The sequence below is a fragment of the Lactuca virosa genome, chromosome 7, assembly GCF_052849685.1.
Source record: "Lactuca virosa cultivar CGN04683 chromosome 7, Lactuca_virosa_CGN04683_v6, whole genome shotgun sequence".
NCBI classification, from domain to species: Eukaryota; Viridiplantae; Streptophyta; class Magnoliopsida; order Asterales; family Asteraceae; genus Lactuca; species Lactuca virosa.
Genome location: NC_136432.1, coordinates 215071542 through 215143630, shown reverse-complemented (window position 1 = coordinate 215143630; position 72089 = coordinate 215071542). Strand labels below are relative to the sequence as shown.

At 39.8% G+C, this 72089-nt stretch overlaps 2 protein-coding genes, 2 long non-coding RNA genes and 2 pseudogenes across 4 annotated transcripts; 1 reads left to right on the top strand and 5 right to left on the bottom strand.

Moving 5' to 3' along the window:
- Positions 1–5035: 5035 nt before the first annotated feature.
- LOC145127539 (uncharacterized) lies at positions 5036–6946 on the bottom strand. Its single transcript, XM_079062717.1, has one exon. The coding sequence runs from the start codon at positions 6944–6946 to the stop codon at positions 5036–5038; it is 1911 nt and encodes a 636-aa protein (XP_078918843.1).
- A 621-nt stretch (positions 6947–7567) lies between these two features.
- LOC145127538 (uncharacterized) lies at positions 7568–11909 on the bottom strand (annotated as a pseudogene).
- Positions 11910–12528: 619 nt separating this feature from the next.
- On the bottom strand, positions 12529–16872 carry LOC145127537 (uncharacterized; annotated as a pseudogene).
- Positions 16873–19338: 2466 nt separating this feature from the next.
- On the bottom strand, positions 19339–20154 carry LOC145126031 (uncharacterized). Its single transcript, XR_013716278.1, has 2 exons — positions 19956–20154; positions 19339–19619 (listed from the first exon to the last, which is right to left on the bottom strand). It is a non-coding gene; the product is annotated as an uncharacterized LOC145126031 (long non-coding RNA).
- A 1056-nt stretch (positions 20155–21210) lies between these two features.
- Positions 21211–22812, top strand: LOC145124927 (uncharacterized). The gene is made up of 2 exons (XR_013715740.1): positions 21211–22227; positions 22317–22812. It is a non-coding gene; the product is annotated as an uncharacterized LOC145124927 (long non-coding RNA).
- A 34349-nt stretch (positions 22813–57161) lies between these two features.
- LOC145123489 (uncharacterized) lies at positions 57162–59199 on the bottom strand. Its single transcript, XM_079058700.1, has 7 exons — positions 59036–59199; positions 58728–58832; positions 58518–58644; positions 58360–58431; positions 58228–58285; positions 57755–58133; positions 57162–57493 (listed from the first exon to the last, which is right to left on the bottom strand). Exons 1-7 carry the CDS (start codon positions 59151–59153, stop codon positions 57453–57455), a joined length of 900 nt encoding a protein of 299 aa, XP_078914826.1. The 5' UTR covers positions 59154–59199; the 3' UTR covers positions 57162–57452.
- Positions 59200–72089: the final 12890 nt, after the last annotated feature.

The window sequence follows — 72089 nt, the reverse complement described above, 5'->3', positions numbered from 1 at the left end:
TCAAGAACAACCAACATGAACTTTCTAAGCGAACCATCATCGGCCACCTTCGTACATTGTTGAATACCTTCGCCTACCATTAGCAAACTCATGCAATCGCTTATGTGTCCTCTGCACATTGTCGCCGTCTTCTAAGCTCTAACCCTAGTGCCACATTGTCTGAGCTTTAACCAAATCATTGCCGCCTTGAGCTCTAACAAAATCTACAAACAAGATCTGCAAAACGTTGCCTAAAACCCTAGTCAATGTCTCCAACCCAACGACCTCTGCACCCCACCTTCGTCTAAGCACTAACTTTAGCATCGTCGTCGTCTAAGCTCTAACCCTAGCGTCGTCGTCACCTTAGCTCTAACAAAATCTCCTCCAATTTTCGTGTTTGAGCATGATGATTTCACTTCTTGATTTACACCTAGTTCTACACCATAATTTGTTTCTAGACAATCTTTTCAAATACTAGTTTTATTTTCCGGATTATTACACTTGTTTGAAATTGTTACAAAGCAACATGCTTAAAAAACCATTCATGCAATCATTATAGAGAAAAAAAATGACTGAGATATAGAAAGAGAGAGATATAGAGAGGTAGGGTGGGGTAGCTGTGGAAGTGAGGTGAGTGGTAAATATAACTTACGTGAGGAGCATGTGACCCATTTAACTAGAAAAAATAACAACAGTTAACTTGAGGTACCAAATCTGCACGGTATTTAAAATTTTGAACATGATGTACATAATTTTTTTTGGACTCAAGCTGTATTTTTTAGGATACCACATAGACCATTGATCATTTTCATTGTCTATTTCTGTAATTATTTAAAAAAAATAATACCTATTTTTATAGGGACCGTTTTTTTGGAATTCTTAATTTCTTCTTGGGATTTTGTTGTAACTTTGTAAATCTGACTATCTTTATACTACTTCATATAGGATCCGTAATTCTTTTCCAAAGATTATGTTTCTAACTTTGTGACCGAGCGTAAGTAATTTTATAATACCTTTTGGAAAAATGCTTTTTATTTCCTCCATTATAAGTATATAACCATTAACTTCAATTCTCCAAAATGGGCTTCCCGTTTGATAGCTTCTGTCTGGAAAAGTACTCTCTTGAAAAGTGTTGTCTGGGAAAGAAACCATATTGTTTGACTGTACATCTGACCGACTGTGTTGAATGATGAAAAATGATCATATTACCATGCTATTGTATATTGTGATGGATGAAGTTGTTGAATAATTATAAAAACATACAAATTATCATATAAAATCAAAATTACACAATAATCATTTAAAAATCCAAATACAAATTGTCATACAAATTAATTAAACATAAATCAATTAAAATCCAAATAAAATGTATATTAGGTTGTTTTTAGTTCATTGTTTTTCAAGTTGACGTTACGTTGTTATTCTTTCTAACTATTTTAGTTTTTTTATATAACCCAACATGTGATTCTTGACCCAGTTTATGTCCGATAGTGGCGGGATGGATGAGATTTTTTATAATAAATTAGGATGGTGGTGGTGTTATAAAAAAAATTAATCCAATAAAAGTAAATTAAAAAATTAACTAAAAGAAATTAATAATCTAATAAAGTAATATTTATTAATATATAATAAGCTAGTAAAAAAGTAATAATCCAATAAAAAAGAAATTAAAAAATATTATTTAAAAAGTAATAATAATAATCCAAGAAAGAAAGAGGCGAGGTTTGGGGCACAATTGTTTTTCCCGCCAATTCAACCAGAAAGATATGGTGTTGTGACTTTATGGGAAAAAACATATATTACTAGGATAGATCATTTTTTTATGCAAATCAAACAGTCTTTCCGGTCCATTCAGTCATAAAGATTTGTTTGGCTCTGAAAAGATGTGTATCAAACGGAACCTAAGTTTTTTATGCATATAAAATATTTTCACTTATTTTTTCTTAGAATTTTTTATTTTATTTTTTGGTGAAATATTTCTCAAGACTTTGTTTTAACATTTGCCTTTAAACTAGTTAAAAAAATTTATTTTATTTTTTGGTCAAATCAAGTCAACATTTGCCTTTAAACTAGTTAAAATATCATGCTTTATTTAGAAGGTAATTTTTTACTTTAAGGACTAATTGAACATAAAAAATATTTGAATGATTAGATGTGTAAATTTATCAAAGTTTATTATGCTACAATGTAAAAAAACTTTTTTTTATTTGGTATTTTTGCAGGTTTGACCAACAATTTTTTTTTTTTCAGAACGTTGTTTTGGTAAAATCTCTCAATTTAAGAGCTCATTTCAGCGATATAAAATCTCAATTTTGATTTGAAAATAGTCTTTGATGATTAATACCCAAAAAAACATTAAAAAACTTTCTTTGACAAAACTCCATGATTTCCAAGGTGAACCAAACATGTGAATTTGTTGTGACAGTTTCAAATGCAAACCAACCTTGTAATTTATTATTATTATTTTTTCTTTTTTTTTGCGTATCAAACATGTGGAAAAAACTGAGATGCACTTTTGGCAATTTCGCAAGCCTAACAACCGAGTCTATGAATATTATGGTTACTTTGGAATTATTATTTTTTTGGAAATTCTTCAAAAAGTTTCGATATTTGAAGAAAATTTTAATAAAGTCTTAATTTTTTTTTTAAACATAAAAGTCAGGACTATTTAACTTTTTAAATAGAAAATCCCAAAAAACCGTCTAATTTATTCATTTTAGCTCTTTTGACCTGTTCTGCAGGTCATGTGACCGAATCGTTAATTTTTCCAAAGTAATAACATTTTTCTGCAGATTTCGTCATACAAATACATATAATTAGGGGTGAGCAAAAACCGCACGACAACTAAAATTAACCGCAAAACTTTATAAAACCGCAACCGATAAACCGCAACCACAATAAAAACCGATGGTGAGGTTTTTCTGTTTTTCAAAAACCGCAAATTTGTGGTGCGGTGTGGTTTTTAGTTTTCAAAAACCGCATAGTACCGCATATATTATATATAATTTTTTTATTAATTATTAATATATTAAATATTAAAAATAAGATAAGTTTCATGGATGGAAAAATGATAAGTTCTAGAAAACAAAAGTGTTCATTTTTTTGTTATGTTTAACTTTGAAAAATAATGAAATTTCACAATTTTAAGATATTTATCGTTAATTACTAGTGATTTCACGTTTTTAAGATATTAATTGTTTGTGATTTAAGTTAATTGTCTTATACCTTATTCTTTTTTATTATTACAAGTAAGTAGATTTGAGACCCATGTATTACATGAGTTTACTTAAAAGAAAAACTAAATACAAAATTCTAAACATTTGAGAAGTTGAATTTATAAGAAAAGTGAAAAAATATTGAATTATAAAAATTAAAGTGTTTTTTTTTCTTTTAAATTTAAACAAATAATTTAGAAACTTGGAATCCCTATCAGAAACAATTGTTTTAGGAATACCATGCAAACGAACCACCTATTTAAAGTACAAATCAGCCACATTAGATGCATCATTGGTTTTATGACATGGCACAAAGTGAGCCATTTTTGAAAACCTATCCACCACCACCATAATGGAATCCTTCCCCCTTTGAGTTCTAGGCAAAGCCATAATGAAATCCATGGACACATCTTCCCAAGGACGAATAGGAACTGGCAAAGGAGTGTAAACACCATGCTTGGAAGTTGTTTTCGCCATGTGACATGTAACACACTTGCCCACTATGTTGGTTACATCCCCCAACATTTTTGGCCAAAAGAAATGTTCTTTAAGCACCTCCAAAGTTTTGGTAATGCCAAAATGACCAGCCAAACCACCGCCATGAGCTTCACGAATCAGCAACTCCCGTATTACATGTATTGGGACACAAAGGCGATTGCCTTTGAATAAAAAGCCATCTTGAATCACAAATTCACCATTAGGACCACCTGCACATTTCAAAAACATATCTCCAAAGTCCATATCAGATTGATAATGGTCCTTTAGAGTTTCAAATCCCAAGAAACGAACATCCAAAGTCACCAACAATGAGTAACGCCTCGAGAGTGCATTAGCCACCACATTGCTTTTGCCATCCTTGTATTTGCATGAAAAATGAAAGGATTGCAAGAACTCCACCCACTTTGCATGTCTTGCGCTCAACTTTTATTGCCCATTGATGTACTTCAAGGATTCATGATCAGAATGCAAAATAAAATGATTTGCACGCAAATAATGACTCCAATGATCTAAAGCACGAACAATAGCATAAAACTCCTTATCATAAGTGCAATAATTCAAACGAGCACCACCCAACTTTTCAGAAAAATAAGCAATAGGACGTTTGGATTGGATCAAAACAGCCCCAATACCAACTCCACTTGCATCACACTCCACTTCAAATGGTTGAGAAAAATCTGGAAGAGCCAAAATAGGAGCATCACACAACAATGCCTTGAGTTTCTCAAACGCCTTTTGAGCTTCTTCTCCCCATGCAAAGATTCCTTTCTTCAAACAACCTGTTATGGGACTTTCAATGGTGCTAAAATCACGAACAAATCTTCTATAGAAAGAAGCAAGACCATGAAATGATCTAACTTCAGAAATGTTAGTAGGAATAGGCCATGACTTGATTGCTTCAGTTTTGGATGGGTCTACGGACACGCCATTTCTTGACACCACAAAACCCAAAAATGCCACTTCTTCCACCAAAAATGAACATTTTCTTGCTTCCCATAGAGTTTTTGAGCTCTAAGCTTCTCGAAAACCTGTTTTAAGTGCACCAAATGATCCTCCAAGCTCTTGCTATATACCAAGATATCATCAAGGTACACCACCACAAACCTGCCCAAAAAAGATTTTAGCACTTCATTCATTAGTCGCATGAAAGTGCTAGGTGCATTAGTTAGACCAAAAGGCATCACGGTCCATTCATACAAGCCATGTTTAGTTTTAAAGGCTGTTTTCCATTCATCCCCTTCACGCATACGAATTTGATGGTAACCACTTCTCAAATCAATTTTTAAGAACACAATAGAACCATGCAACTCTTCTAACAAATCATCAACTCTAGGAATAGGAAATCAGTATTTTATGGTGATGTTATTAACAGCCATACTATCAACACACATCCTCCAAGAACCATCTTTTTTTGGAACCAACAAAACTGGAACAGCACAAGGACTTAGGTTTTCACGAACATAACCCATTTTCATGAGTTCATCAATTTGTTTTTGCAACTCCTTTGTCACCTCCGAATTACATCTATAGGCAGCTTTATTAGGCAAAGGGGCACCCGGAATAAGGTCAATTTGGTGTTCGATACCACGGATTGGAGGCAAACCCGGTGGTAATTCGCTTGGAAACACATCTTGAAACTCTAAAAGCAAATCAGCAATAGCGTTTTCTCCATGCACCATCTTCTCCACCTTTGCATTCTCTTTGGGCACAAGCATGTAAATCACATCACCTTTGTCAAGAACTTGCTCCACCTCCCTTTCACTAGCAAACACATAAAGATTAGGTTTTTTTACTTGTTTAGAATTCATGGACCTTATCGCTGTTGGGGACATGGGTTTTAACACAATTTTTTTATTATTGTGTTTCAACTCATATTCATTGCTCCTCCCTCTATGTAACACGTCCCTATCAAATTGCCAAGGACGCCCCCAAAAAATATGACATGCATCCATAGGAATAACATCACACAACACTTCATCTTCAGAAGACCGCATAGTTAAACCAACTCTAACCTGTTTTGTTACCTTTATTTTGCTTCCATCATCCAACCAATGAAGAACATATGGTTTTGTATGGTTTGTAGTAGACAAACCCAATTTGGTCACCATTTCATTAGAAGCAACATTAGTACAACTTCCACCATCAATAATCAAACTACACCACTTGTCTCTAACCAAACATTTGGTGTGAAACAATTGGTCTTGTTGATCCATATCAGCCACAGTTTGAACCCCTTGAGTTTTAAGGGTTCTAAGCACCAAAACTGTATCATACACCGGTGCTTCATACTCTACCTCCTCCTCTTCTTCCTCTTCTTTTTGTATATCATGAAAAATACCCGCCAACCTCTCTTCTTCCTCCAACTCTTCACGACATTCAATGGCCTCCCTTAAAGTCACCACCCTTTTGTTTGGACAAGCATTTTGGTAATGACCAAAACCTTGACACTTGAAACATCTAATTTTCGCCAAACTAGTTTCTTTGGTACCACTAGTAAGTTTAGGAGCAACGGGAACACTACTAGAACCAGAAGGAGTAGAAACAAAATTTTGTCTATTGCTAGACTCGGGCTTGGACCACGACTTTGACTTGGGACTTTCGAGACTTGAACTTGAACTACCACCATAACGTGCTTTGGCTTGCCCCTCCAACTTCAAACACAAACCACAAAGAGTTCCAAAATCAGCATAAGGATACAACTCCACAACATTGGCAATGTTGTAGTTCAACCCTTTTAGAAAACGAGTCATTTTTTGTTCTTCAATTTCTTCAATATCCCCCATTAAGGACAACTTCTCAAATTCATCAATGTATTCTCCAACACTCATTTTTCCTTGCCTCAAATCAACAATCTTCTTGTAAGTGGCAATTCTATGAGTAGAAGGAACATATCTCTTTCTTAGCTTTCGTTTTAGAGAAAGCCAAGAACAAATTTTTTCTTTGCCTTCACGGGTTCTCTTGGCCTTAAGCCCTTCAAACCATAATGAAGCACCACCACTTAGCTTGAGAATGGCATACTTGCAGCTTTTTTCTTCATCAACTTCCTTGAACTCGAACATTCTTTCAATCTTCCTTTCCCACTCCAAGTAGCGTTCAGGAACAGTTCCACCAACAAATTCAGGCAATTCAGACACCTTGAATTGTTCCACAACCCTATGTTCACCACGGCGGGGTTGCCTTCGATTTCCACCTTCTTGGATGTTTCTTAATGCTTCTCGAAGATTTTGTAGGAACTCCGGATCATCAAAATCCATTATGCGCTCTGATACCACTTATGATGCGTGTATGGGATTGATTTAGTGAGTGGGGTAGTGTTTAGGTAAATTAAGCTAGAATAACAACCACAAATATATGGAATGAAAAGGATAGATTTGATAAACAAACTAGACCTATAACTTGTAAATCTGAAGACAAACTAAGACCTATTAGTTTGAATTCGATCAACTCAAGGATCACGTCCAAAAGATGATAATTTGTGAACTATGACAATAATTCAAAGTGAAAATAAGGGTTCTTTGATTAAAATTCGTGTAACACTTTTTTCATGCATAAACTTGGCTTTATATGAAGCCTTTATTACAAATTTGGTGGTTACAAGCCAACCAACCAATTATTCATTAAAACTAGTAAATGAAAATTAAGGAAACTCTTGAAATAACACAAAAAAAACGTCCAAGACACTTGAGGATGAAGAAAAAACGTGTATGCTTCATTAAGGAGCCATAAGAAGCATTAATGAGCCATCAGAAGCATTAAAGTGTAACCCTAATCCACCAAAGAGTGATAAAAACGGCTAGGAGGCTTTATGAAGTAAAAAAGTAACGTTTTTAGCATTTATGAAGCCTTAAAAATGTTGCCCTAGTCTTCATGCAACCCTAATTCAATTTGTGGGTTACCATGCATAACCCAACCATTGAGCCCAAACCACCTTCTAGCCCACTAGTAATCACTACTCCATCACATTTTGGGCTTTCATGATCCATGCATGGATCATCCCCTCCCCCTTTGAAAGGAACTGACCTCAATTCTTCAAGTCCATCATCATCAAGATAAAGTGAAAGATCTCCCACATTAAAGGTAGCATGCACTCCATGGTCTCCTCCTAAATCTACCTTATCAGCATTATCATTGACACGTGACACCACTTTATAAGGACCTTCGGCTCTTGGCATTAACTTGTTTTTCCTTTTGTTAGGAAAACGTTCTTTCCTCATATGCACCCACACCAAGTCACCATCTTGAAAGACACGTGGTTTCCTATGCTTGTTTGACATCTGTTTGTACAACTCATTCACAGTTTCAATCTTCTCACGAACTTGTTGGTGTAGTTTCATCATGGCCTTCAACTTGTCATTAGCATCCTTGTGAACCAATTCATCCTTTGGCAATGGAATCAAATCCAAAGGCATGTAAGGATTCACACCATACACTACTTCAAAAGGAGAATGACCTGTTGCATAAGTAGGAGAACGATTATAGGCAAATTCAGCATGTGCAAGTTTGATGTCCCAATCTTTTTGAGTTTTGCTAACCAACCCTCTCAACAAAGTACCCAAAGTTCTATTAGTCACCTCCGTTTGCCCATCCGTTTGTGGATGATGGGATGTACTAAAAAGTAACTTAGTACCCACTTTCCTCCATAAAGTGTTCCAAAAGTAACTTAGAAACTTGGAATCCCTATCAGAAACAATTGTTTTAGGAATACCATGCAAACGAACCACCTATTTAAAGTACAAATCAACCACATTAGATGCATCATTGGTTTTATGACATGGCACAAAGTGAGCCATTTTTGAAAACCTATCCACCACCACCATCATGCAATCCTTCCCCCTTTGAGTTCTAGGCAAAGCCATAATGAAATCCATGGACACATCTTCCCAAGGACGAATAGGAACCGGCAAAGGAGTGTAAACACCATGCTTGGAAGCTGTTTTCGCCATGTGACATGTAACACACTTGCCCACTATGTTGGTTACATCCCCCAACATTTTTGGCCAAAAGAAATGTTCTTTAAGCACCTCCAAAGTTTTGGTAATGCCAAAATGACCAGCCAAACCACCGCCATGAGCTTCACGAATCAACAACTCCCGTATTACATGTTTTGGGACACAAAGGCGATTGCCTTTGAATAAAAAGCCATCTTGAATCACAAATTCACCATTAGGACCGCCTGCACATTTCAAAAACATATCTCCAAAGTCCATATCAGATTGATAATGGTCCTTTAGAGTTTCAAATACCAAGAAACGAACATCCAAAGTCACCAACAATGAGTAACGCCTCGAGAGTGCATCAGCCACCACATTGCTTTTGCCATCCTTGTATTTGCATGAAAAATGAAAGGATTGCAAGAACTCCACCCACTTTGCATGTCTTGTGCTCAACTTTTGTTGCCCGTTGATGTAGTTCAAGGATTCATGATCAGAATGCAAAATAAAATGATTTGCATGCAAATAATGACTCCAATGATCTAAAGCACGAACAATAGCATAAAACTCCTTATCATAAGTGCAATAATTCAAACGAGCACCACCCAACTTTTCAGAAAAATAAGCAATAGGACGTTTGGATTGGATCAAAACAGCCCCAATACCAACTCCACTTGCATCACACTCCACTTCAAATGGTTGAGAAAAATCTGGAAGAGCCAAAATAGGAGCATCACACAACAATGCCTTGAGTTTCTCAAACGCCTTTTGATCTTTTTTCTCCCCATGCAAAGATTCCTTTCTTCAAACAACCTGTTATGGGACTTGCAATGGTGCTAAAATCACGAACAAATCTTCTATAGAAAGAAGCAAGACCATGAAATGATCTAACTTCAGAAATGTTAGTAGGAATAGGCCATGACTTGATTGCTTCAGTTTTGGATGGGTCTACGGACACGCCATTTCTTGACACCACAAAACCCAAAAATGCCACTTCTTCCACCAAAAATGAACATTTTCTTGCTTCCCATAGAGTTTTTGAGCTCTAAGCTTCTCGAAAACCTGTTTTAAGTGCACCAAATGATCCTCCAAGCTCTTGCTATATACCAAGATATCATCAAGGTACACCACCACAAACCTGCCCAAAAAAGATTTTAGCACTTCATTCATTAGTCGCATGAAAGTGCTAGGTGCATTAGTTAGACCAAAAGGCATCACGGTCCATTCATACAAGCCATGTTTAGTTTTAAAGGCTATTTTCCATTCATCCCCTTCACGCATACAAATTTGATGGTAACCACTTCTCAAATCAATTTTTGAGAACACAATAGAACCATGCAACTCGTCTAACAAATCATCAACTCTAGGAACAGGAAATCAGTATTTTATGGTGATGTTATTAACAACCCTACTATCAACACACATCCTCCAAGAACCATCTTTTTTTGGAACCAACAAAACTGGAACAGCACAAGGAATTAGGCTTTCACGAACATAACCCATTTTCATGAGTTCATCAATTTGTTTTTGCAACTCCTTTGTCACCTCCGGATTACATCTATAGGCAGCTTTATTAGGCAAAGGGGCACCCGGAATAAGGTCAATTTGGTGTTCGATACCACGGATTGGAGGCAAACCCGGTGGTAATTCGCTTGGAAACACATCTTGAAACTCTAAAAGCAAATCAGCAATAGCGTTTTCTCCATGCACCATCTTCTCCACCTTTGCATGCTCTTTGGGCACAAGCATGTAAATCACATCACCTTTGTCAAGAACTTGCTCCACCTCCCTTTCACTAGCAAACACAGAAAGATTAGGTTTTTTTACTTGTTTAGAATTCATGGACCTTATCGCCGTTGGGGACATGGGTTTTAACACAATTTTTTTATTATTGTGTTTCAACTTATATTCATTGCTCCTCCCTCTATGTAACATGTCCCTATCAAATTGCCAAGGACGCCCCAACAAAATATGACATGCATCCATAGGAATAACTTCACACAACACTTCATCTTCATAAGACCCCATAGTTAGACCAACTCTAACCTGTTTTGTTACCTTTATTTTGCTTCTATCATCCAACCAATGAAGAACATATGGTTTTGGATGGTTTGTAGTAGACAAACCCAATTTGGTCACCATTTCATTAGAAGCAACATTAGTACAACTTCCACCATCAATAATCAAACTACACCACTTGTCTCTAACCAAACATTTGGTGTGAAACAATTGGTCTCGTTGATCCATATCAGCCACAGTTTGAACCCCTTAAGTTTTAAGGGTTCTAAGCACCAAAACTGTATCATACACCGGTGCTTTATACTCTACCTCCTCCTCTTCTTCCTCTTCTTTTTTGTATATCATGAAGAATACCCGCCAACCTCTCTTCTTCCTTCAACTCTTCACGACATTCATTGGCCTCCCTTAAAGTCACCACCCTTTTGTTTGGACAAGCATTTTGGTAATGACCAAAACCTTGACACTTGAAACATCTAATTTTCGCCAAACTAGTTTCTTTGGTACCACTAGTAAGTTTAGGAGCAACGGGAACACTACTAGAACCAGAAGGAGTAGAAACAGAATTTTGTCTATTGCTAGACTCGGGCTTGGACCACGACTTTGACTTGGGACTTTCGAGACTTGAACTTGAACTCCCACCATAACGTGCTTTGGCTTGCCCCTCCAACTTCAAACACAAACCACAAAGAGTTCCAAAATCAGCATAAGGATACAACTCCACAACATTGGCAATGTTGTAGTTCAACCCTTTTAGAAAACGAGTCATTTTTTGTTCTTCAATTTCTTCAATATCCCCCATCAAGGACAACTTCTCAAATTCATCAATGTATTCTCCAACACTCATTTTTCCTTGCCTCAAATCAGCAATCTTCTTGTAAGTGGCAGTTCTATGAGTAGAAGGAACATATCTCTTTCTTAGCTTTCGTTTTAGAGAAAGCCAAGAACAAATTTCTTTGCCTTCACGGGTTCTCTTGGCCTTAAGCCCTTCAAACCATAATGAAGCACCACCACTTAGCTTGAGAATGACATACTTGCAGCTTTTTTCGTCATCAACTTCCTTGAACTCGAACATTCTTTCAATCTTCCTTTCCCACTCCAAGTAGCGTTCAGGAACAGTTCTACCAACAAATTCAGGCAATTCAGACACCTTGAATTCTTCCACAACCCTATGTTCACCACGGCGGGGTTGCCTTCGATTTCCACCTTCTTGGATGTTTCTTAATGCTTCTCGAAGATTTTGTAGGAACTCCGGATCATCAAAATCCATTCTGCGCTCTGATACCACTTATGATGCGTGTATGGGCTTGATTTAGTGAGTGGGTAGTGTTTAGGTAAATTAAGCTAGAATAACAACCACAAATATATGGAATGAAAAGGATAGATTTGATAAACAAACTAGACCTATAACTTGTAAATCTGAAGACAAACTAAGACCTATTAGTTTGAATTCGATCAACTCAAGGATCACGTCCAAAAGATGATAATTTGTGAACTATGACAATCATTCAAAGTGAAAATAAGGGTTCTTTGATTAAAATTCGTGTAACACTTTTTTCATGCATAAACTTGGCTTTATATGAAGCCTTTATTACAAATTTGGTGGTCACAAGCCAACCAACCAATTATTCATTAAAACTAGTAAATGAAAATTAAGGAAACTCTTGAAATAACCCAAAAAAAACGTCCAAGACACTTGAGGATGGAGAAAAAACGTCTATGCTTCATTAAGGAGCCATAAGAAGCATTAATGAGCCATCAGAAGCATTAAAGTGTAACCCTAATCCACCAAAGAGTGATAAAAACGGCTAGGAGGCTTTATGAAGTAAAAAGTAACGTTTTTAGCACTTATGAAGCCTTAAAAATGTTGCCCTAGTCTTCATGCAACCCTAATTCAATTTGTGGGTTACCATGCACAACCCAACCATTGAGCCCAAACCACCTTCTAGCCCACTAGTAATCACTACTCCATCACATTTTGGGCTTTCACGATCCATGCATGGATCATCCCCTCCCCCTTTGACAGGAATTGACCTCAATTCATCAAGTCCATCATCATCAAGATAAGGTGAAAGATCTCCCACATTAAAGGTAGCATGCACTCCATGGTCTCCTCCTAAATCTACCTTATAAGCATTATCATTGACACGTGACACCACTTTATAAGGACCTTCGGCTCTTGGCATTAACTTGTTTTTCCTTTTGTTAGGAAAACGTTCTTTCCTCATATGCACCCACACCAAGTCACCATCTTGAAAGACACGTGGTTTCCTATGCTTGTTTGACATCTGTTTGTACAACTCATTCACAGTTTCAATCTTCTCACGAACTTGTTGGTGTATTTTCATCATGGCCTTCAACTTGTCATTAGCATCCTTGTGAACCAATTCATCCTTTGGCAATGGAATCAAATCCAAAGGCATGTAAGGATTCACACCATACACTACTTCAAAAGGAGAATGACCTGTTGCATAAGTAGGAGAACGATTATAGGCAAATTCAGCATGTGCAAGTTTGATGTCCCAATCTTTTTGAGTTTTGCTAACCAACCCTCTCAACAAAGTACCCAAAGTTCTATTAGTCACCTCCGTTTGCCCATCCGTTTGTGGATGATGGGATGTACTAAAAAGTAACTTAGTACCCACTTTCCTCCATAAAGTGTTCCAAAAGTAACTTAGAAACTTGGAATCCCTATCAGAAACAATTGTTTTAGGAATACCATGCAAACGAACCACCACTTTAAAGTACAAATCAGCCACATTAGATGCATCATTGGTTTTATGACATGGCACAAAGTGAGCCATTTTTGAAAACCTATCCACCACCACCATAATGGAATCCTTCCCCCTTTGAGTTCTAGGCAAAGCCATAATGAAATCCATGGACACATCTTCCCAAGGACGAATAGGAACCGGCAAAGAAGTGTAAACACCATGCTTGGAAGTTGTTTTCGCCATGTGACATGTAACACACTTGCCCACTATGTTGGTTACATCCCCCAACATTTTTGGCCAAAAGAAATGTTCTTTAAGCACCTCCAATGTTTTGGTAATGCCAAAATGACCAGCCAAACCACCGCCATGAGCTTCACGAATCAACAACTCCCGTATTACATGTTTTGGGACACAAAGGCGATTGCCTTTGAATAAAAAGCCATCTTGAATCACAAATTCACCATTAGGACCGCCTGCACATTTCAAAAACATATCTCCAAAGTCCATATCAGATTGATAATGGTCCTTTAGAGTTTCAAATACCAAGAAACGAACATCCAAAGTCACCAACAATGAGTAACGCCTCGAGAGTGCATCAGCCACCACATTGCTTTTGCCATCCTTGTATTTGCATGAAAAATGAAAGGATTGCAAGAACTCCACCCACTTTGCATGTCTTGTGCTCAACTTTTGTTGCCCGTTGATGTAGTTCAAGGATTCATAATCAGAATGCAAAATAAAATGATTTGCATGCAAATAATGACTCCAATGATCTAAAGCACGAACAATAGCATAAAACTCCTTATCATAAGTGCAATAATTCAAACGAGCACCACCCAACTTTTCAGAAAAATAAGCAATAGGACGTTTGGATTGGATCAAAACATCCCCAATACCAACTCCACTTGCATCACACTCCACTTCAAATGGTTGAGAAAAATCTGGAAGAGCCAAAATAGGAGCATCACACAACAATGCCTTGAGTTTCTCAAACGCCTTTTGATCTTTTTTCTCCCCATGCAAAGATTCCTTTCTTCAAACAACCTGTTATGGGACTTGCAATGGTGCTAAAATCACGAACAAATCTTCTATAGAAAGAAGCAAGACCATGAAATGATCTAACTTCAGAAATGTTAGTAGGAATAGGCCATGACTTGATTGCTTCAGTTTTGGATGGGTCTACGGACACGCCATTTCTTGACACCACAAAACCCAAAAATGCCACTTCTTCCACCAAAAATGAACATTTTTCTTGCTTCCCATAGAGTTTTTGAGCTCTAAGCTTCTCGAAAACCTGTTTTAAGTGCACCAAATGATCCTCCAAGCTCTTGCTATATACCAAGATATCATCAAGGTACACCACCACAAACCTGCCCAAAAAAGATTTTAGCACTTCATTCATTAGTCGCATGAAAGTGCTAGGTGCATTAGTTAGACCAAAAGGCATCACGGTCCATTCATACAAGCCATGTTTAGTTTTAAAGGCTGTTTTCCATTCATCCCCTTCACGCATACGAATTTGATGGTAACCACTTCTCAAATCAATTTTTGAGAACACAATAGAACCATGCAACTCGTCTAACAAATCATCAACTCTAGGAATAGGAAATCAGTATTTTATGGTGATGTTATTAACAGCCCTACTATCAACACACATCCTCCAAGAACCATTTTTTTTGGAACCAACAAAACTGGAACAGCACAAGGACTTAGGCTTTCACGAACATAACCCATTTTCATGAGTTCATCAATTTGTTTTTGCAACTCCTTTGTCACCTCCGGATTACATCTATAGGCAGCTTTATTAGGCAAAGGGGCACCCGGAATAAGGTCAATTTGGTGTTCGATACCACGGATTGGAGGCAAACCCGGTGGTAATTCGCTTGGAAACACATCTTGAAACTCTAAAAGCAAATCAGCAATAGCGTTTTCTCCATGCACCATCTTCTCCACCTTTGCATGCTCTTTGGGCACAAGCATGTAAATCACATCACCTTTGTCAAGAACTTGCTCCACCTCCCTTTCACTAGCAAACACAGAAAGATTAGGTTTTTTTACTTGTTTAGAATTCATGGACCTTATCGCTGTTGGGGACATGGGTTTTAACACAATTTTTTTATTATTGTGTTTCAACTCATATTCATTGATCCTCCCTCTATGTAACACGTCCCTCTCAAATTGCCAAGGACGCCCCAAAAAAATATGACATGCATCCATAGGAATAACATCACACAACACTTCATCTTCATAAGACCCCATAGTTAGACCAACTCTAACCTGTTTTGTTACCTTTATTTTGCTTCTATCATCCAACCAATGAAGAACATATGGTTTTGGATGGTTTGTAGTAGACAAACCCAATTTGGTCACCATTTCATTAGAAGCAACATTAGTACAACTTCCACCATCAATAATCAAACTACACCACTTGTCTCTAACCAAACATTTGGTGTGAAACAATTGGTCTCGTTGATCCATATCAGCCACAGTTTGAACCCCTTGAGTTTTAAGGGTTCTAAGCACCAAAACTGTATCATACACCGGTGCTTCATACTCTACCTCCTCCTCTTCTTCCTCTTCTTTTTGTATATCATGAAAAATACCCGCCAACCTCTCTTCTTCCTCCAACTCTTCACGACATTCAATGGCCTCCCTTAAAGTCACCACCCTTTTGTTTGGACAAGCATTTTGGTAATGACCAAAACCTTGACACTTGAAACATCTAATTTTCGCCAAACTAGTTTCTTTGGTACCACTAGTAAGTTTAGGAGCAACGGGAACACTACTAGAACCAGAAGGAGTAGAAACAAAATTTTGTCTATTGCTAGACTCGGGCTTGGACCACGACTTTGACTTGGGACTTTCGAGACTTGAACTTGAACTCCCACCATAACGTGCTTTGGCTTGCCCCTCCAACTTCAAACACAAACCACAAAGAGTTCCAAAATCAGCATAAGGATACAACTCCACAACATTGGCAATGTTGTAGTTCAACCCTTTTAGAAAACGAGTCATTTTTTGTTCTTCAATTTCTTCAATATCCCCCATCGAGGAAAACTTCTCAAAATCATCAATGTATTCTCCAACACTCATTTTTCCTTGCCTCAAATCAGCAATCTTCTTGTAAGTGGCAATTCTATGAGTAGAAGGAACATATCTCTTTCTTAGCTTTCGTTTTAGAGAAAGCCAAGAACAAATTTTTTCTTTGCCTTCACGGGTTCTCTTGGCCTTAAGCCCTTCAAACCATAATGAAGCACCACCACTTAGCTTGAGAATAACATACTTGCAGCTTTTTTCGTCATCAACTTCCTTGAACTCGAACATTCTTTCAATCTTCCTTTCCCACTCCAAGTAGCGTTCAGGATCAGTTCCACCAACAAATTCAGGCAATTCAGACACCTTGAATTCTTCCACAACCCTATGTTCACCACGGCGGGGTTGCCTTCGATTTCCACCTTCTTGGATGTTTCTTAATGCTTCTCGAAGATTTTGTAGGAACTCCGGATCATCAAAATCCATTCTGCGCTCTGATACCACTTATGATGCGTGTATGGGCTTGATTTAGTGAGTGGGGTAGTGTTTAGGTAAATTAAGCTAGAATAACAACCACAAATATATGGAATGAAAATGATAGATTTGATAAACAAACTAGACCTATAACTTGTAAATCTGAAGACAAACTAAGACCTATTAGTTTGAATTCGATCAACTCAAGGATCACGTCCAAAAGATGATAATTTGTGAACTATGACAATAATTCAAAGTGAAAATAAGGGTTCTTTGATTAAAATTCGTGTAACACTTTTTTCATGCATAAACTTGGCTTTATATGAAGCCTTTATTACAAATTTGGTGGTTACAAGCCAACCAACCAATTATTCATTAAAACTAGTAAATGAAAATTAAGGAAACTCTTTAAATAACACAAAAAAACGTCCAAGACACTTGAGGATGAAGAAAAAACGTGTATGCTTCATTAAGGAGTCATAAGAAGCATTAATGAGCCATCAGAAGCATTAAAGTGTAACCCTAATCCACCAAAGAGTGATAAAAACGGCTAGGAGGCTTTATGAAGTAAAAAGTAACGTTTTTAGCACTTATGAAGCCTTAAAAATGTTGCCCTAGTCTTCATGCAACCCTAATTCAATTTGTGGGTTACCATGCACAACCCAACCATTGAGCCCAAACCACCTTCTAGCCCACTAGTAATCACTACTCCATCATATTTTGGGCTTTCATGATCCATGCACGGATCAATATATCTTTATAAATTACTATTAACATAACATGAGAATTTTATGTTGCATTTTCGCAGTGCAAATGCAAATCAACCTTGTATTTTTTTTCCAGTTTTTGCAAATATGTGGAAAAAGCTGAGATGTCATTTTAGCAATTTCGCAAGCCCAACAACTAGTTCTGAGGCCCAGTCTATAGATATCATGGATTTATGGCTAGTTTGGGATTATTTTTGATAAATCTTGAAAAAATATTATAGAGTTATTCATTAAAATTATAGAGTTATTCATTAAAATATCATATTTAGAATATGTTTATTCAGATTAATGGGAATATGACTTATTAAGGTAATTAACTTTTCGGTATGTTCACATCTGGGTAACTATCTTTTTTTTGTACACATCTAGGTAACAAACTTGTTGGAAGTGTTCACATATGACCATTATGACCTGCTATAGCAGGTAAAATCTTAGATTTGAACGCTTTCAACAAGTTCGTTACCTAGATGTGTACAAAAAAAATAGTTACCCAAATATGAACAAAACGAAAAGTAAAAATTAAATTACATGAATGGTCCCAGTGGTTTGGGGGAATTTGTGTTTTTGTCCCTAACTTATTTTTTTAACTTGGATGGTCCATACTGTTTATTTTTGTTGTGCGTTTGGCCCCTGTCTTACCTAAAAAGAATATTTTGTCCTTATTAATTTATTTTTTAATTAATTTTCTTATTTATGTATTTATTTTTTATATATTTAAAAAATTAATATACCCCACATATCATTCGTGTAATTTAATTTTTACTTTTAGGTAATCTTAGGGGCCGTTTGATAATCTTTTTAGGAAAGACAGAGACCAAACGCGTAACAAAAATAAACAATAGGGACCATCCGAGTTAAAAAAAATTAATTAATTAAAAAATAAACAGTAAGGATCATCCGAGGAGATACAAATATGTGGGGTCTATTAATATTTTTAAATATGTAAAAAATAAATGCATAAATAATAAAATTAATAAGGGCACAATAGTCTTTTTAGGTAAGACAGGGACCAAACACGCAACAAAAATAAACAGTAGGGACCATCCAAGTTAAAAAATAAGTTGGGACCAAAAACACAAATTCCCCCAACCACTGGGACCATTCGTGTAATTTAATTTTTACTTTTCGTTTTGTTCATATTTGGATATCTATTTTTTTTGTACACATCTAGGTAACGAACTTGTTGAAAGCGTTCACATCTAGGATTTAACCTGTTATAGCAAGTTATAATGGTCATATGTGAACACTTCCAACAAGTTTGTTATCTAGATGTGTACAAAAAAAAAGAGCTACCCAGATGTGAACATACCGGAAAGTTAATTACCTTAACAAGTTATATTCTCCAGATTAATTCCATACAGGTGAAGCTTCTGTCATGGTAGGAGTGTTTCCGAGTTTTTGGATTATTATTGCTTTAAATTATAGAGTTATTCATTAAAATATTATATTTAGAAACTAGATCAACCATAGTGACCATCATTTTATTTTTTATTATAAAATAACCATCTAAATTACCAAAAACAACCACAAATTAGCAACCTTATTTTTTCTGACAATAAACTTATTTCATTATAACAAAAATTAGAACAAATTACTGAAATATCCTTGTGATTTGCTAAAAGTTCATGTTTGGTCCTTAATGTTTTTCTGAACTCGGGCAGTCCCTACAGTTTGATTTTATTGCGAATTTCATCCCTAAAACACAAAAAACTATAATACCCTTACTTATTATTTTTCATTTATTCAATAAAATAAAACAATAAAACGATATTTAATAAAGACGTGGGCCCCACTCCAACCCATCGTCTCCTCTAATGCCCCTTATCACTTTCTTTCTCTTTAGTTCCGAGAAGTGTCTCCTGAAACATTTCCGCCGGAGAAACTCCTTATCGACAGGAACTTCATCGTCTTCGGATCCTTCTCCTCGTCTCCTTCGGGTCGATCTACCTCCCCACCGCTTTCTACTCATTCTTCATCTCGATCTCTCCATATCTGATTTAACTTATACAATGAGTTGGAATCCCATACTAAAAAAAAACAAATTTATGAACCTACGGTTTCTGTAATTTTTGAGTTTCAGTTGATGTAGGAATTTGAATCCCAGGAAAAAAACACAATTTTGCAGATTAAAATGTTATTGATAGATGGAAATTCTTATATAAACCTTAATGTCCTTTATTTTGGTGCTTGATTCAAGCTTAAATTGTGTGAGTTTGCTCTTGGGTTGTCGAATTCATTAGTTTCAACTCAGATTTGTGTTTCAGTTTTATCTGAATTTGATGTTGGTGGTGAGTGGTTGTGGTTAGCAGAGGTTAAAGGGAGTGTTACCAGTGAATGGTGGAGGCTGTTGGAGGTGAAAGAGGGTACGACTGGTGAGTGGTGGTTTTAGGTGGCGCTTGTGATGTTTCCGTTGAGATAAGAGAGAAACGAGGAAGATTGAACGATGAGAGAAGAAGGAACAGTGGTGGTGGTTACCAGCGAGGATGATGGTGATTAACGAATGGGATGGTGGGCAGTTTCTAGAGGTGAACATGTTGGTACTGGTTGTCGGTGGGGATGGTGGGGTGGAGAAGAAGATAGGGTGGGTGGGCCCATCTGTTTTGTCAATATTATAAATAATAAATAAAATAAAAGATAAGTTTAGAAAATACAAAAGGGTAATATTGTCATTTTAAGTGCAAGAGGGATGAAATCTGCAATAAAACCAAACTATAGGGACTATGGGTGCAAAACAAACCTTAGGGACCTGAAATTTTTTTAAACCATAGAGACGATTTCAATAATTTGTTCCAAAAAGTATTGTTAAATTTAGCGGGTAGAATTCACAAGTATATTCGAACTTATGAAAAATTTACTACGGACAACTCTTATTTTTGCGAATGTGCTTTTTCCAACAAAAGTCAATGCTAATATTAGCCACGAATTTGCGAGTATTTGAGCCCACAAAATTTCGCAAGAGGATGTTTTTTTTCTTTTGCAAGTTTGTTTTCTTCATTGATTTTGTAAATGTTTTTTCAAAGACTCATATTATTCCTCGTTGATTTCATCTCGAGTTTAAATCTTAAGTATTTATGAGTGAGAGAAATTAAAAAAGATGATAATGGTCACAAATTAGAGTGAAAGCATGACGGTGTTCTTATGAAGAACTCTATTTAGAACCTGCAATTCTGCAAAGAGGTAAAACAATAGCTTTCATTCTCATCCATTTTTCTTTCTTGAAATCATCAGCGAGTTCACGAGTTCTAAAACCGATAGTTGTAAAAGCAAAATCCGAGATCATCTTTAATTTGATGGGGAAAATGTTTATAAAATACAAAGTTTTGGATATTGAAGATATGTCATGACTCATGTGTGGCAATGTGGCATGAATATCTGAATAAGGTCCAACAACATGCTCTATGAGCCCACAAACTTAACATCATTAAATAGACTATAGAGCCCACAAAATGCAGACCTCAAAACGTGAGAGCAATTTATTACAATTATTGGTAACATTATTTTCCAATCATTGTCCTAATCTATCAAATGTAACATTTATAACAAAAATTGCTACACAAAAATAACCTTAAATAAATACAAGAGACCGTAGTGGGTACAACAATGAATTTCAACTTACGGTTGTTTGATAGTTACTGAGTCACATCTGATTGAATTAGGCTCTGATTATAACTGTCTTTCTGACCGAAAGCATGTTGTTTAATTTTATATATATATATATATATATATATATATATATAGAGTTATGTTCCGATGAGAACATTTTTCCCGTGAGAACGTTTCACGTTTCAGAACAAATTCGGATTATAATTTAAAATCACTTCCCACCTAGTCACCTAGCTACCAACCCCCAACTCTACCAATACTGACGTCGTTTGAAGCTACACCACCATTGAACCAATGCGTTGCTGTCATCGGAACCACCGCACCGGCTTCACCGAAACCACCGCATTGCCTTCGCCAAACCACCGCACCACTGCCTCTTCCCTCCGCATCTACTCCTCACACCATTGAAAACCACCTCCTTCTTTCTCTCTTCTTCCCGATCTAGCTTCCCAGCCGCTAGATCTGGTTTCACCGGCCATCTTTGCCGCCATCGGATCTGCTAGGAAATGCTTTGCAAAGATCGCAGACTCTTCCAGCAGGTCGCCGCTCACAACCAACCAACATCAGCAATGGTCGATCGACACAACTTCTACAGTTCTCCGTCATGTTCAGTGGCCGCTCTTGGCTTCCTGCAAATCGAAAGGTTATGATCTGTAACTTTTAAGCGTATAGAAGGTACAATGTTCCTTTTGAACTTTCATCGTAGAGATTGTTGACTTAGGTTTCATCGTATGTAGAGATTGAAGAAGGGCGTTAGGGTTTGATAAACAGTCTGGGAAATAAAAGGCGTTTTTGTTTTTTGTGAATAAATCAGGAGAAGGCGCCAGGAATTCAGTCGTTGATCCAATGAAGTGCATCGATTGGATACCCATTTAATTATAAAATGGCTATGGATGGGAAGAAGGTGAAAAGGAGGAGAGCTCCGGTTACCAACTGGAATGCCTGATTCTGCTCCTCTAACTGGTTCGATGCCAGGGGCCATGAAATATTGGCTATGGTATGTTGGATAAGGTTATTTTCTTGTTAGCTTTATCTTTTTCTGCTAATCTATTAAGTTAATAATTTTATTTTAATTATGAACTACAGGTGGTATTCTAGTGGGTGTCCTCTTTCTCATCAAAATCCACAGATGAACTCTTAATTGCTAGGTTAATGCGCTATGCACATTCTAGATTTATTATTTACTACCAATTGGACCATTACACTTGTATTTTGATTTTTGATTTCAAAACCAACCATTGTGCATGTTAACGTCTAATACATTTAAGTATGCCAAGGTGAGTGATTATAGGCCATTTGATATGTTTATCTTGCAATAAACATATTGTTATAATGGTTTAAATAATTCATTTTGGTGTACTTTAGTGTTGTATTATGGATATGAACAAGCACAATGATCGATTTGCAATTGAAATACAAGTGCAATAGTAAATGATTTGTTCACTTGTTTTATTGGAAAATACTTAGTTTTTAACCTCTTCTTATCTGCACTTTTGCATGTATACATGTTCTTATATTCAATTGTTTTATGTGTTAGATTGACTTATTTGTTTCAATGGTAGATGTCATTAGTTTAGTGTTATTTTGATGTTTTTTTTGTTGAGATATGTTCAAATTTGTGTTATTTTCTAAAAATAAGATAAGAAATAATTATTTTTTAATATGTTAGTTCTTAGTTGTTGTTAAGTTTTATGACTATTTTACTAAGTGTAGGTTTCTTGGATAATAGCATGTACAAACTTTTGTGTTTGTTTGCGTTAATTATCTTTATGAGAGTTCCATCATTCTTTGGGGCTTTGCATTTATTATAAGTTGAAAAATGATAGATTATTACGAATATTCCCTTGATTTGTAGACACTTATAATTGAATAGATATATTATGGGAATTTGAATAATCAAATACTGAGTTGCTAGCCTTTTTTTTAAACAAAATGTCTACGGTAGTTTTTATAGAATTAGGATTACATTTAATTTTACTATATGTTAATATAGGAAATGTTGTAATATGGCTAACATTATTAGTATATATAATGGATACGGTATGGTTAATTAATTGTTAATCGAGTCTAAATCGGATAAGAACAACCGTATATTTTGGGAAGAATCGGAAACACGGAAATAAATCATGTCCATGTTAATCATATGTGATGCAATAACTTTTGTCATGTATTTAATAACATGTGATTATACGTATTTAATCACATATGATTAAATATATGAGGACAACTATGGAATCAAGAACACAAAAACAAATATTATATGTGATTATATATATATATATATATATATATATATATATATATATATATATATATATATATATAATAACATGTGATTAAAAACACGACACCAACTATTGAATTGAAAACGAAAAAAATTAATATTGCTCACATAAATCATGTGTGATTAAATACATATAATCACATGTGAATATACGTATCTAATCACATATGATTTATGTGGACAAGATTTGTTTTTGCTTTCTCGATTTAATAGTTTTTCTTTGTCCCTTTTAATCATATGTGATTAAGTAGATTAATCACATGTGATTATATGACTCTAATCACATATGATTTTATTTGGAAAAAATGAATCTTGTTTATATAAATTATATGTGATTAGATACATTTAACCACATATGATTAAATATATGAGACCAACTATTGATGCAAAACCAAATCTTTGTTCACATTAATCATGTGTTAATAAATACAAATAATCATATATAATTAAATACATGATAAAAGTTATTGAATGGAAAACATGAAAACGATTCTTGTTTATATAAATCATATGTGATTATATGTATTTAATCACATGTGTTTTATTTTATTAAATACATATAATCATACATGATTTATGTCATTATATACATTTAATAACATATGGTGTTGGTGGTTGTAGGTAGTGAGTGGTGGTCGTATAGTGGAGATTGGTGATGGTATGTGGTGGTGGTGGAGGTGGGGAAGGGTGGTTGGTGGTGGTGGTGGAGGAGGTGGGGAAGGGTGGTTATGTTCCAATGAGAACATATTTCCCGTGAGAACATTTGAGAACAATTTTAACCCACTACTTTAAATCTTACTATAAACAAATAAAAACTACCTACCCCAACACCACCCCACCAATATACGTTAGTACGTCTTTTTAATTTCTCCGGACCACCATTAAGAGCACCGGACAGGCGGTGGAACTGCCATATCTCCGCCGTCGGCCATCTAACTGTCGGACCACTACTGAAAGCGTCGTTTCTCCGCTCTCTAGGAATCTGCTTCACCTATTCGTCTCATCTGAACCACCTATCATACCTAGTTTCTTCGGATCTGGATTTGAAGTTGAAGGCACCAGATCTGGTTCGCGGTCTCCACGATACAGATCAAGAATCTGGAGAAATGTCCACCAGAATGAAATGTTGTCGCGCTGGAGGTAAAATTAGGGAGATCTGACTGCGTGATTTCGATTTTGGGAGCTGAAAAGCAAGTGGTGGTATGATAAATAATATAATCTTCCGAAGGTAGTATCACTACTCTCTCTCTCTCTCATTAGCACATTCTAGTTTGATTTGTACTCTGATCAGGAAAACAATGGATCTGATCGAATTAATTATGAGTCAGATTCATGATATTGTGAAATCTGACATCGTTCCATTTATAATCATGAATCGTTTCTTCTTTATGTTAATTGTTCGTGTCAATGATAAATGAAAATAGTATGTTCTAGGGGCTGTATTGGAGTCTATTAGAGAGTTAATGATCACTATAGGATTTCATGCACACAAGGTGTTTGTCATATTGTTTGAAAGAACCTAATAAGTGTAAAAGTGGCATTTTATGTGAAAATCCTTAACTTTGAACCCTCATTAAGCCAAACATTAAGGTCCTTAGGTTAAATTGAATTTCACATCTCAATATCCTAATGAGTAACCAACAATCATGTTAAAAGTGATAAACTTAAGGCTTAACCATTAAGTACTTAATAGAACACCAAAAGTGATTTAAAAGCTATTATGATAAATTTTCCCAAATCTGTCCTCCAACTTCTAAAATTCGTGCAAGTCAGTAGGAACACCTCAAAAATCATGAGACTTATTTTTCTGGAAATATTATTGTGTCTAGTTTCTTCAAACTTTGAATCATATTTCGTAATTCCATATCCTTGAGGGGTAAAATTGGCAATCTTCTCAGTTTGGTCCATGCTGTCATAGATTCCTAGCATTGTCTTCAAAAAATCATAATAAATTCATCCGAACTCCAAATGCAAAAATTCCAAAGCCTATAGTTAGATATGGATGTATAGTTTCCTACATATAAAGAGTTTGATGTAATTCTTAGTAGATTGGTTCAGTTTATTTCAATAGTGTTGAGTGGTCCAGAATGTGACAGCTTAAAGTTACGAACTTGTAAATTTAATATAAAATCAACCAAAAATCATTAGAACTAGATCTTTATATTTCTGAAAAGATAAAAGATGGAACTTTACCAATATTATTTTATCGAAATTTAATAATGGGTTGAAAGGTAAGAAAGCATATCCCAAACAGAGGACTACAATCAAAGAGAAAATAAGAAAATATATACATAAGTTTTATAAGAGTAATACAACAAAGCACAAGCTAAATAATGTTATAATTGTTGTGTAGGTTCTTGAAAAGGAAAGGATCTATCTTGCTCACGCTAGCTGATTTTCAAGTTCAATGAGGTGAGTTACACTAAGTCTCTTATTACGTGTACATAATCACATATGATTTATGTGGCTAAGATTCATTTTCTCGTTCTCGATTCAATAATTATTTTTTTCCACTTTAATCATATGTGATTAAATACATTTAATCAGATGTGATTATATTTTTCTAATCACATATGATTTATTTGGAAAAAACAAATCCTGTCTATATAAATCATATGTGATTGGATACATACAATCACATATGATTATATACACGATAACAAATATTGAACCAAGAACACAAAAATAAATCTTTATCCAAATTAATCATATGTGATTAAATACATCTAATCACATGTGATTATATGAATCTAATCACATATGATTTATGTGGACACAATACATTTTCGCTTTGTCGATTCAATAGTTGTTTTCATGTATTTTATCACATGCGATTATATGTATAATCATATGTGATTAAGTACATGAGCACAACTATTGAATCGAGAAGGCAAAAATGAATCTTGTCCACCTCAAATCATATGTGGTTATATATATATATATATATATATATATATATATATATATATATATATATATATATATATATATATATATATATAATTACATGTTATTAAATACACAAAAACAATTATTCATCAAAACCGCAAAAACAAATATTGTCTACATAATCATATCTGATTAAATACATATAATCACATGTGATTATATGTATCCAATCATATATGATTTATGTGGATACGATTCATTGTCACATTCTCGATTCAACAATTGTTCTTTGTCAACTGTAATCATATGTGATTAAATACATATAATCAAATATTGTCTACATAAATCATATCTGATTAAATACATATAATCATATGTGATTATATGTATCCAATCATATATGATTTATGTGGATATGATTCATTGTCGCATTCTCGATTCAGTAATTGTTCTTTGTCAACTGTAATCATATGTGATTAAATACATATAATCACATGTAATTATATGTATCTAATCACATATGATTTGTATGGACAAAAAATAATGATGTCATAAATCACATGTGATTAGATACATATAATCATATATGATTATATACACAAGAACAACTATTGAATCGAGAACACAAAGATAAATATTGTCCACAATTATCACATGTGATTATATGTATCTAATCACATGTGATTATATGTATCTAATCATATAGAATTTATGTAGAAAATATTTATTTTCGCGTTCTCGATTCATTTGTTGTTCTTGTGTATTTAATTAAATGAGATTATATGTATCTAATTAGATATGATTTATATGGACAATATTCATTTTCACATTCTTGTTCAATAGTTGTTCTTGTACATATAGTCACATATAATTTCTATACATAAGATTCATTTTCGCGTTTTTGATTAAATAATTTTTCTTTTTCCACATTAATCATATGTGATTAATACATAAAATCACATATGATTAAATACATAAGAAAAAATATTGAATCGTGAATATTATCAATATAAATCATATGTGATTTGATATATATAATCACATGTGATTAAGTACATGAGTACAACTATTGAATTGAGAAAGAAATAATGAATCTTGTCAACATAAATCATATGTGATTAAATACATATAATTACATATGATTAAATATATTAGAACAATTATTGAATCGACGCAAGAATAAATATTTTCCGTACGAATCATATGTGATTAAATAAATATAATCATATGTGATTAAATACACAAGAACAACTATTGAATCAACACGTGAAAACAAATATTGTCCATGTAAATCATATGTGATTAAATACATATAATCACATGTGATTTAATACACGATGCCAATTATTAATCGAAAACACGAAAATAAATACGGCCCATGTAAATAATATTTTATTAAATACATATAATCACGTGTAGTTATATGTATCTAATCACATATGATTTACGTGGACAATATTCATTTTTGCATTCTCGATTCACTAGTTTTTCACGTGTATTTAATCACATGTGATTATATGTATTTAATAACGTATAAATCACATGTGACTCGATACATATAATCACATGAGCACAACTATTGAATCGAGAAGGAAAAAATGCATCTTGTCCACCTCAAATCATATATGATTATATACATATAATCACATGTGATTAATTACATAAAAGCAATTATTCAGTCGAAACCACAAAAATAAATATTGTCTACATAAATCATATCTGATTAAATAAATATAATCACATGTGATTATATGTATCCAATCATATATGATTTATGTGGATGAGATTCATTGTCACATTCTCGATTCAATAATTGTTCTTTGTCCACTGTAATCATATTTGATTAAATACATATAATCATATGTGATTATATGTATCTAATCACATATGATTTATACGGACAAAAAATAATGATGTCTATATAAATCATATGTGATTAGATACATATAATCACATATGATTATATACACAAGAACAACTATTGAATCGAGAACACAAAGATAAATATTGTCCACATATATCATATGTGATTAAATGCATATAATCACATGTGATCATATGTATCTAATCACATAAAATTTATGTGGAAAATATTTATTTTCGCGTTCTCGATTCAGTTGTTGTTCTTGTGTGCTTAATTAGATGAGATTATATGTATCTAATTATGGACAATATTCATAATCACATTCTTGTTCAATAGTTGTTCTTGTACATTTAGTCACATATGATTTCTGTACATAAGATTCATTTTCGCGTTTTTGATTAAATAATTTTTCTTTTTCCACATTAATCATATGTGATTAATACATACAATCACATATGATTAAATACATAAGAAAATGAATATTATCAATATAAATCATATGTGATTTGATACATATAATCACATGTGCTTAAGTACATGAGTACAACTATTGAATTGAGAAACAAATAATGAATCTTGTCCACATAAATCATATGTGATTAAATACATATAATCACATGTGATTAAATATATTAGAACAATTATTGAATCGACGCAAGAATAAATATTTTCCATACGAATCATATGTGATTAAATATATATAATCACATGTGATTAAATACACAAGAACAACTATTGAATCAACACATGAAAACAAATATTGTCCATATAAATCATATGTGATTAAATACATATAATTACATGTGATTTAATACACGATGCCAATTATTAAATCGAAAACACGAAAATAAATACGGCCTACGTAAATAATATTTTATTAAATATATATAATCACATGTAGTTATATGTATCTAATCACATATAATTTACGTGGACAATATTCATTTTTGCATTCTCGATTCACTAGTTTTTCACGTGTATTTAATCACATCTGATTATATGTATTTAATATCATATAAATCATATATGATTCGATACATATAACCACATGTGACTCGATACATATAATCACATGTGATTATATACAAGAGAAAACCTAATGAATCAAAAACACAATAACAAATCTTTGTAGGTGGGGGTGGCGGCGGCGGGTGGTGGAGGCGGGGTGGTGGTGATTGGTGGTGATGGTTGGTGGCGATAGTGACAGGTGATGGTTTTGGTGGGTGGTGGTGGCGAGTGGTGCTGGTCGGGTGGTGATGATGGTGGGTGGTGATGGTGGTGGCGGGTGGTGGTTGGTGGTGGTGGTGGTTATGGTGGGTGGGTGGTGGTGATGGCGGGTGGTGGATAGTGATGGGTGGAGGTTGGTGGTGATGGGTAGTGATGGGTGGTGGTGGCGGGTGGTGGTTGGTGGTGGTGGTGGTGGGTGGGTGGTGGTTGTGGTGAGGAGTGGCGGGTGGTGGTGGGTAGTGACGGGTGGTGGTGGTTGGGTGGTGATGGTGATGGCGAGTGGTGGTGGGTAGTGATGGGTGGTGGGTGGTGGTTAGTGATGGGTGGTGGTTGGTGGTAGTGGGTAGTGATGGGTGGTTGGTGGTGGGTGGTGGGTAGTGATGGGTGGTGGTGGTGGCGGGTGGTAGTGGGTGGTGGGTAGTGATGGGTGGTGGTGGTGGGTGGTGGTTGGTGGTGGTGGAGGTGGGTGGTGGTGATTGTGGTGGGTGGGTGGTGGGTGGTGGTTGGTGGTGGTGGGTAGTGGTGGGTGGTGGCGGGTGGTGGTGGTGGGTGGTGGTGATGGGTGGTAGGTAGTGGTTGTTGGTGGTGGTGGTGGGAGGTGGGTGGTGGTGGTTGTGCTGGGTGGGTGGTGGTGGGTGGTGGGTAGTGGTTGGTGGTGGTGGGTGGTTGTGGTGGTGGGTGGTGGTGATTGTGGTGGGTGGGTGGTGGGGTGGTGGTGGGTGGTGGTGGCGGGTGGTGGTGATGGGTGGTAGGTAGTGGTTGTTGGTGCTGGTGGTGGGTGGTGGCAGGTGGTGGTGATGGGTGGTAGGTAGGGGTTGTGGTGGGTGGTAGTTGGTTGGGTGGTGGGTGGTAGTTGGTGGTGGTGGTGGCGGGTGGTGGGTAGTGGTGGGTGGTGGTGGAGGTGGGTGGTGGTGGTTGTGGTGGGTGGGTGTTGGTGGGTGGTTGGTGGTTGTGGGTAGTGGTGGGTGGTGATTGTTGGTGGTGATGGGTGGTAGTGGCGGGTGGCGGGCGGTGGTTATGGGTGGTGAGTGGTGGTTGGTGGTGGTGGTTAGTGATGAGTGGTGGTGGTGGGTGGTGGTGGGTCGTGATGGGTGGTGGTGATGGGTGGTAGGTAGGGGTTGTGGTGGTGGTGGCAGGCGGTGGAGGTGGGTGGTGGTGGCAGGCGGTGGAGGTGGGTGGTGGTGGCAGGTGGTGGTGGTTGGGTGGTGATGGCAGGTGGTGATGGTGGTGGTGGTGGGTGGTAGTTGGTGGTGGTGGTTAGTGATGGGTGGTGGTGATGGGTCGTGTTGGTTGGGTGGTGAGTGGTTTTTTAATTGTTTGTAATTATTTTTTGTTTTATATGAATATTATTTTATAATTTTAATTAAAAAAATTGTGTTTTTCAAATTTGTTCTCAAATGTTTTCGCGATAAGAAATGTTCTCGATTGAACGCTCCCATATAAGGTTCTATGGAAAACAAAAAACCCTAAAAAAAATCTTAAAAATCATTAAAATGCATAAAAAAATACTTAAAGATCACAAAACTTTTTTTTGAATTTTTTTATCAAAAAATCGCAACTTTTAGGTCAAAATCGCTGAAAAAAAATTCTGAAATTTTTTTTTTTACAAAAAAAATTGATTTTTAATATTTTTTTCAGCGAAATTGTAAAAAATGCTGCGATTTTTTGATAAAAATATTCAAAAAAAAGTTTTGTGATGTCTTGGTATTTTTTATGCATTTTTATGATTTTTAGGGTTTTTTAGGGTGTTTTTTTGTTTTCCAAATAACCATTCTCTCTCTCTCTCTCTCTCTCTCTATATATATATATATATATATATATATATATATATATATATATATATATATATATGCTAGGTTATAATATGGATGGACAACTATTATATAATAAGAGAATATGTTGTTTAGTAATGTGAATACGTTCAACTTCGCACAAATATTGTCATTTTCATGCATTCTCACTAATTTTCATTCTTACAGAATACGACTCAATAAACATTCTGATAGAATGAGAATAATAAAAATTTCAAGGCCAAAAATTTGAGATGTATGTGATTTGAATCTTTTTAGACTTTTAACTGTAACATCCCAATTTTCAAGGCGAAAAATTTCGTTTTTAATCATATTACTTATAAAACAGTTACTGAAAAACATCATCATCATCATTTCAATTCATCAAACCACAATCACATGTCTCGAAAATCATATCATCAAAATAGTAATAATGTCAGAGTACAATCCCATGGATCTCAAAATGCGGAATCATGTGTGTGCGATGCGCTGCTACCGTGTCGGCTCCTTCCCCTTCGACGAAGAGGTACCTGAAACCAAAACTGAAAACCGTAAGCACAAAGCTTAGTGAGTTCCCTCATCATACCACATACCATACAACAAACATCTCTGGTATCTCGGCTCTGATGGCAGCAGCCACCTCCTCGTGAATCAATCTGCGGATCTCCTCGTCGCTAACACTACTGCTCCCAGAAGTGTGGCGTGTCCCAACCATGATGTCTCTCTGAAATACAACACAAAAATATCAGAGACTCGCTCGAGTGCACACACACTCGATATCCTACTCCTACTTGACCCCTGGTATCCTAAGGATTCTTACTTGGGCTGCGCAATGATCCGGTGCCTTCGGTAGTACGAGCCCAATACTACCGTCCACACCGCATCAATATTCACCCCAAGTCTTCCTCCTAGGATCCCAAGTCCCAACTACTCTACTCTCTCTATACATAATCTACCCTCTAGCAGATCTCTCATAAGCTCCTCGCTGCTATCTATTCACTCTCAAGCACCTCCTAGCAGCAAGATCCCTAGGCTAAGGCATCACAATCAGGCCACTCTAGTCCTAATAAGAATACCTAGCCTACTCTAGCATGCATATCATATCATAACATATCTCATAACTCATAATGTAAGGGTATTTTGGGAAATCACCGTTCGGGCGCTGGTTGATCGTACACACTGCTCTGCTCTGCTCTTTCAAAAACTTTTTACTCTTGAGAAAATTTTGTGAATTTTATTTTGAAAACCTCTCAAATCCTCAGTTTGAGTCCAGATACGCCCGAAGGTGCACCTGAATCCCTCAAACCAAGGCTCTGATACCAACTTGTAACACCCAAATTTTCAAATAATTTTTTCACATTTTACAAAACACATTTTCATCCATAATTGTTATAAAAACACCATTGTATCACATAGTCAAATCATAACATCACATCCCCAGATCATAATATAAAAACTTCTCGTGTGTGTACTGATCAAGCCGGCGCCTTCCCGCGATCCTCACTGGTACCTGAAACACATAACACAACACTGTAAGCATAAATGCTTAGTGAGTTCCCCAAAATACCACACACAACACATATTAGCCACTCGAGGCTATAACTCTGTTTGACCCTCTGGTCAATGTGTCTCAGTGGGACCCTCCAGTCCCATAACTCTGTGGGCCCTCTGGCCCTAACTCTGTGGACCTTCCGGTCCTAACTCTGTAAACGCTGTAACATGCATAGCATACATCACATAGAAATCACATCATGCAAAAGCATACAAAATACTCTGTCACATAACTCTAATTACCATTCTAGGTAAAGTATAGTGAGAAGACTCACCTCGGGTAATTCGGTAAAGCTCGAACTCTGTAAAATCGGGTCTAGCCTCCGCCTAATCATATAAAATAAACACTCTAAATCAATACGTCTCTCAAGGCTAGACTATTCCTCCTCTTAGTACTCTCAGAAGGGTAAAAGACCATTTTACCCCCTCCATGGCTCAAAGACCCTAAAGTTGACCAAACCCTAAAAGTCAACAAAAGTCAACCCTCCGGGTTACGCTGCGCGTACCAAACATGTACGCTGGGCGTACCCGGCGTCCTCACAGAAACGGGGTGCGCGACCCCTTACGCTGCGCGTACTGGGATTACGCCCCGCATAACTCACAGTTTCAGTCCTTCAGCTCTTGAGGTCTTAAATAGTTAAGACTCACGTCCAACTTCTAGATCTGACCATTTCTAAGCCTCTTAATCCATAAAGTCGATGACTTTAAGCCTTTGCATGGCTGAACAAGTCACTAACACCCGAAATATCCATTTCTAGCCCTAGAAAGCTCAAAACTCTAGCATGTCCTCATATCAACGACCAAGATGGAAACTTTATGGATCTAAAACACAAATATCACTGAGAGGGGACAGATCTCGGACCATGGAGCACCTTACACTCATAAAGTCTTCACCTTTGGGACTTTTAACCATAGAAATGGCCCATGCAACAACAAACCAAAAGAAGGGGAAAGTTTTGAACTTTATACCTCTAAAAGCAGCTCCTTCCTCTGTAGATCTCAGATCCAAACTTGCACTTCAAGCTCTAGCCTCCACAAGCTCCTCTCCTTCTTCTTCACTAACACCCCAAGGCACTTTTAGCTCGAAAATCACACACACTCACTAAGGACGATGGAAAGTTCTCTCTTAGGGTTTTACTCACTGCTATGGAGGCTGAGAAATGAGCCTTAGCATCCAATATATAGTGTACAAGTCAGAAATTAGGGTTTGCATCTGGACACATTACGCCCAGCGTAACCCTGGGTACGCCGAGCGTACTCAGGCGAGTCCGCGTCCAAAATAAGCGCATGAGTACGCGCAGCGTACTCATTTGCTACCAATTTCCCTTAAGGGCTAAACTTGACACTTTAAATAAAAAGAAGGGTTAAATAGTTGTACCTGAATTTCGGGATGTTACAATTCTCCCCCACTAGAACCAGACTTCGCCCTCGAAGTCTCATGCTGCAAACAACTCCGGGTACTGCTCTCGCATCTCTGACTCTAGCTCCCAAGTCAGCTCGGATCCTCTCCGATGTTGCCACTGGACCTGAACCAGAGGCACCTCCTTGTTCCTCAGAACCTTGATCTTCCGATCCATAATCGCGATTGGCCTCTCAGCATAATTCAGGCTCGCATCCACCTGAATATCCTCCAATGGTACCACTGCCGACTCGTCGGCTATGCACTTCCTCAGCTGAGACACGTGGAAGGTATCATGAATCTGGCTCAACTCCGCAGGTAGCTCCAATCGATATGCTACCCTGGTCACCCTCGCAATAACCCTGAACGGTCCAATGTACCGGGGCCCCAACTTGCCCCTTTTCCTGAATCGGATCACTCCTTTCCAAGGAGACACTTTCAGGAGTATAAAATCTCCAACCTGGAACTCGAGCTCGGATCGACGCCTATCCGCGTAACTCTTCTGGCGACTCTGGGCCGTCAGCAATCTCTGTCTAACCTGCTGTATCTGCTCTGTCGTCTGAAGCACTATCTCAGTGCTGCCCATCACTCGTTGCCCTACCTCTCCCCAACAAATGGGAGTCCGACACCTCCTCCCATACAATAACTCAAAGGGAGGCATACCAAAGCTCGAATGGTGGCTGTTGTTATAAGAAAACTCAGCCAAAGGCAGATACGTGTCCCAACTCCCTTCGAAGTCCAACACACATGCTCGAAGCATGTCCTCGAGCGTCTGAATCGTCCGCTCACTCTGCCCGTCCGTCTGTGGGTGGTAAGCGGTACTGAAATGCAACCTAGTACCCAACTCCTCATGGAACTTCTTCCAGAACCTAGAAGTGAAGCGCACATCTCGATCTGACACAATCGAGATTGGTACGCCATGCCGCGATACCACCTCCCTCACATACACCTCTGCCAGCCTCTCTGCGTAAGAGCTCTCACTGATAGCAAGAAAATGAGCGCTCTTCGTCATCCGGTCAACGATCACCCAAATTGCATCGACGCCTCTCGCAGTCCTCGACAATTTGGTGATAAAATCCATGGAAATCTGTTCCTACTTCCACTGGGGAACCTCAAGTGGCTGCAACTTGCCATTCGGACACTGGTGCTCAGCCTTAACCCTGCGACAGGTCAAGCACCTCTCTACAAACCAAGCCACATCCCTCTTCATACAGGGCCACCAATAATCTCTTTTCAGGTCCAAATACATCTTAGTGGCCCCGGGATGGATCGAAAACTTCGATTTGTGCGCCTCCTCCATCAAAATAGTACGTGCCCCACCCTCAAATGGCACCCAAATCCGACCCTGGAAGGTCATAAGCCCCCGGCTATCGGCAATGAACTCTGATAACTGCCCAATCACCCGCTCTCGCTTGCGGTTCTCCGGTCTCATGGTCCCCACCTGGGCCTCCCGAATGGTGTCCAACACCGGAGTCATCACTGTCAACCTCATACAAACATCTCGCAAAGGGGCACTCTCTGCCCTGCGACTCAAGGCATCGGCTACTACGTTAGCTTTGCCCGGGTGGTACAGGATCTCACACTCATAATCTTTTACCACGTCCAACCATCTCCTCTGACGCATGTTCAGGTTGGGCTGATCCATCAGATAATTCAAGCTCTTGTGGTCCGTGTATATGGTACACCGAACCCCATACAAATAGTGACGCCAGATCTTGAGGGCGAACACCACAGCCCCCAACTCCAGATTGTGCGTAGGATACCTCGTCTCATGAGGCTTCAGCTGCCTCGATGCATATGCTATCACATGCCCTCTCTGCATAAGTACTGCACCCAATCCTGATATTGACGCGTCACAATACACCACAAAATCCTCCACCCCTTCCGGGAGGGCTAACACCGGAGCTTCGCATAATCTCTGGCGAAGTGTCTCGAACGAGGTCTGCTGCTCCAGACCCCACGAAAAAGCAACACCCTCTCGGGTCAATCTGGTAAGAGGCACAGCGATCTTGGAGAAATCCCTGATAAATCTCCGATAATAGCCGGCCAATCCTAGGAAACTCCTGATCTCGGTGGGGTTTCTCGGCACCTCCCAACTCATCACAGCCTCGATCTTGGTCGGATCGACCAATATCCCATTCTGATTAACAAGATGTCCCAAGAACTGGACCTCTCGCAACCAGAAATCACACTTGGAGAATTTGGCATACAACCTCTCCGATCTCAAAACCCCTAGGATCTCCCTCAAATGCTCCTCATGCTACTCTCTGGATCTCGAATACACCAATATATCGTTAATGAAGACGATCACCGAACGATCCAACATCGGCCTGCACACCCTGTTCATGAGATCCATGAACGCCGCCGGTGCATTGGTGAGCCCGAAAGGCATCACCACGAACTCGTAATGCCCGTAACGAGTCCTGAACGCTGTCTTCTAGATATCCTCATCACGCACCCTCATCTGATGATATCCAGACCTCAAATCAATCTTGGAGAACCAAGACGCTCCCTGCAACTGATCGAACAAATCGTCGATCCTCGGTAAGGGGTAACGGTTCTTGACCGTCAGTTTGTTCAACTCCCGGTAATCAATGCACATCCGGTGTGAACCATCCTTTTTCTTGACAAAAAGGATCGGCGCTCCCCACGACGAGTTACTCGGCCGTATAAACCCCTTCCCCAGCAGCTCCTGAAGCTGCGAGGATAACTCTTGCATCTCTGGAGGTGCAAGGCGGTAGGGCGCCTTGGCGATAGGCGCTGCCCCTGGAACCAAATTGATGCGGAACTCCACCTGCCTCTCGGGAGGCACACCCGTCAACTCCTTGGGGAAAACATCCGGGAACTCACGCACTATCGGGACCTCATCGACCGACCTCGGTCTCTCTGCACCAACCCTCGTATCTACCACATAAGCCACAAACCCACTACAGCCCTGCTGTAGACTCTGCCTCGCCCTCGCGGCTGAACAAAATGCTGACCCAGAACGGGTACCCTCGCCATAAACCGTAAGAACTCCCCCACTAGGGTCTCGTATCGTCACCAACTGTCGCTCGCAGTCGATCAGCTCCAAAACGACTCAACCAATCCATGCCCACTATGACACACACGTCCCCCATTGCAATCGGGACCAGATCTATCGGGAACTCGACACCGAAGATCTCGAGTACACATCCTCGAATCACATCAGTAGCATGCACCGCTCGCTCGTCAGCTATGGAAACTCGTAGAGGTCGACTCAACGCCTCACGTTGGGTACTGATGTGCTGACTAAACGCTAGTGACACAAAATACCGACTCACACCCGAGTCAAATAACACCAAGGCAGGTACAGAACACACAAGAAATGTACCTACGCATATCACAATATAAGCATAACACCACAAACTCAAAATAAACAGAGGAAAGAATACATACCAGCTACAACATCGGGTGTTGCGTGGACCTCCTCCACTGTCAACTGGAAGGCTCTCCCGCGAGCCTTTGGCGCCTCGGCCTTCACCGGCCGGCTCTCTGTAGCTCGAACAGCAGCAGGGACAGATCCCTGAGAAGCTCCCTGAGCTGACCCTCGTAACTGCGGACACTCGGCCTTTCGGTGTCCGGTCTGGTTGCAGTGAAAACAAACTGCAAATCCCTTGGGGCAATCCTTGGCCATATGCCCCTCCTTGCCACACTTGTAGCAAGACCCTGCTCTGCATACCCCCTCATGTCTCTTGCCGCACTTGCCACAAGTGCGGCCCTTCTGGTTCCCTGATCTCGAATCGGCGGGCTTAGCCCGCTTGGCAGCCGGCTGGGACTGTGCCGGTCGCCGATCCCTCCCCTGAGACTCCGCCTCCTCCCTAGCCTGAGTCTCTAGCTCAATCTCCCTCTTTTGGGCATTTGCCTGAAGCTCGGCAAATATCCGGTATGTCGAGTTCGCCACGAACTCGCGGATGGCTCTCCTTAAAATACTCAAATACCGACTCATACGTGCCTGCTCGGAACACACGTGCTCAGGACAGAACATCGCCCTCTCATGAAACATCCTGGTGATCACTGTAACAGACTCGGTGCCCTGCTTGAGGGTCAGAAACTCCTGGGCCAAACGTTCCCTCTCCACCGGGGGAACGTACTCATCTCGAAACATAGTGGTGAACCTCTCCCAGGTCACCGCAGCGTGCTCTGCAGAAGTGAAGTGTGCTGTCACAAACTTCCACCAGTCCTTCGCTCCCAGGCGAAGCTGGTTCAAAGCGAACCGTACCCTCAGGTGCTCCGGACATGAACATGTGTAGAACTATCGGATCCTGAGTCCCATCAAACTTTGGTGGCTTCGTGTTGCTGAACTCCCGGTACAGCAACGAGTCACCCCCCTGTTGCCTCGCAGCAGCGACGGCTGCGGTGGCCGCAGCAACAGCAACATCAGTAAGAACAGCATAACGCTCGTCAAATGTCTCGATCAGGGTGGTCTTGATAGACCCAAACATCTCTGGTATCTCGGCTCTGATGACAGCAGCCACCTCCTCGTGAATCAATCTGCGGATCTCCTCGTCGCTAACACTACTGCTCCCAGAAGTGTGGCGTGTCCCAACCATGATGTCTCTCTGAAATACAACACAAAAATATCAGAGACTCGCTCGAGTGCACACACACTCGATATCCCACTCCTACTTGACCCCTGGTATCCTAAGGATTCTTACTTGGGCTGCGCACTGATCCGGTGCCTTCGGTAGTACGGGCCCAATACTACCGTCCACACCGCATCAATATTCACCCCAAGTCCTCCTCCTAGGATCCCAAGTCCCAACTACTCTACTCTCTCTATACATAATCTACCCTCTAGCAGATCTCTCATAAGCTCCTCGGTGCTATCTATTCACTCTCAAGCACCTCCTAGCAGCAAGATCCCTAGGCTAAGGCATCACAATCAGGCCACTCTAGTCCTAATAAGAATACCTAGCCTACTCTAGCATGCATATCATTCATAACATATCTCATAACTCATAATGTAAGGGTATTTTGGGAAATCACCGTTCGGGCGCTGGTTGATCGTACACACTGCTCTGCTCTGCTCTTTCAAAAACTTTTTACTCTTGAGAAAATTTTGTGAATTTTATTTTGAAAACCTCTCAAATCCCCAGTTTGAGTCCAGATACGCCCGAAGGTGCACATGAATCCCTCAAACCAAGGCTTTGATACCAACTTGTAACACCCAAATTTTCAAATAATTTTTTCACATTTTATAAAACACATTTTCATCCATAATTATTATAAAAACACCATTGTATCACATAGTCAAATCATAACATCACATCCCAAGATCATAATATAAAAACTTCTCGTGTGTGTACTGATCAAGCCGGCGCCTTCCCGTGATCCTCACTGGTACCTGAAACACATAACACAACACTGTAAGCATAAATGCTTAGTGAGTTCCCCAAAATACCACACACAACACATATTAGCCACTCGAGGCTATAACTCTGTTTGACCCTCTGGTCAATGTGTCTCAGTGGGACCCTCCAGTCCCATAACTCTGTGGGCCCTCTGGCCCTAACTCTGTGGACCTTCCGGTCCTAACTCTGTAAACTCTGTAACATGCATAGCATACATCACATAGAAATCACATCATGCAAAAGCATACAAAATACTCTGTCACATAACTCTAATTACCATTCTAGGTAAAGTATAGTGAGAAGACTCACCTCGGGTAATTCGGTAAAGCTCGAACTCTGTAAAATCGGGTCTAGCCTCCGCCTAATCATATAAAATAAACACTCTAAATCAATACGTCTCTCAAGGCTAGACTATTCCTCCTCTTAGTACTCTCAGAAGGGTAAAAGACCATTTTACCCCCTCCATGGCTCAAAGACCCTAAAGTTGACCAAACCCTAAAAGTCAACAAAAGTCAACCCTCCGGGTTACGCTGCGCGTACCAAACATGTACGCTGGGCGTACCCGGCGTCTTCACAGAAACGGGGTGCGCGACCCCTTACGCTGCGCGTATTGGGATTACGCCCCGCGTAACTCCCAGTTTCAGTCTTTCAGCTCTTGAGGTCTTAAACAGTTAAGACTCACGTCCAACTTCTAGATCTGACCATTTCTAAGCCTCTTAATCCATAAAGTCGATGACTTTAAGCCTTTGCATGGCTGAACAAGTCACTAACACCCGAAATATTCCATTTCTAGCCCTAGAAAGCTCAAAACTCTAGCATGTCCTCATATCAACGACCAAGATGGAAACTTTATGGATCTAAAACACAAATATCACTGAGAGGGGACAGATCTCGGACCATGGAGCACCTTACACTCATAAAGTCTCCACCTTTGGGACTTTTAACCCTAGAAATGGCCCATGCAACAACAAACCAAAAGAAGGGGAAAGTTTTGAACTTTATACCTCTAAAAGCAGCTCCTTCCTCTGTAGATCTCAGATCCAAACTTGCACTTCAAGCTTTAGCCTCCACAAGCTCCTCTCCTTCTTCTTCACTAACACCCCAAGGCACTTTTAGCTCCAAAATCACACACACTCACTAAGGACGATGGAAAGTTCTCTCTTAGGGTTTTACTCACTGCTATGGAGGCTGAGAAATGAGCCTTAGCATCCAATATATAGTGCACAAGTCAGAAATTAGGGTTTGCATCTAGACACATTACGCCCAGCGTAATTCTGGGTACGCCCAGCGTACTCAGGCGAGTCCGCGTCCAAAATAAGCGCATGAGTACGCGCAACGTACTCTTGAGTACGCCCAGCGTACTCATTTGCTACCAATTTCCCTTAAGGGCTAAACTTGACACTTTAAATAAAAAGAAGGGTTAAATAGTTGTACCTGAATTTCGGGATGTTACAATTACATACTCTCAACCCCTACGGGTTACTCAGGTCAAAGCCAAAGTCAAGATCAACACCTTGGTCAAAATCAACTATGGGTTAAAGTCAACGTTTGGTTGACTCGACTCGCCGAGTTAACCCAGCAACTCGCCGAGTCCCCAAATCCTCAAAACACTAAGACCTCGATCCTACTCGCCGAGTCTTGCACACACTCGCCGAGTTCTCCATCATACAAAGTCGGGACCTTCTTTATCAGGCTCGTTGGGTTCATCCTTGAAATCATCGAGTCCTTCTTCATGCAAGAAGACACATTTAGCCCTAGACTCGCCGAGTTCCTTATGAACTCGTCGAGTACGCCTTCATATAGTTGGGTCTTGCCTTGAACTCTCCGAGTCCCATGATTTCCAGGTCCAATTTCACATCTGTTTTGTTGAGTCCTCTTCTAGACTCAACCAGTTCGACCAAAGCAGAAAAGGGTTGGGGGAACCATACCCCGACTCGTCGAGTCCCATGAACGACTCGCCGAGTCCCCCAAGTTCCATGTCCATATAGTTGATTTCAGTCGGGTTTAACACATCCAAAACATAGATCTAGCCTCCTAGGGTCCATAATACACGTAAAGTTACAAACTTGACGTTCATGCATGGGGTTTTTGGCTCAAAAGGCTCTAAAATGGGGTTTATATTATGCATGGGACTCCCATGGCCATAAAGTTAGCACCTTTATGCCATGGGAACCCCCAATGGTTCCAGATCTGAAGTAATACCCCTCTATAACCACATAATCCCGAGAATGGCACTTCTAAGGCTTAGAAAATGTAGAAATGAACCCTAACTAGAGATGTAAGAGATAGATGGTCAAGGTTTTAGCTTTATACCTCAAATAAGCTTGCAATGTGTCAAAACCTCTAGATCTTCTTGCTTCCTCTTGATCTCTCAAGCTTCCTTCTCCTTCTCCAACTTCAAACACACACAAATGGCACCAAAAAGCTCAAGAACACTCAATAAATGATTAGGGTTTCGAGTTAGGGCTTTTCTGGACTGGGAGGGACGATGGAGGCTAGGTTGGGACAAGTTAAGGCGTTTAAATAGGGTGCAAACCCTAAATATTAGGGTTTCATCCAGACAGTCCTACTCGCCGAGTCGGGCTCCCGACTCATCGAATAGGTTACTTAAAACCCGCGTCCAAAGTCTTGTCTACTCGACGAGTTGGGCCTCCAACTCGCCGAGTCCCAGTGTAAAACATACAATTAATCAAATTTAATATGTACCAGGAACCGGGCGTTACATTAACCCTCTAACCTCTCCTATCATATATGCGCTTCACGTACACCATAAAATATTAATTTTTATTGTTTTATGGATTACTTACTAATGGTGTGATATTTATATATAGAACGACATCCTTTTGTGTATTTCGGTTCATTTTGGTTTCTAGATATAGAAAAACCAAACCAAACCAAAAAAATCGGTTTTTCTAAAAACAAAAACCAAACCATCGGTTTATTAAATGGTTCGGCTTTATCGGTTTTTCGTTTTTTTTTTTTCGTTTTTTGGTTTGGTTTCGGTTTTTTTCACACCCCTAATATAAACAACCAGATCATGAGTTTTACATGAGTTTTATATGTGTGGTGTAATTTTTAAAGCTAATAGTTGCTAGTGTCGAGCAATCGAGCTACATTTTCATTTTGTTAACCCTTTTCCGTTTGAAATTACTCACTGGTGATGTGCTTGCTTTCACTTGATGATAGTAACTAGTAAGTTTCTTCGAGCTACACAACTACTTGTTTATATGCTAATTGGATTTCAGAATTGGTATTATATGCGTTGAATATGTGCTTGATTTCTTTGGATATGTATATTCAAATTTCATATATAATTCATAGTTTTCTTTCGTGTTTCTATTTGATTCATGCCTAGTACTACTTGTTGTACCATTGCATATTCTCATATTTTAAGTTAAGTATGTTCAACTGAATTATCAAAGCACCATTTGCTTTACAAATAGGTAGTGTTCACAAATCTATATAGAAAAAAGATTTTATCACCTCTAACTATGTTTAGACTGATATCCATCATTACATTTCAATTTCGATTTCTCCTCACACTCTAGAAAACATAATGACAATATCATTCATTCATTACCTCTATAAATGATCCACATCTTGTAACGTCCCAAAAATTCAATGTAAAAATTTCATTTTTATAGTAACCAAAAACCACATCTATTCATTATAAATTAAAGATAATCAGAGTATGATAATGTATTCTCAAACATCAGTGATAAATCAAAAGATATAGCATAATAAAACTCTGGGTGTGCAATGCGATCATGCCAAACTCTTTCCTTTTAAATCGGAAGTAACTGAAACGTTTAAACACAAACCATAAGCACAAAGCTTAGTGAGTTTTCCCCAAAATACCATATAACAAACAAGTAACGGGCCCAACCCAACATACATGCTTTCGGGCCCAGCCTATGCATTCAGGCCCAACCCATGAACATGCACATGCAAGAGTCACAAAGACAACTAGCATCCTACATACACAATCTAGTGGGCCGACATTGGTGCCTTTGACCCACGAGCATAGTGAGAAGACTCACCTTGCAACGTAGCTCAACAATCAACAAGCTCTCAAACTCACGGCACATGTACTAAGCGCCACCTATATAACCATATAAGGAAAAACTCTTTGTTTTCCTTTCTAAAACTAGAAAAATGGACTAAAAACCCACAAGTCAAAAGTCAACCCTAGAAGTCGACGGTCAAAGTCAAAGTCACCATCAGCCGACCTCCACGTCATACCCATCCTTTGGCCACGTCGTGGCCCACGGGTTGAAACCTGATCAGAATCCAAAACAGACAAGTCCAGGTGGCCATAGCTGATCTCCATGGCGTGACCTCCCTTTGGCCACGTCGTAGCATAATAAGGACAAAACAGTCGATCCACCCCCGACTGCCATGTCACAAACCAGGACGACGGAAACGTCCGGGGGCGGATGACGTCATTGTATAATATCATAGCAGTTGAATATAAATGATACATAGCCACCAAACATCATACATTACAATATACCAACATTCATTGTTTACAAATTGTACTTGTTCTTCGATTACACAAAATAACAATAAGTATGATGTCTCAAAAAGATAGCAAAATATCCAGATTCAAGGCTCGAGTACCTATTCACTGTGTCCCTGAGAATACAAGTCGTTTTGAAAAGCGTCAACATAGAATATTGGTGAGTTCATAAGCATATTTGTAAGAAAACTTTGTAACATCTTTGTTTATAATAAGTTGTCAAACTCCAGAAAATCCAATATTTTCTATAAAAAGTAGTTTGTGAGTCTCGTTCCAAAATCGTGTATAATTGCATGCATGTTCTTTATCTTCCTTTGTTTGTATTTCAAAAGAGTGAGTTCCCAGAAAATCCTATATTTTCTGTATATAAAAGAGTTGTGGTCTTAAAACCCTAAGTCCGGAATGGTGAAATTAGTTTACAAAATAGACGAAACATAGTTGTGTATTTTATAAAACTAGTAGGGTGTATATCCTTCGTAAATTCAAATAATATTGTTATTCTCTATGTGAGTCGTTACAACCATGCTAATATGACTAACGCGCCTGTCTTGACGTTCTTCAGGCGTCGGTTTCTAAAAGATATTTGTCACCCTAGACTGACCCGTCTAGCTGTAGCGAACAGCTCAGGTGTGGGGTGTGAACCTCGTATAGATCTATACACAATTACCTCGCTCTCCCTCCAGGAGACTCTGGTTATAACTACAGGACTTACGGTGTACGCTAGGTAGGTACGGAATGAAGGAGTGTATCACAAGAGCCTCAACAAAATTTACGCGGATTTATCGAATAATGCATACGACGTTCTTAGGGTAAATTCATGACGGCGGTTTTATGACACACGTTTTACAGCTTTATGACATACAACTTAACACTTGTATTATTAAAAGCTTTATGATGGACAAATTATGACACGCGAATATTCCTGTCGTAAAACTCCATTTTGCTTACCGATTATATTAAATTATTTATAACGATATTTATAAATAATTACTAATAGCTTGTTAACCTACAATATGTGTTGTAAAAGTAACAAAATACTCTAGGTTTTAACCTTTGAAATAGTACAACCTTTTACGATTATTTTACTAATAAAAACTACGTTTAGTAAAATATTCAAGTGTTATGGTGAGTTTTTAACACACCAAAAGTTCGTTTGAGTGTTTTGTAGCACCAAAAATAGTCTACTTTTGTTGTGACTAGAACTTGTCACAATTTACACAAAATTACATAAAACCTTGAAATTTATTATGTTTCTACAATTTTACAAGTGTTAGTGGTAAAAGTTTATATCACCAAAAATTTACCATTTTTTAGTGTAAACTCTCATATTTACCATTTTTCAAGCTTTGATAACCATAAATGCTTTAACATTTCTTTGACATTATTTGTGATTTTTAACACACATTTCAAAGAACCATTTTCACTTAGCAACTTGTTTCATTTTCGCCTGCAGTGACTCCAGGGCATGAGGCAAAGCCTCATGTTTGCAGCGGGGGATTAGTCGGTGCGCGAAAGCTGGCCCGGAAACCTTCGTTAGGGAAGTTCCCTTTCCAAAAAAAAACATGATACCAAAATATGTGAAACTTACACCAAGATAACTTTGTTCCACAACTTGAGACTTTGTGAAATCTCGAGTTTAAGGAGTATTGGTATGAAATAACAACATTTCAAAACACATAAACATATAAACATACAAGTTCATGCAAATATCCAAGGATTTCAAACAAGACTTGACTTGTATACCCCCCCCCCCCCCCCAAGAATGAAAACTTGAAAAGAGTGGGGTATGAAGCTCACCTTAGGGATTTTCAAATTGTAGAAGAAGATGAAGAAGGATTTTCGAGCCTAGCTTGTTCTCTTGAAGGGATTCTCGAAATGGTGGTGCTCTAAGGTTCATATTCACGAAAATGAAAGTGTAAGAGGGAAGATCTTAGTATAAACTTGAAACAAAACAATGGAGTTTAAACCAATAACTTACCAAGTTTATGAAGCTTGAAGAAGACTCCTTGAAGCTAACATATACACACACACCCACAAAATCTTTGGGGAGGAAAGAAGATGAGAGGAACTTAAGTTTTCTTGAGAGAGAAATAGATGATGTTCTTGAGAGTAAAGAGAGAAAATGAGTTGAAGGAAGAGTTTGAAGAAAAGAGTGGTGAGGAGGGGGGAGGTTGGCCGAGAGGTAGAGAATGAGAGGGGAGATGTAACATCCGGATTCCCAGGTATCTTATTTTAGTTATTTATTTTGGGTTTTATGGAGGGACTCGGCGAGTACACGCTCAGACTCGCCGAGTAGGATGGCGAGTTCTTGACTGGATTAATGACCGGACTCGACGAGTAGATACGTGGACTCGGCGAGTCCGCGCTGTAAAGTGAAACCCTAAATCCCCGGGCCTGTGCCCTATTTAAAGGCCTTTATGGCCTCCATTTGCGGCCAATGCACCCCAGAGAAACCCTAGAGAGAGCAGTGAGAGAGTTGAGAGCAAGAAGAGGCTAATACATCACTTTTGGTGTAGTTTTGCTAGAAGGAAGAAGGAAACACCCATCTAGAGCGTGAAGGGAGCTTGGATCTGGGCTAATCATCTTGAGAGTTCATCTCTGGAGGTATAATCCCTTCTATTTCGTGTTGATATGATAGATTTCATGATTTTAGGGTTTTTACCTCCATTTTATGTAAGATCTAGTGAGTATGAGGCCCCCTTTGTGTTAATAGCATCAGATCTGGACCATGAGAGGTCCATAGAGTCACTATCCCTCAGCTTTATGCAAGCAAATGAAAGATTGGGGACTAGGTTTCCATTTTTAGAGTTATTTCTCCATTTATGACTTGTTGTGGGTTGCATGCACGTAAAGGTTGCACCTTTACGTGACATTTGAACATTTGAAGGGTAGATCTGATAGTTAGGGAAGCAGATCTGACCTTAGGAGGTCATTTGAGGATGAACATGGAGGCAACTCGCCGAGTCCATAAGTGGACTCGACGAGTCGAGTCGGGGTTGCCCCGCGATTCGTGACAGGTGTAACCCGTCGAGTGGAAGGATGACTCGATGAGCCAAGAGAGGCTGAAAGGATTCAGAGGACCCACATGGACTCGCCGAGTCGCCCTTGTGCACTCGACGAGTCGGGTCAAAGTTGACCGTTGACTTTCGTTGACTTTAGGGTTCTGGTCAAGACTGATTCAGGAGAGTTCAGGGAAGGGTAGAATGGCCTTCTACCCAATCTGTAGAGATGAGATCAAGAGTGAATATTGATTGGGGATGTTATCTGAATAATAGGAGGAGGCTAAGTCGGGACGTTGAGCACGAGAGTTTATCCGACTTCATTGAGGTGAGTCTTCTCACTATACATTACCTAGAGTGGTATTTATGTGTAGACCAGAGGGTCTCGTATGCTATGTGTATATATATGAGTTATGTGCATTGTGTTGTATGTATGCTATGTGTTGAACAGACTGGGCCGGAGGGCCCAACGATATAGACCGGACCGAAGGGTCCAACGACACAGACTGGACTGAAGGGTCCAACGAGCTATGACCGGACCAGAGGGTCCAACGAGCTACGGGACTGGAGGGTCCCGCTGAGACACATCGACCGGAGGGTCGTATTGTAGCCTCGAGTGGCGTATGTGTTGCATGTAGTATTTTGGGGAACTCACTAAGCATTTATGCTTACAGTTGTTGTGTTATGTGTTTCAGGTACTAGCGAGGATCGCGGGAAGGCGCCGGCATGATCCGTACACACTGAGAGGATTTATGTATTTGAGGATCTTGGGATTTGTTTATTGAGATAACATATGTTACATTGGATTACTATGATATTTTATGAATGAGAGTATGTTTTTAAAATGAAAAATTGTTTTGGAAATTTACGTCGTTACAAGTTGGTATCAGAGCCTTGGTTTGAGAGACTCGGATACACCTCCGGGCGTATCTGAACTCAAACTGAGGATTTGAGAGAATTTTTCATAAAAGAAACAATTTTTCCAAAAGAGTAAACGACTTTTGAGAAAAGCGGAACGGAGCAGTGTGTACGATCAGCCAACGCCCGAACGGTGATTTCCCAAAATACCCTTACATTATGTGTTATGAGATATTATGTGATATGTTATGCATGCTAGAGTAGGCTAGGTATTCTTGGTTAGGACTAGAGTGGGCCTGATTTGTGATGCCTTAGCTTAGGAGTTACTGCTACTATGAGATACTTCGAGAGTAAGTAGGTAGCAACGAGGAATTTATGAGTGGTCTACCAGAGAGTAGCCTGAGTTTAGTGAGATATAGAGTAATTGTGATCTGGGATCCTAGGAGGAGGACTTGGGGTGAATACCGATGCGTTGTGGAAGGTAGTATAAGGGCCCGTACTACTGGAAACACCGGATCGGTGAGCAGTCCAAGTAAGAATCCTCAGGGTACTAAAGAACAAGTAGGGTTGAGTATCGAGTGCGAGTATACTCGAACGAGTCTCTGATTCTTTTGTGTTGTATTTCAGAGACATCATGGTTGGGACGCGCCACCACCCAGGAGGCAGTAGTACCAGTGGTACCAGCGATGAGGAGATTCGTAGGTTGATTCACGAGGAGGTGGCTGCGGTCATTCGAGCTGAGATACCAGAGATGTTCGGGTCTATCAAGACCACGCTGATCGAGACTTTTGATGAGCGGTACGCTGCTCTTACTGAGGCTGCTGTTGTTGCGGCCACCGCAGCTGTCACTGCTGCCAGGCCCCAGGGAGGTGACTCGTTGCTGTACCGAGAGTTCAGCAACACGAAGCCACCAGAGTTTGATGGGACGCAGGTCCCGATTTCTGCGATGAGGTAGATTTCTGACATCGAGGGATGCTTCTACACCTGCTCGTGTCCGGAGCATCTGAGGGTTAGGTTTGCGCTTAACCAGCTTCGCTTGGGAGCGAAGGATTGGTGGAAGTTTGTGACGGCAGACTTCACTACGACAGAGCTTACTGCAGTAACCTGGGAGAGGTTCACCACGATGTTTCGAGATGAGTATGTTCCCCCTGTGGAGAGGGAACGTCTAGCCCAGGAGTTCTTATCTCTCAAGCAGGGAACTGAGTCTGTGACGGTGATTACGAGGATGTTTCACGAGAGGGCGTTGTTTTGCCCTGAGCACGTGTCGACTGAGCAGACACGTATGAGCCGGTACTTGAGCATACTGAGGAGGGATATCCGTGAGTTCGTGGCGAACTCGTCATACCGGACATTTGCCGAGCTTCAGGAAAATGCCCGGAAGAGAGAGATTGAGCTGGAGACTCAGGTCAGGGAGGAGGCCGAGTCTTAGAGGAGGGACAGGCGACCGGCACAAGCGCAGCCGGCAGCCAAGCGGGCAAAGCCCGCTGATTCGAGATCTGGGGGTCCGAAGGGCCGCACTTGTGGGAAGTGCGGCAAGAGTCGCGAGGGGGTGTGCAGAGCTGGGGTGTGTTACAAGTGTAGGAAGGAGGGGCATTTCGCGAGGGATTGCCCCAAGGGATTCTCGGTTTGCTTTCATTGCAACCAGACCGGCCATCGGAAGACCGAGTGCCCTAAGCTACTACAGGGATCAGCACAGGGGTCTACACCTGCTGCTAGAGCTATCGAGGTCCGGCCAGCGAAGGCCGAGGCACCGAAGGCTCGCGGGAGAGCCTTCCAGTTGACAGCGGAGGAGGTCCGCGCAGCGCCCGATGTCGTGGCCGGTATGTATTCTTTTACTTACCTATTTTGAGTTTGAGATTTTGTGCATATATTGTGTTATGCTTAGGTACTTTTCTTGTGAGTTCTGTACCTGCGTTGGTGTTATTCGACTCGGGTGCGAGTCGATCTTTTATGTCATTAGCATTTAGTCAGCACATCAGTGTTCAGCGAGAGGCGTTGAGTCGACCTCTACGAGTTTCTGTAGCCGACGAGCGAGCGGTGTATGCTACTGATGTGATCCGAGGATGTGTACTCGAGATCTTCGGCGTTGAGTTTCCGATTGATTTGGTCCCGATTGCGATGGGAGATGTCTGTGTCATCGTGGGCATGGACTGGTTGAGCAGGTTTGGAGCGGTTATCGACTGCGAGCGACAGTTGGTGACCATACGAGACCCTAATGGGGGAGTTCTTACGGTGTACGGCGAGGGTACCCGTTCAGGGTCAGCATTGTGTTCGGCTGCTAGAGCGAGGCAGAGTCTACAACAGGGCTGTAGTGGGTTTGTGGCCTACGTGATGGACACACGAGTAGCAGCGGAGTGGCCTAGTTCTGTTGATGATGTGCCGATAGTGCGTGAGTTCCCAGACGTTTTCCCCGAGGAGTTGCCGGGTGTGCCTCCCGAGAGGTAGGTGGAGTTTCGCATCGATTTGGTTCCGGGAGCGGCGCCTATCGCCAAGGTGCCCTATCGCCTTGCGCCACCAGAGATGCATGAGTTATCCTCACAGCTTTAGGAGTTGTTGGGGAAGGGATTTATCAGACCGAGTAGCTCGCCGTGGGGAACGCCGATCCTTTTTGTCAAGAAAAAGGATGGTTCACACCGGATGTGCATTGATTACCGGGAGTTGAACAAGTTAACGGTCAAGAACCGTTACCCACTGCCGAGGATTGATGATCTGTTTGATCAGTTGCAGGGAGCGTCTTGGTTCTCCAAGATTGATCTGAGGTCTGGATATCATCAGATGAGAGTGCGTGATGAGGATGTCCAGAAGACGGCGTTCAGGACTCGTTACGGGCATTACGAGTTCGTGGTGATGCCTTTCGGGCTCACCAATGCACCGACAACGTTCATGGATCTCATGAACAGGGTGTGTAGGGCGATGTTGGATCGATCGGTGATCGTGTTCATCGATGACATATTGGTGTATTCGAGATCCAGAGAGCAGCATGAGGAGCATTTGAGGGAGATCCTCGGAGTTCTGAGATCGGAGAGGCTTTACGCCAAATTCTCCAAGTGTGATTTCTGGTTACGAGAGGTCCAGTTCCTGGGACATCTCGTTAATCAGAATGGGATATTGGTCGATCCGGCCAAGATTGAGGCGGTGATGAGTTGGGAGGTGTCGAGATCCCCCACCGAGATCAGGAGTTTTCTGGGGTTGGCCGGCTATTATAGGAGATTTGTTAAAGATTTCTCCAAGATTGCCGTGCCTCTCACCAGGTTGACCCGGAAGGGCGTTACTTTTTCGTGGGGTCCTGAGCAGCAGGCCTCGTTTGAGACTCTTCGCCAGAGGTTGTGCGAAGCCCCGGTGTTATCCCTTCCAGAGGGAATGGAGGATTTTGTGGTGTACTGCGACGCATCGATATCAGGGTTGGGTGCGGTGCTTATGCAGAGAGGGCATGTGATAGCGTATGCATCGAGGCAGCTGAAGCCTCATGAGACGAGGTATCCCACCCATGATCTGGAGTTGGGGGGCAATGGTGTTCGCCCTCAAGATCTGGCGCCATTACCTGTATGGGGTTCGGTGTACCATATACACGGACCACAAGAGTTTGAAGTATCTGATGGATCAGCCCAACCTGAATATGCGCCAGAGGAGATGGTTGGATGTGGTAAAGGATTACGATTGTGAGATCCTGTACCACCCGGGCAAAGGTAATGTTGTAGCTGATGCGCTGCGTCGTAGGGCGGAGAGTGCCCCGATTCGAGACACTTGTATGCGATTGACAGTGATGACTCCGGTGTTGGACACCATTCGGGAGGCCCAGGAAGAGGCCGTGAGACCGGAGAACCGCAAGAGAGAGCGGGTGATTGGGCAGGTACCTGAGTTTTTTACCGATAGTCGTGGGCTGATGACCTTTCAGGGTCGGATTTGGGTGCCGTATGCAGGCGGGACGCGCACCACTTTGATGGAGGAGGCGCACCGATCGAGGTTCTCGATCCATCCAGGGGCCACTAAGATGTATTTGGACCTGAAGAGGGACTATTGGTGGCCCTGTATGAAGAGGGATGTAGCATGGTTTGTTGAGAGGTACTTGACATGTCGCAGGGTTAAGGCCGAGCACCAGCGTCCGCATGGCAAGTTGCAGCCACTTGAGGTTCCCCAATGGAAGTGGGAACAGATTTCTATGGATTTCATCACCAAATTGCCGAGGACCGCACAGGGTGTCGATGCAATTTGGGTGATCGTCGACCGGCTGACGAAGAGCGCGCATTTTCTTGCTATTAGTGAGAGCTCTTCTGCTGAGAGGCTGGCAGAGTTGTATGTAAGGGAGGTGGTATCGCGGCATGGGGTGCCGATCTCGATTGTGTTAGATCGAGATGTACGTTTCACTTCCAGGTTCTGGAAGAAGTTCCACGAGGAGTTGGGTACGAGGTTGCATTTCAGTACCGCCTACCACCCCCAGACGGACGGACAGAGTGAGCGGACGATTCAAACACTCGAGGACATGCTTCGAGCATGTGTGTTGGACTTCGGGGGAAGTTGGGACACATACTTGCCGTTGGCTGAGTTTTCCTACAACAACAGCCACCATTCGAGTATTGGTATGCCTCCCTTCGAGTTGTTGTATGGGAGGAGGTGTCGGACTCCCATTTGCTGGGGAGAGGTAGGGCAGCGTGTGATGGGTAGCACCGAGATAGTGCTTCAGACGACAGAGCAGATACAGCAGGTTAGACAGAGGTTATTGACGGCTCAGAGTCGTCAGAAGAGTTATGCGGATAGGCGACGATCCGAGCTTGAGTTCTAGGTGGGAGACTTAGTACTCCTGAAGGTGTCTCCTTGGAAAGGAGTGATTCGGTTCAGGAAGAGGGGCAAGCTGGGGCCCCGGTACATCGGTCCGTTCAGAGTGACCGCGAGAGTGGGCAGGGTAGCGTATCGTTTGGAGCTAGCTGCGGAGTTGAGCCAGATTCATGATACCTTCCATGTGTCTCAGTTGAGGAAGTGTATAGCCGATGAGTCAGCGGTAGTGCCGCTGAAGGACATTCAGGTAGATGCGAGGTTGAATTATGTTGAGAAACCGATCGTGATTTTGGATCGGAAGATCAAGGTTCTGAGGAACAAGGAGGTGCCCCTGGTTCAGGTCTAGTGGCAACATCGGAGAGGGTCCGAGCTGACTTTGGAGCCGGAGTTGGAGATGCGGGAGCAGCATCCAGAGTTGTTTGCGGGGCAAGACTTCGAGGGCGAAGTCTGATTCTAGTGGGGGAGAATTGTAACATCCGGATTCCCAGGTATCTTATTTTAGTTATTTATTTTGGGTTTTATGGAGGGAATCGACGAGTAGACGCTCAGACTCGCTGAGTAGGATCGCGAGTTCTTGACTGGATTAATGACCGGACTCGACGAGTAGATACGTGGACTCGGCGAGTCCGCGCTGTAAAGTGAAACCCTAAATCCCCGGGCCTGTGCCCTATTTAAAGGCCTTTATGGCCTCCATTTGCGGCCAATGCACCCCAGAGAAACCCTAGAGAGAGCAGTGAGAGAGTTGAGAGCAAGAAGAGGCTAATACATCACTTTTGGTGTAGTTTTGCTAGAAGGAAGAAGGAAACACCCATCTAGAGCGTGAAGGGAGCTTGGATCTGGGCTAATCATCTTGAGAGTTCATCTCTGGAGGTATAATCCCTTCTATTTCGTGTTGATATGATAGATTTCATGATTTTAGGGTTTTTACCTCCATTTTATGTAAGATCTAGTGAGTATGAGGCCCCCTTTGTGTTAATAGCATCAGATCTGGACCATGAGAGGTCCATAGAGTCACTATCCCTCAGCTTTATGCAAGCGAATGAAAGATTGGGGACTAGGTTGCCATTTTTAGAGTTATTTCTCCATTTATGACTTGTTGTGGGTTGCATGCACGTAAAGGTTGCACCTTTACGTGACATTTGAACATTTGAAGGGTAGATCTGATAGTTAGGGAAGCAGATCTGACCTTAGGAGGTCATTTGAGGATGAACATGGAGGCAACTCACCGAGTCCATAAGTGGACTCGACGAGTCGAGTCGGGGTTGCCCCGCGATTCGTGACAGGTGTAACCCGTCGAGTGGAAGGATGACTCGACGAGCCAAGAGAGGCTGAAAGGATTCAGAGGACCCACATGGACTCGCCGAGTCGCCCTTGTGCACTCGACGAGTCGGGTCAAAGTTGACCATTGACTTTCGTTGACTTTAGGGTTCTGGTCAAGACTGATTCAGGAGAGTTCAGGGAAGGGTAGAATGGCCTTCTACCCAATCTGTAGAGATGAGATCATGAGTGAATATTGATCAGGGATGTTATCTGAATAATAGGAGGAGGCTAAGCCGGGACGTTGAGCACGAGAGTTTATCCGACTTCATTGAGGTGAGTCTTCTCACTATACATTACCTAGAGTGGTATTTATGTGTAGACCAGAGAGTCTTGTATGCTATGTGTATATATATGAGTTATGTGCATTGTGTTTTATGTAGGCTATGTGTTGAACAGACCGGGTCGGAGGGCCCAACGATATAGACCGGACCGAAGGGTCCAACGACACAGACTGGACCGAAGGGTCCGACGAGCTATGACCGGACCAGAGGGTCCAACGAGCTACGGGACTGGAGGGTCCCGCTGAGACACATCGACCGGAGGGTCGTATTATAGCCTCGAGTGGCGTATGTGTTGCATGTGGTATTTTGGGGAACTCCCTAAGCATTTATGCTTACAGTTGTTGTGTTATGTGTTTCAGGTACTAGCGAGGATCGCGGGAAGGCGCCGACATGATCCGTACACACTGAGAGGATTTATGTATTTGAGGATCTTGGGATTTGTTTATTGAGATAACATGTGTTACATTGGATTACTATGATATTTTATGAATAAGAGTATGTTTTTAAAATGAAAAATTGTTTTGGAAATTTACGTCGTTACAGGAGAAGTAGGAGTTAACCCTAGCTAAGGATGATGGGAAGTGTCTAGTTATTTGGTGGTCAAAACTTTATTGTATGGTGAATATTTGTGAGGTGGCATGCACATTACCCACCCTTAAATCCTTCTCTTTTTTTTTCTCTCTCTCTCTATCTCTCTCTCTCTCTTTTATAAACCAACCGATTAGGGAGGGCTCTCGGCCCACATGATGGCCCAAAATGGTGGGCTTCGGTTTGGCTTGGCCCAAATAAGATTTTTGGCCCATTAATGCTTAGTAAGGGGAGTTCTCGGTCCATTTAAGAGGTTTTCGGCCCAAATAAGGCCCAAGTATGGGGTTTCGGCCCCATGGCAACTCATTAAAATTTTTGGCCCAATGGGAGGCCCAATAGTGGTTTTCGGCTTAATGGAAAGCCCATTAGTGGTTATCGGTCTAACAATGCTCCATAAAAGGTTTTTGGCCCAATACATTGCCCAATAGAAGTTATCGCCCCTTTAGGGTCCAAATATGGGCTTTCAGCCCAAAAACACCAATTGAAAATGTTATCGGCCCAATAGGACCCAATAAAGAAGCCTTGGTCCAATGAGGGATTTGGACCGACAATTATTGGGCTAAGGCCCAAAAATGATTGGATTTAGCTTATTAGATTGAGTTTTGGGCTTATACGTGGTTGTTTCGACTTGAATGACAATGTACGAAAGTATGAAATTAATAACATTAAAGTTTGAATTTCACTAAATGGAGTGTTGCAAGATTACACAAGGAGATTATCTTGTACAAGGGTCAACATCCTAACCCTAATTTGCTAGTTGTGACACGCCACATCGTGGCCACTAGATGTCAGGTCGTGGGAACTGAGTTATAAACAACTTAATGGATTAAGTTGTTTCCCATCGACCCCAAAGGTTCCAAACCATGGTCTAGATGGATAAAGTTTCCAACTTTATCCATTAAGACCACTCAAGAGATCAAAATCTCAAACCTAGGTTCCATAAAGACAAAATATGACATAGGATCAACCATTAAGCACTTATTCCTTGAAGTCCTTAGTCCATATTTTCCACAAGAGTCTCTATCACCAAAACTAACATAAAAGTTGGTGCTTTATAGACATGCATATCCAATGCATGTCTTGACTTCATATTAGATCAAAATAAGGGTTTATGACCAAAACCTCATGCATTACTACGAAACCCACTCAAACTTCAGATCTGAATCTAATACCTCAAATGTTCCATAGATTTATAAAGTTGCAAACTTTATGAGATTTCACCACCCCAATGAGGGATTTGGACCGACAATTCAAGGAGGCTAGAACCGATTATGGTTTGCAAAGAGAGTGTTGGAGGCTGAGGGTGAGCAAACTCTAGCTCACACATTCCTTAAATATGTCTTAAGACCTATAAATTAGGGTTTTTGAGCTCAAACGGCTGCCACGGCGTGACACAAATACCACCACGTCGTGACAACTTAAACAAATTCGCGAACCTTCTTGATATGCCACGTCGTGGAAACCTAGAACTTAATTTTAAGTTAAATTGAAATAGTTACCTCGAGAGTCTGAATGTTGCTCATCCATAGCCCCTAAAACACAAATCTTTAATTCATAAAACAATATCATGAATAAACTCCAAATCTTCACTCAAAATAAGGTACACAAATCTCAACGTGCCTCCAACATGAATAATAGAAGCAAATACCAATGCACAAGGAATTCGGACAACATAATAAGCTTCGTGATTTATAATTGCACACACATTTTGCCACATTCTAAATATTCTTAACGGTAACCCGTTTGGATGCCTTGGCCAGCACAACCAAACCACTACCTCTGTATCTCCATGTCAGACTAGAGCATTTAGTACAACACTATAGATATAGAGTGGAAGCATGATCAATTGATTACACAAAAATCAAAACAACAACAATGTCGAAGATTAGAGTTGCCGAAGTGAGTTTTCAAATAAAGGACAAAGAGGTTTAACTTTTAACTGGAGTGTTTTTGAGGTGTTTATGTAGCGATATTTTTCTAATAAACTCAAAAAATAAACTAACTTATAAGTCATTTTATACGCATCAAACATAACCTTTTTTTAAGAGCCGAATTTTATCAAAGACTAGCAAAGATCTAGAACCCACGTTACAAAGAAATAGCAGATAAAGGGTTTTGGATCGGATTAGTCCCAAACACCTTTACTTTATTGTTTCTATTAATGTACCAAAGAAAAGAATACTCTACAATACTATCAAACAAAAATACATGCGACGCTTATAAAAAAAATTTTATAAAACAAATAAACACAAAAGACCATAGTGGGTACAAAGTGTACAACAATGAATTTCAACTGAATAATGAAATTACACTTTGATATTCAGCGAAAGAATACGAAAATTATTATATCCTTTGTGGAAGAAAAAACATCTTATGATTTATTTTTCAAAATGTGAACAACTCATCATGTTATAAAACATCTAACAATAATTTCTTTTAATAGTTAAAAGGATATAACATTAATGAAAAATTATATACGATTAACGATTTATCACCAACGATTCTATATCAATATGGTGGTGGTGGATACATTCCTGGGAATGGAGAACCTGAAAATAAAAACAAAAGTAGATTTAGTAAGTTTAAAAATAACAAAAATAATTAAAATGATTATTTAGTTTTATTATTTTTATATATTCTAATGAAAAATAATTATTATCTTGTAAACATGTCATTAAAAAAAACCAAAATAACCAAAATAGAAAACATAATAATTTATGAATTTATTTTACAAAATTCATACTAATTTAGTAGTTACATATATTCCACTTTTTTTAGAAGGATGATATAAATGAGGATTAGGAGGTTACCAGGGGGATAATGTGATCCATAAGCAGAATTTGATGAGTACGCCGGAGGAGGATAAGGAGCCGCCTGAGGTGGGTATGGAGCCGGTGGATAAACACCTGAATTAGGTGGGTATGATGAGTAAGGAGATGGTGGTGGGTATGCTCCGCCTTGTGGAGGGTATGCTCCACCTGGTGGAGGGTATGCTTCGCCTTGTGAAGGGTAAGATGCTGCCGGAGGTGGTGGTGCAGAGTACATATGCGGCGGTGGTGGTGCAGAGTACATATGCGGCGGCGGTGGTGCAGAGTACATTGACGGCAGTGGTGCAGAGTACATGGACGCCGGTGGTGCTGATGGAGCAATACCTTTTGATGGTTTCTGAGCAATATCTTTTCCTGGTTTCTGTAGGAAACGAAGTTTGATTGATTTATGAGAACGATTACAAGGTACAACAGATCCATGAAATAGAATGAGAAATTACGAGAATGCAACTTACACCGGAATTGGAATTGGAATCGGAATAATGCATAATCAATCGAACCTCTCCGGCATGCCTGTATATGAGTTTTGACTGAATCAATGGAACGATTCAAGATCATAACATTATCGCGATGATTAAAACACAAACCTGCCAGTTTTACTTTGTAATGGCCAGCTGCTATCATCAAATCCTTGAGAAAGAACCTTTGCCAATGGAATCCTGGTAACAAAATTTGTCAGATCAATTGAAATCAACATAGCGATTCAACGAACAGAAAAGGTTAGAAGAAGAAGAAGAGTAATTACTTTCCACTACCGATGAAGTCATCATGTGTAATTGTATTGCTATTCCAAACTGTAACATTCAGCTCTCTTAATCCTTCAACTAGACTGTAAACGAATTTCTCTTGAAATGTAGGGTTTTTGCCTCCATCTATAGCAGATTTTGAATTCAAATCAAAACCACAATCACGAATTCTCATAACATTTATAAACAGATTGGATTAGAGAGACGACCTTTACAGGTACGGGTGGAAGATTTGTTGCTACCGTATTCGATATGAACGTACGGATCTTGCCTCGAGATCCATTCTGTATCTTTCAGTTTATTGCAGCAGACAACTTTAAATTCCATTTGAAAAAAACGAAATTAGATCTCGAATATAGACATAACAGGATGGGGGAAAATCATCACTCAAATGTACTCGAACACGATTTACATAAATATGAAACAATTAACAGCATTCACAAACACTTTTGATGATGTTAATTGTTAAACGTTTGCGAACTCAGAAAGTGAAATATTGCGAAGAAGATGAACATACCAGTGACTTCAAGGAGATCGCCGTGGATGCCATAACTCGCCATTGAAGAATGCTGATCACCGGAGAATGGAATTGAAGTTAATTTGTGAAATTGAGTGCACAATCTGTATGCTTCCATTTATATAGTTCATATTTGTGTTGACTTTTAATCCATTTGACTTAACGCGTTTGTAAATTATCATCTAATTCTTAAGAACAAGTTGCTGATTTTTTGAGGTAGCAAGGAATGAGTAATTCCGGCCGAACAGCCAACTTTTTTTTTTTGTACGGATTGCGTTGAGCCATTGACCTTCATTTATTTTTGAGTTTATTTTTATAAATAATTTATATATTAAATATAATTTTAAAGACTTATTATCATAACATAAAACTTATATAAAAATATTTACGAATTTCTATATATAATTTACAGCATTTTTTTTTAATTTCTAGTTAAATGCATTGGTTTTATTTGTAAATAAATGAGTGGAAAAGCAAACATTAGATATCAAATTTGTTATATTTCATATTGAAAATACAAAATTTGGGAATTTGAGATCCATATACTTCTCGTTATTCTTTTCCAAAAAAAAATTACAATTTTTTTCTTAAACAGTAAATTCAATCTACTCTTAAATTATTTCTATTTATATCTCAGAAACTTAAACTTTCGACCATAAAAATAAATGATAAACACCTAATATTGTTAGGTTAGAAGTTCTTTAGTATAAATTTATCCATCTGTTCCATGAATAATTACTTTGTGATATGGTCAAAGATCATCATAGTAATACAAATTTTAACTTTGATACTTTATGGATATTTTGTTAAGTATAAAAATTTATTAAACTGTGTATAAAATCAAATATTGCATCGTTTTGTATAATATAAATATTAACATGTTTCACTATGAATAGTTTTTAGTAACGATAAATTAAGATTAATCAATGCTATAAATTTTATTCAATTATTAATAAAAACTAATATAACCTTATATCCTATTAAATAATATCCCATTACAATTTATATATCGTATGATTTACCTGCAAAAATCTAAATACATATATTTGTTTTCAAGCTTTCTTTAAAAGGGTATAAGGTTTTGTTTGACAGAGGTTCTAACCGGACCCAAAGTTAGGACTCGGTTTATATTTCTCAATCAACATGTTTGATTTGCTTCAAGACCTCCTCACTTGGTCGTAATTTCTAACCGAGTCCTTCACTTTTCTTCTAATACGATCCAAGAAAAAGTCATCGGACTGAGTGTTACTCCAGACATGGACTCGATCCTCAGCCCATGTGTTTGGCATACATTTTTGTTTCTGACTCGGTCCAAGTGTCTAACTCGGTCAGCCTCTATCAAACGGCCCCTAAAATTACTGGAAGTGACTAAATATATGGATTAGATTATGATAAAAGAGTGATTTTTAGAGAAAAAACAAAAACAACTAAAATCATTAAGATTTAAAAATAAGAGTTTTCTAAATATAACCATCCATTTTGTAGGTTTTAACTAATTGTCACGATGCATGTGAAATCACAAAAACGATAATTTTTTGAAGAAAAAAAGTCGAGGTTTGACTTGTAAAAAAATTAAATTATAAAAAAACTTTTATTTAGGTAGGAATCTTGAAAGACAATTTTCATAAAAAAAAATGTATCATAGTTTTGACACATAAAACCGAAAAATATAAAATAAAAATAATTAAAAAACCCCAAGGAATTTTATAGGTGTGGCTTGCGAAATTGATGTTCAATGCAAAAATGGTAGTTTTTTCTTTTTGAAAAATAAATAGTTTTTTAGTATGAAGAATCTTCAAAGGCTATTTTCATAAAAGAAAAAAAAAACTTTATATTAATAAAAGGAAGTCCTAGATTTAGGAAGAATTTACCAAAAACAATATGGTATAAAAAAGAAGAAAAAAAACGTCTTATACTCTTATATATAGATGTCCACTCAGGTCGATCATGTCCATTTCCCAACCTATATAGCCTTTTCACAGCAGAATGCCGATGTGTGACTATAGATGCATCGATTTTTTAAGTGTTAGAAGCAACAAGAGTTGGAGAACCTAGGATTTTATCTTTTTCATAGTGATGGTTGATGAAGGAGACCTTAATTCTTTTGTTTTTTTCTCTTAACTATATATTGATTATTTACAACATTTAAAAAAAAACAATGGACGAAAGGTGATACAGCCAATTATATGGATGGCGAGTCCCCTGTAGAACTAGAGATGAGAGATAGATAAACAAGACAATATTGAGACAATTTTTCTGCTTTCTTTTATCAAATGCAGGTTACAATTTATAGCAAACATGGAGTTACTGGCTAGCTAAAATGAAGGGAAATATGCATGCTGAAATTAAACGTGAATCCTACTTTACTGCAATTAACTTCTACTAGAAACTGAAATGAGACTAAGTCTTCAAGCACGTGACTGATGCACATGCTGCTCCATGGACGAGATTGTATCAATACTCCGCCCCTGAAGAATGGCCTTGTCCTCAAGGCCGAAATCGGGTTGTGTCATGTAAGGCCAAGGTGGATCGGTCTCCGACTGTAGGAGAAGGAATTTCGGTGGGTTGCATTGATGGCCCGGTTGATATTTGGCGGGACAATTGTAACAAAGGCCTTTAGCCCGACGCTTTTGCATTTCTGTGGGGGTCAATTTCTTGATCGGAAGTGATGGGGTAGGTGAAGGGGGGGCAACCAACAAAGGTGGGTTCGTTGGTGGTGGGTCGCCGGGGCCTTCAGGCGACATGAATTGAGCATGAAGCTTGTCTTCCACTAGTTTAGCGAGACCATAGGCTTGATGGAGAGACGTGGGGTGGTGTAGAGCAATTTCATTTTGGATGTCGACCTTTAAACCGGAAAGAAAACAGTTAAGAAGGGCCTCGTTTCCCAAACCTGTGACACAATTGCTAATTTTCTCAAAGGCCGTTTGGTAGGCGGAGACGGTGGTCGTTTGTTGGAGCTTGAACAAGGTGGCTTGGTGATTCTCGTACGTGGAAGGGCCAAAGCGAAGTTCCAAAGAGCAGGAAAATTCTGGCCAAGTTCCCAGCAGTTGATTGTTGGCCAGATGTTTATACCAACTTAAGGCGTCTCCGGTGAAATAGAAGACGACAAGAGCAACTCGTTGAGTGACAGGAACAACATAATACTCAAAATAGTTGTTTGCTTGGAACAACCAATCAAGAGGGTTGGCACCGTTGAAGTTGGGAAGGAGGATTTTGGGTGGTCAGATGTTCTGGTTGTTAGGGCGCGGGGGCGGTGGCGGCGGTGGTGGCGGCGGTGGAGGCTGGGTGACGCGTTGGGTGGTCATGAGTTGGATCAATTGATCCAACTTAGCATTGGTGTTGTCGGAGGTGGAGCCGAACTCGGTTTTTGGAGGCATTGAGACGATGATGAAAGCACCAGTTGATACAGCCAATTATATGGATGACGAGTCCCCTGTAGAACTAGAGATGAGAGATAGATAAACAAGACAATATTGAGACAATTTTTCTGCTTTCTTTTATCAAATGCAGGTTACAATTTATAGCAAACATGGAGTTACTGGCTAGCTAAAATGAAGGGAAATTTGCATGCTGAAATTAAACGTGAATCCTACTTTACTGCAATTAACTTCTACTAAAAACTGAAATGAGACTAAGTCTTCAAGCACGTGACTGATGCACATGCTACTCCATGGACGAGATTGTATCAAAAGGTCATGGCTTATAAGTAAAAATCAGCAATTTTGGACTTAGCTGAGTTGCTGTCTCAAGTTCATCTACTTTCACCATTGAGAACAATTTAACATTTAACAAAGTTGTTGTGTCAAGTTCCCGCCAATAAAAAGACTTATTGAGTTATTGTAAACCCTAATTTGTTGTCTAATTATTAGAAAATCTTTGGAGGAGTAAATTAACTTGTTTTTTCCCTAATTTTATTTGCCCAGGTATTGACTTATCATATTTTTATTTGGATTTCTAATGATTTTATATAGAATAGGTATGTTAAATATAATTGCAGAAGTTAAACTATTGCAGTATTATCTAACTTTAAAATAAAACAAGTTAACATGTTGTATGAATTAAATTCAAAACTACGATAAATCGTTGATCTATTTGACTCGGCATTTTACTAAGTTCGTTTACTCATCTAGTATAAATAATTAAAATTAACTTATAACTCCCGCCGTTCAAAAAAAATAAAAAAATTTAACTTATAACAAATCAACATTGACACCTTCAAAGTTCAAATAGTGCTTTTATAAACAACAAATAAAAAGAAAATCATACTTTTCTTAAACAAACTAAAATACAAAAATATTTGGAGCTCTTTTTACTTATTATATAATGCAAAGACTAGTCAAACCGCTGACATTGGAATAATGATTCTCATATAGTTGACATTTGGCCTTTTGGAACGACTTATGGTGTAATCTTGAAGTTGACAATTTTTTTACCATTTTATATACATTGTGTTGTTTTTTTTTTGTAACTTTTTAAAGGACAAAACTTCAAAAATGGTCCTATGATTTTCGAAAATTTGAAATTTAGTCCCTAATTTATAAAAATATCACAGATGGTCCGTTTGGTTTCAAAACTTTTAACAAATGATCATTTTCGTTTACTCCGTTAACATTTAACCGTTAAGTGAAGGTCATTTCTGTCATTTCACAACCACAGGGACCATTTATGAAGTTTTGCCTTATTTTAAAAATAAAAAATAAATAAATAAAATTATTTAATATTAAAGGGCCCCATCTCTCTCTCTCTCTCTCTCTCTCTCTCTCTCTCTCTCTCTCTCTCTCTCTCTCTCTCTCTCTCTCTCTCTCTCTCTCTCTCTCTCTCTATATATATATATATATATATATATATATATATATATATATATATATATATATATATATATATATATATATATATATATCTCAAAATTATATACCCTTTTGGCGCTTTGCTTTTGTAGCTTCAAAACATTGAAAATTTATTTGATTTTGAAGCTTAATGACGTATTAAATGGAGTAAGTACCCAAAGAGTGACTTTCTTGAACTTTTTCATTGTTCTAAATTGTTTTAGTGTACCCACAACAGCGTTGTCAAATGGCTTATCTGGTACTTCACCATCTTCTTTAATCTGTGGACGAGCTGAAGAAAGGGTATCAAATCAAATGAAGAAGCTTCATCAAAATAATCTGGGATCAATTGTCCTAGACCATCAACCCACCACCGTTGGAAGTGGTGGTGGGAATTTCATCTTCTTTCTCCGTCGCTATTTACACATCCGACAATCTTCTCGTTGGAGAAGAAGAACTTTGTCACGAAAAAATCAAACCCTACACTCCAAAATGGGAACCATCCTCCATGGCCACCATCGACGAACTAACTCTTACATCGATGTTCTTTCTCAGATCCTTGACTATGAACCAATCGATTTCAATGGAGATAACCGATTGTTTCTCTAAATCCATAGTTGGATTAAAAACCCACGATGAACTCGCCATCAATTCTTGATCAACAAAACACAACAAAACAATACAAGATTTCCGGAGTTCTTCGTCGTTCCCGGTGGTGTTCATCATGTGTGTCCATTGTCCTTTTTAGCGGTTCCTGTGGGAACAGAAACGGATCTTCATGTCTGAACTGAAAACCATAAAACTGAAAACCATAAGTAACCGGAGGTGAGATAGCCACCCGAACAGATGATCCTACTCTAGAGCCACAACGAAACAAGGAACATGAAAGAGAGTCTAGAGCAAGAGTTCTCACACTATCCTACATGACCACAGACAGTCCCTAAGGCACTCCATAGGTGATAACCGGCAAGCACATATAACATACAGTTCTACAGATTATTACATCAAAGCAACATACTCAATACCAGGAGACAAATCTAACAGATCACTACAGCATAGCAGCATACTCGATACCAGAACACAGATCTAACAGATCGCTACATCATAGCAGCATACTAAATATCAACAATCCAAGGAATGCATGGTCGTATATACTCAGAGGTGAGATAGACACCCGGACAGGTAATCCCACTCCAGAACCACAACCAAACAAGGAACAGGAAAAAGGGCCTAGACCAAGAGTCCTCTGTCTATCCTACATGACTATATACAGTCCCTAAGGCATCCCTATACTAACAGATAATCAAAACTAGTGGGCCGACATTGATGCCTTCGACCCATGGTACAATGAGGCGAAACTCACCACGATATACGCGTAGGTAACCAATGTAGCAACGAAGAACTCTACCAGCTTCAACTCACTTCCAATCACCTACATGAAGATACTTGAGTCAATACCCGATCACAGGCCATAGTCACTTGCAACAGTGACCACCTCACATGAAATGACGATTAGGGTTCCACATAAAATGACGATTAGGGTTCCACATAAAATGACGATTAGGGTTAAGTAAGGACACTTAACCCATTAAGAATTTAATCACCTAAGGGTAGGAGTGATTAAGGTTTGACTTAGTCATTCTCGGGCGTAATAATAATCCCCTCAATAACCCAACTACGTGCCCAATTATTGTCCAAAATAGAGCTCCCCGATTCTAGGGTTTCCACATAAAATGATAACAAGGGTTAGTGTTCTACACTAAACCCTTAAAGGACTTAATTCATTAAGTCCAATGTAGGGATTTCAAAAAGTCCTGTGGGACCCCGTTCCCGTGGGGGCTCCGTCCCGTTTGGGGGTATTTATTAAAAAAGATCGGGGGCGGGGATGGGGGTGGAGGCAATGTTAACCCCCGTTTTAATTTCGGAGGCGGGGGTGGGGGTGGGCAATTCTGTCCCGAAACCCTCATGGGGACCCCATTAATAAATTATACATATATTTACATATATTAATTATATAAATATAATGAACAATAAAATGAGTTTGAGCTTCCAAAATTCAATAAAAAACATATTTTTAAGTTGTTAGTATAATGTTTTTAAGATGCCATAACTTTTTTATTTTTAACATGTAAAATTTTTCTATAAATAATTATTTGTTACCTAAAAAATAGCTTATTTTAGCCCGAACAACTTCTTTTAGCCCAAAAAAAGGCAGCCCAAAATCAATCGGGGGCGGGGGCGGGGGTAAAAATGGGGATTCGGGGGCGGGGGCGGGGATAGGAAGGCTGGACATTTCGGGGGCTGGGGCGGGGACGACAGAACGGAGAAATTCCGGGGGCGAGGGCGGGGGATGCACTCCCCGTCTCGTTTACCCCCATTGAAATCCCTAATCCAATGTTTCATTAAGTTAATTGTAGGGCATTATCAAGTATTATTTAAAGTTCAATTAACCGTTTTAACGCGGGTCCCGACAAAACTTCCAAAACTAGGGTTTTCTAGACATTAGGGTTTTCTAAACCCTAATTAGGGTTTCCAACCTAAACACGTGCCACTCGGACTAAAGTTAGATGTTTAGATCATTTAATGTTTAATAAGTCGGGCACCACCCACTGCCACCTCGGGGCGTGGTGGTCGGTGGCGGTACGTGGCGGCAGGAGGCGGCAGCCACCACTTTTTAATGGTGGTAGTTATAATTTTAAACAAAAACAATATCAAAAGCATTACGGTACACATAAAAAAACCATCCAACACACACATAAGCACACAACCACCCAAGGTGGTGGCTAGTGGCGGTAGAACGGCGGTAGCCACCATGGTTGGATGCCATGGTGGTTCTCTTTGTTTTCCGGCCAACAAATACACCCACACACGCCTCCTACTTGCAGAAGTGACACACACACATACATGAAACACAAGCACCCACTGAAACACGTACACAAATCAACCACCCTCGTGGTGTCAGGCGGTGGTCGGAGAGCAACAACAAGACAGAATAGCCGTGGCGATGCAACAACAGAAAGAAATAGAGAAGGGAGAAGATTGTGTGACCCCAAATGAGAATAACAGCAGCAGTAACAACAAACACGACATCAGCCTCGTCGATCCTTATCTACGTCAGCAACAGGAGCAGCGACGGTGATACGGTGGTTGCGTCCGCCACCGGGAACAGCCGCAACATCCATGATATTCCAGCTCAATCCCAAAGCAACGACGTCAACTTGCAGTTCTCGTCGTCGTTGGCAACGAGATCAACGGCGGTGTGTTGGATTAGATGTCTAAGCCCATAACTATTATTGGTATGTACTCGACCTGAGAGTAGCATGGTCCATTTGGGTTGCATAACACCAGGACAATTTGTTAGGATGGACTCTTGAGAGAAGGTTATATATGATTTATTAATATATTATAAGTTCTAATATATTAATATGAAATCATATGTTTTAATTAGTATTGATCAAGAATTAATTTGGAATTAATTTAGTGATCAAAAGAGACTAATTAAATCTATGGGGACTAATTATGGTAATTAGTTATATTTATATGTGTTGGGCTTATGATCCATGTTGGACGAAGTTTATGTATGGACACATAAAGAGTTGGGCCACATGAACCATGGATCATAAAACCCATGGTTATGGATTTGGGTTATACCCATGACCCTTGGAATCCTACATATAAATAGGTCACTCCATAGCCAAAATTGCTACTTGTAAGCCTTGTAGTTCTTGGAGCTCATGGAGTTGATTTTGGTGTGGATGGAATTCTCTCTCAAGGGCCACCTTTGTACTAGGTGAGTTGTGAGCCATTTGAGGCATTCATACTTTTGGTGCTAAGCTCTTAAGGCCAGATACATCAAGACTTCAAGCTACATAAAAGGTATGTTACTCTAACTAGTATCTTGTATGGTATTTGTCAATTGCACGCTAGTTATAGGCTTAATACCTTGGAAACATCATTGCATGTATAATTAGTGAAAACATAGATCCAAGGTATTTAGGGTTGTATGTGCACCATAGGATGTTGTAGCAAAGAAAACCCAACACGATGTTGGTTTGGCGGCTCACATCGGTGGCAAAGGGGTTGGCAGCGTTGGCTGTGAATGGTGGTCGACGAAGCAGCAACACGCGATGGTTTCCCTCCACTCATCGTCGGTCTTGAGCTCTTACGTCGTGGGAGGGGGGCGAAGGTCGATGGTGGTGGTCGCTTGGTGGTCTTGGCTAATCGGAATTGTAAGAAAAGAGGGGTGGTGGCGGCTGGAGGACAAGACGTGTCGGCGGGACGAGAAGGAACCGGGTTCAAGTCCTGTGTTTAAATAAAACATGGATACATTTTTACTAGTTTGGTCCCTGCCTCCACAAATTAATTTAGATAAGGTCCAATATTTACACTACAACTCCTGTCTACAAAATTCTTTACATTTCAAGTCCATATGTTACAATTTAACCCTCAATATCCAGAAAATATAACTTTTAACACCCCACGGTGTACACCTCGCTAATTTAACACGAATTAGGGATAAAATAAAAATATAAAAATACATATCGGGGTATTAGGGTTTATTATTTATTTATTTTGTTTATTTGTTTTATTTATTTATTTTGTTTATTTACTTATTTAATTTATTTTATTTTAAATGGAATGTTACAATTCGCCCCCACTTAAATTAGATTTCGTCCTCGAAATCAGATCTCGCTTCTACTTCATGATGCACTCCCCCACAACAGCCAAGATGTGTGAAAATCCGCGGAATTAATCGGTTCCAGAGCTTCTCAGCCAAACACCGACATGCAACCTTGCACAAAGGGCGCTACCGCAATGAAAACTAACTGATCACATACTAAACTAGACCACACTCCTGCTTGGCTCCGACAATCCAACTAAGCTATCCACTATCAACACTCAGACTCACCCCCGATCAGATGATAACATCCAAGTAAACCCTCAAACTGAGCTCCTAACACCATAGGGTCTAAGCACAAGCACGCCCTATAGATGCTATCATAACTAAGACTAATACGAATCGAAGGGAAAATCCAATACCTGACGATGATCTTGCCGCGAAACCAGAAGATTTAGCAGTTGCGCAGAGTCTGGAACTTAAAGAAATATGACTAAGAACCGAACATGACACAAAGTCTTCTTGCTGCAAGGTTCCACTCTCCCCCACTTGAAATATGCTAGAAACTGAGAACTTCATAGTCCTTCGATATCCAGACTAACTCGAACTCCACCACTTGATCCCCACTACCGATATCCACATACACATGAGAATCTGAACCCATACAACATTCATACATTCCAACTCGCATACAATCAAGGACAAAGATAATTAATCCATACATAACAAGAGATCAATTTAAATAAAGCTAAATAAAATAATTTCATTTAACTGATCATCGAAGATTACAACTGAACTTGAAACATAGAAGGAAGTTACACACAGATACGAATACTACCACAATTGCTAAATAGAAGAAATGTCAACTCAAATCACAGTCCCCGGGACCCCGGTGGTCCCCTGACGACCATCGGGTAACTGCCAAGCTAAGAGTGTGGGATCCAAAACCTCACTGAGAAAAGGACGGTGAGCTCTAATGTGGCCTTGCTAACCGCAATGGAAACAAACTCGCGTGCTCCGCCTGCAATCTCTACCAGAATGGACCTCTTTGCCACACATGTGACATACAAAAGATATGTGCCTCCTTCCAACTGATCCTGAACTCTGGCCGACGGACTTGAACCGCTTCGCTGTAGGTTGGGACTGATCTGGAGCCTGACAATGTTCCCTCACCTGGGTCTCTATCTTAATCTCTCGCCTCCTCACGACATCCCGAAGCTCAGTGAGAGAACCATAGTGTTGGGTGGACATGAACTGTCGAATGTCCGTCTTGAGAATACTCAAGTACCAAGTCATCTGAGCCTGCTCTGAAGCAGCGAACTTAGGACCGAACAAATCCCTCTCAGTGAACATCTTTTTGATCTCCGTTACCGACTCGGCCGTCTGTCTCAGATCCAAGTACTCCTGGGCCAGTCTCTCCCCATCTACCAGGGGAACATACCTTGCACGGAACATCTTCGTGAACTGCTCCCAAGTCATCGCGGTCCTCTGCTCAGGAGTATAAGAACTAGTCACCAGTCTCCACCAATCCCTTGCCCCCAAACTGAGAAGGCTCATAGCACACTTGACCTTCTGGTCATCCGGACAAGAACACGTGAAGAGACAACCCTCCACGTCGGACAGTCATCTCATCGCCACAATCGGGTCTGACACTCCATCAAACTCTAGGGGCTTCGTATTATCAAAGTCCCGATACTGGAAATCTCTCTCTACTCGAGCCCTAATGGCAACAACAACCGCGGTGGCTGCAGCAACAACAACCTCATAAAGTGTAGCATATCGGTCATCTAAGTACTCCATTATAGCAGCCTTAATAGGGCCAACCAGCTCCGGTATCTGCCCCCGGACAAAAGAAACAACTTCCTCATGAATGATCTCCCTGACCCAGTACTCAGTCATTACTAGCCCATCCTGGCCACTTGCTCCGGCTCCTGATCCTGAACCTCCAATAGATGTCATACTGAAATATGCCAAGAAAAGATTAGACATCACAATACATAGCACTACACACCAGTCTGTACTCCTATTAGTCACTTAGCAGCCTCGAAATTCCTCCTGAATCTCATACGGATCCTGTTCTTCTAGTAGTACGGGCCCATACTATCTTCTACACCTATCCGTAGTCGATTCAGAATTCCTCCCAAGGTCCTAAGTCACTGCACTAGACCACTCTTATATATTCTAATGCCACTTCTGCTATGAGCTACAACTGACTTCCTAGGTACTCTTCCTAGGATCACCCATGCTCTCGCACCACCGGTTTCTTTTGTGCATGCTGGTTGTACACAATACGGGGTCAGATAGACTGTCGAATAATCAACTCTGCCCTAATTCCACAACCAAACAAGGAACAGGAAGTAAGGCCAAGTCGATCATTCTAAGGCTATTCAATCCCGACCATATACAACTAATCAACATACACACGACAATTACACAATCAAAAACATATATCATGTAAGCAACTCCCTAAATCAGAAGGCATCACAGAAATCAGGCATTTCTATACAACAGTTTCTAAAGAACCTTACCCACTGGCATGCTTTTCTAACAATCCATACATCAACAAAATTAAAACTCAGCAAACATAACAAGTATGGGTATTTTGGGAACCACTCTCCTGTACGGGCTCTGGCTGACTGTACACATCGCATCCTCCTGAAAAAGTCAAAGTTAAGCAAAGGCCCACGTTCCCGATCCCAAGCCAATAATCAAACAAGAACATGACAAGAGATCAAGCCCGTGTCCTTAGCCCAACCCTTTTATTATAAATTATTTCTTTCGAAAACATTTTACAAAAATTCTTGGATCCTATTTTGATACTGGATTCACACAAGTGTTCCTCCAATTCACTCAAAACAGGGCTATGATACCAACTTGTAATGTCCCATTTTATCAACAATTTTTTTTATTTAGGTAAAAATTTTCAATTTATAATTCCATTATTAAGAAAACCATTTATTCCAAATTACATTTATATAAAATCAGAGTTTTATAGAAAACGCGAAATCCTCATTGCTGCTGATGCGTGTGTATAGTCCCGCCTCCGCCTTCCCATCGCCACTGATGAAACCTGAAACAATAAACAACTGGGTAAGAATAAAACTTACAGAGTTTTCCCTAAAATACCCCATACGAATAATCATACAAGCGTGCATAACGGCCATTCTTCGGGCCTTCGGCCTGACTGGATCGCCTCGCAGACCTTCAGTCTATCCGGGCCAGAAAACCAAGTTTGTTGGCCTACCACCTCAACACAACCGCTCCTCTCGAGCCTCCATGCATACGGCTTACAGCTGGCCCGCACCGGGTATCTTGGCCTACAGCAAAAAGCAGGACTGCCTCAACCCAAACCAAACACAACATGTCGACATATAAACAATTAGGATCAAGTAGGCACATAATACATGCAAACAACAATCATATAGCTCACTACCGCCTACTAGTTCTCTCACAACATATAGCCCTGCTACCAGCTAACCTCCATAGAATGCATAACCATAAGTAACCGGAGGTGAGATAGCCACCCGAACAGGTGATCCTACTCTAGAGCCACAACCAAACAAGGAATAGGAAAGAGAGCCTATACCAAGAGTTCTCAGGCTATCCTACA

Bases quoted from the DNA above. Each gene is read 5' to 3' on its own strand.
- LOC145123489 (XM_079058700.1), bottom strand. From the start codon at position 59,153: ATGGAAGCATACAGATTGTGCACTCAATTTCACAAATTAACTTCAATT. The intron at 58,134-58,227 runs GTAAGTTGCATT...CGTTTCCTACAG, and splicing joins ATTCCAATTCCAATTCCGGT to AAACCAGGAAAAGATATTGC. The intron at 57,494-57,754 runs GTAACCTCCTAA...TTTTATTTTCAG, and splicing joins TGGATCACATTATCCCCCTG to GTTCTCCATTCCCAGGAATG.
- LOC145127539 (XM_079062717.1), bottom strand. From the start codon at position 6,946: ATGGATTTTGATGATCCGGAGTTCCTACAAAATCTTCGAGAAGCATTA.